Source organism: Myotis myotis, unplaced genomic scaffold (genome assembly GCF_014108235.1).
Source record: "Myotis myotis isolate mMyoMyo1 unplaced genomic scaffold, mMyoMyo1.p scaffold_m19_p_3, whole genome shotgun sequence".
Classification (NCBI taxonomy): Eukaryota; Metazoa; Chordata; class Mammalia; order Chiroptera; family Vespertilionidae; genus Myotis; species Myotis myotis.
This window is the reverse complement of record NW_023416335.1, coordinates 21,226,835-21,286,443: the sequence shown is the minus strand read 5'-3', so window position 1 is coordinate 21,286,443 and position 59,609 is coordinate 21,226,835. Positions and strand designations below refer to the sequence as shown.

General features: G+C 42.2%; 2 protein-coding genes and 1 long non-coding RNA gene across 5 annotated transcripts; 1 reads left to right on the top strand and 2 right to left on the bottom strand.

The window, feature by feature from the left end:
- Nucleotides 1-2,653: 2,653 nt before the first annotated feature.
- BAG4 (BAG cochaperone 4) lies at nucleotides 2,654-40,534 on the bottom strand. Of its 2 annotated transcripts, XM_036297442.1 has the most exons (5): nucleotides 40,118-40,534; nucleotides 27,474-27,581; nucleotides 6,695-6,949; nucleotides 4,798-5,052; nucleotides 2,654-4,124 (listed from the first exon to the last, which is right to left on the bottom strand). In XM_036297442.1, the coding sequence occupies exons 1-5, from the start codon at nucleotides 40,385-40,387 to the stop codon at nucleotides 3,639-3,641; spliced, it is 1,374 nt and encodes a 457-aa protein (XP_036153335.1). In that variant the 5' UTR covers nucleotides 40,388-40,534; the 3' UTR covers nucleotides 2,654-3,638. The 2 variants fall into 2 exon arrangements, with proteins under 2 accessions (XP_036153335.1, XP_036153336.1); XM_036297443.1 differs by lacking the exon at nucleotides 27,474-27,581.
- LOC118649917 lies at nucleotides 14,249-18,330 on the bottom strand. Its single transcript, XR_004965799.1, has 3 exons — nucleotides 18,214-18,330; nucleotides 17,880-17,916; nucleotides 14,249-14,512 (listed from the first exon to the last, which is right to left on the bottom strand). It is a non-coding gene; the product is annotated as an uncharacterized LOC118649917 (long non-coding RNA).
- A 205-nt stretch (nucleotides 40,535-40,739) lies between the features above and the next one.
- On the top strand, nucleotides 40,740-58,868 carry LSM1 (LSM1 homolog, mRNA degradation associated). 2 transcript variants are annotated; one of them, XM_036297445.1, is made up of 4 exons: nucleotides 40,767-40,977; nucleotides 47,053-47,121; nucleotides 48,640-48,755; nucleotides 53,032-53,480. In XM_036297445.1, the coding sequence occupies exons 1-4, from the start codon at nucleotides 40,932-40,934 to the stop codon at nucleotides 53,200-53,202; spliced, it is 402 nt and encodes a 133-aa protein (XP_036153338.1). In that variant the 5' UTR covers nucleotides 40,767-40,931; the 3' UTR covers nucleotides 53,203-53,480. The 2 variants fall into 2 exon arrangements, with proteins under 2 accessions (XP_036153337.1, XP_036153338.1); XM_036297444.1 differs by lacking the exons at nucleotides 48,640-48,755; nucleotides 53,032-53,480 and adding an exon at nucleotides 58,257-58,868 and having other exon boundaries at nucleotides 40,740-40,977.
- The last annotated feature ends 741 nt before the right edge of the window (nucleotides 58,869-59,609 follow it).

Genomic DNA, 59,609 nt, shown 5'->3' with positions numbered 1-59,609 from the left:
AAAAAATGCACAGTCCTGGCAAGTGTGGCTCAGTTAGTTGAGCACTGTCCAGAACACCAGAAGATGGTGAGTTTGCTTTCCAGTCACAGCAAATACCCAGGTTTCGGGTTCAGTCCCCGGGTAGGGGTAGGGACATTGCAAGAGGCAACCAATCAATATTTCTCCCCCCCTCTCTCCCTCCCTCCCTTTTCAAAAGTAAATAATTTAAAAATCCAATAATTTTTAAAAATTATTTTTTAAAAATCTGCATATCTTTAATAGTATTACATCAACCAACTAAAGAAGTACTTTTAAAACCCTATTTTAAAAAGCATTTCAAAGAATTTACACCAAAAATGTACAGACAAGCATAACACATCCCCCAGATATTTCATTAGGGCTCATTTGTCTAATACTCATATTGATGTTTGTATTTAGAACAATAGTGGCTTATTATAAAAAAGACATAGTTGTGTTTAACATGCCAAGGCTAGATAACTTTATTCAAGATTTTGACAAAAATTATCCTCAAAGTAATATAAATTTAGACACTTTATAAAAGTCCAGATGTGAAATTTCAAAAAAATTTTGAATTCAGTCTAGAGTCAATACTAAGTCAAAAATTGAACCAAATCCACAAATCATAAATACTACTTTCCTTCAAAAGTTCATTATATTTTCTGAAACAGGTTACCAATTTAGTTTTCCTTTCTGTGATATTGGTATTAGGAATCAATTTAATAAGGTTTACATCTTTAAGTTCTAAGTTTGTACTTATCCTGAATATTTTGCTATAATTAAAAATACAAATCCAGAAGTGCTATCCCTTCCTTACAGAAGAATTCCAATCAATAAATGTAGAATGAGAGAAATAGAAAATCACCATTAGACCACCACAGTAGTAATTGACAACACAAGCAAGATTCACAATGGATACCAAAATGAGTGGGCAAAGGTTTAAGCAGAAACAGGACATTTGCATAGTCTCAAAGTATCTTCAGCAAATATTTAGTCACTACAAAATAAAGTAATTTTCAGTAGAGAATCCTAACAGACACCACCTTGGGTAGTGATTAAGGTTAACAACACCAGAAATACATTACAACACCAAGTGCCATAATTTACTGTCACAGATTAGAGGACCCTACAGACACATGACAACTAAATGCAAGGTGGGATCCTAGATTGGATACTGGGACAATTAAGTAAAAAGTACATTAGTGAAAACTCTAAGAAAATCTCTACTTTTTAAACTCTCTACTTTAGTTAATAGTATTGTGTCAAGGCGAATTTCTTACTTTGGCAAATGGTCTATGGTTATGTAAGATGTTAACAGAAGGGGACTGATATCACCCCAATGAATTTAAGATTTTAAAAAAGATATCAGAGAGCAAGTTGAGTGAATGAGTGAAGAGTATACAGAAAATACTATTTTTACAACTCTTCAGGTCTAAAATTATCTGAAAATTAAAAAAATAACTTAAAAAACATACACACATATGTATATATGTGCATAATATATATGTATATATGCATAAATAAGGACAATGCAAATTGCTATCTTGGGCACTCAGTTAAATAGTAGTGTTCTCTCCTGAATTGGTCATTGTCTCACTGGTTTATGTTAACTTAGCTTTAAGGGTCTCCCCCTTCTAAATTTTGTTTCAAGTACAGTTTTCTAATTTTCATTAAAAAGACTTTTTAAAAATTCCTATATTAGACCGAAAATAAAAATCCTAGAATAATATTATCACATTACCTCATAAAATCACTCATCCCAACCATAAGACCCAGTCATTATTTTTACTCCATTTCTTCTTATAATCAATTATGTTTCTACTAGAGGTCCGGTGCATGAAATTCGTGCACTGGGGGGGGGGGGCGCGCGCTCTCAGCCTGGCCAGAGCCCTTGCGGGATGTCCGACTGCCAGCTTAGCTAAGGACTGACATCCTTAGCGCTGCTGCGGAGGCGGGAAAGGCTCCTGCCACCGCCGCTGCACTCACCAGCTATGAACCCAGCTTCTGGCTGAGCAGCATTCCCCCTGTGGGAGCGCAATGACCACCAGGGAGCAGCTCCTGCACTGAGCATCTGCCCCCTGGTGGTCAGTGTGTGTCATAGCGACCGGTCGTTCCTCCGTTTGGTCAATTTGCATATTAGCCTTTTATTATATAGGAGGATTGGCTTTGTATTTTTTTTAATAAGAAGAGGAGATGGCTAACAGATTTATTGTCATTAATAGGCCTGGCAGTCTAGGAAAAAAACATTATCACTTGGATATCTTAAGAAACAGCTGTTTTTCCAATAACAGATACTGTTTACTAGAAGTCACTTCAGGTGTGAAAAGTAAATTATTTACCTAAGTCTTCTATACAATAGCATAGAACTACCCAAGCAAGCACAGCTAAGATCCTTTCAATATTCCTTCCTTAAATTTGGCTATATAATGATTGTTCTTAATGGTAATAAGCATCATTTTATAAAACAGGCAATACTTTCTATGCAATTTATTCTAGAGAAATAAACATCAAATATACTTTTAAAAAAAATAATATTTCCCACTCTCACTATGGCTGATTCATTCCCTGAGCATGAATGAATTCTCTTTTACCCTCATTGTTTTTTAATATAAACTGAACTGAAATCTGCTTGTAGGGATCTTGATGGTGAAACTAATTTTTTAGATGGAGAACAGCATTTCCAAATAGTTTATTACTTTTACAGTTATTTCTACCCACTGTGGCATTTAATTTTTCATGTACCTATCACAATGCTGTATATGGAAGCAGCACTAGTAAAAAGATAATTAAGGGGAGGAAATGGACATTTTAAAGTGTATCTTTATCCAAATACAATGAAAGAGCAAAAAAGAAAAATTGGCCACAAACATTTTCATTTCTATGCCCGTGCCATTTCCAAATCGCCTTCTGCTATTAACATGAAAAGTAGAAGTGGTAAAACTCTAACCTAATGATCTATACAAAAAAGGAGACAATTTACCTCAGAAACTCACTACACATTGCAATATATTCAAATGGTGAAAAGATATAAATTCATTCAGAAATACCATACTATCTGGCTGTCAATATAGTCTCTTGAATAATTATATTAAACATATTACTACAAAATGTACCAAGAAGTAGAGAAGAATACTATATTTGTGAACTGCAATAACAAAACAAAACAGAGGTCCCACAAGGCTAAAGTCCAAGCTGTAATTACACGTGACGTATATGCTGAAAGCAGTCATAATGTACAAAAATGTGACAAGTAATCCAGATGTTTTAAAAAACCTGTTTGTCTCAGATTATATCCAGTCTCATCTGGTAGGTTTCTGATAAGCCTGTTACATAAAGTGTATTTCCCTCCTGCTGATAAGAAACAGCTTGCAGATATCCATAAATCTCTTAAGAAGTGAGCCTACTTTGCAATATTGGTAACTCTATAGTTCCCTATTACATTCATTGGTCTGAAAACTGAAAACGAGTCATAACGAAAATGTTTTTCCAAGTCCTTTACCAGTTCTTCAAGTTTTAAATCAAAAGAAAGTTGGAATGTATTGCTTCTTGTCATCAACAGGCATTTCAAAAAGAGGGTAAATAACCAAAATCAGGAGTATTGGTCAAGTTAGTAACAGGCTTCCCTTTTCTTCTAAATCTTTTCATAATCCTTTTTTTTCCAATTTTTCCAGTATCGCCTGGATTTTACAAACAGCCTCTTTCCTGGCCTGTCGGACAGAGTCCTGGCCCCCAGTTTCAACTGAATCCAGTTCCAAAAGTTCCTTGGTTAGCATCTCTTCCAGAAGCCAGTATGCTTTGTCTGTCTTTTTTCCTATGAACTCTTCTACTTCTTGCTCAAGATATTGGACTTTCTCCATCACTTGTATGATTTTTTTAATACTTGGGGGAGTACCTTCATCTGAAGGCAAACACTCTTCAGGAACATTATTACTTTGCTCTTGATTGCTGGGCTGTTCATTGGTGGTGTTGCCATACAGCTGAGGCTCCGCACTATACTGGACTTGGGTATCCAAATGATCTGAATTATCACTGTTCACTGTTCCCGAGGACTCATACTGATGGACATTGCAAGGAAAGTTGTGCCGGTTCATGCCTTGATCTGATTGGCTATAGGGGTATGAGGAATCCTTGAGGTGGGAGGGCAAAGAGGGGGGAAAAAGCTGTTTTAATGGGAATCCATCAACACCATATTTGTTAGCCCAGATCTTTCACCTGATCAGGAAGGTACATGAAAAGATTCCCCACCAATTAAACTGGACCTCCCTCCTTAATGATTTGAGAAAAACACAGCCCTAAAAAGATAAAAGGGAGTGCTCTGTCAAGAAAAAGGCAGAGAATTCCTGAGTATAATGGCAGGAATCTACTGGGTAGTTCATCATGAACAACTCATAATCTACCCTTACTACCTCACAATCCACTGAGTGACATAATAAATAGAAATTAGTTTTGCCCATAAAGAATTAAAACCTTAATGCACATCTTGAAAAACCTATCATATTGGTTTTGTCTTCTGTCTATAGATTGAGGTAATAAAATACAAATCTTTGATTTAATGTTCAGATAATATTACAACAAACAGTAAATGAACTGTCTTTTAGAAAGATGATGTGAACCTAAATCTGCTCTAAAAAAGTCTTTTTTTTTTTTTTTTTTAAGGAAACGGGGCTAGATAAAGCTATAGATAGTAGTCACCAATGTTTAGGAGTTAGTCCCCACTTAACATAGACCAATGTAGAAGAGTTTCATGTTGTGCTTTCTTAACTACCCAAACATCAAAAGAAGAACCTTTCGGTCTCCTACCTTGGGCTGCTGGGGTGGTGGTGATGGAGGTGGCTGAGGAGAGCCACCGCCAGGCCATGGTGAAGTACTTTCACTCATGTAAAGATTCCCAGGTGGTGCTGAGGGCGCAGCTGCAGGCCAGGGGTAACGGGTTCCCATTCCATAAGCATCAGGAGAAGCCCATGAGTCCTCTTGTGGTCGTACAGATGGTCCTGGCTGTGGAACACTACGATTATCATCCCCATAAGGATAATGGGGCAGGGTCATTCCAGGGTTCTAGATTGAAAAGAATGAAATATGCTGGTCATTGCTAAAAAAAATTTTTAAAGTAATGAAAATATTCTCGTATTAACAGATTCTGAGATACTTCCTCTTTCCTTAACAGTATATTTTAGCTACTACTGAGCTAAACTGTAGCATCTCTGTTCAGTTATAGCATATTTTTCCAAGTCTAAAAAGCTTGATTCCAAAGATACTAGGGGCAGATTTGCTGGATGATCAAACTCAGAAGGAATAGGGTCTAAAATTCAATGTCTGAAGCACAACATAAGTCTGCCCCTACATACTGTAAGTAAGTAGACCCATATACTATAAGGAAGCAGAAACAAAGACATATTGAGGATGAAAAAGGCGTCACATACTAAACCTGACAAGCTCAGGGGAGGCCTGCATGGTGGGCCTTACAAACTCAGAGACCGAAAGTAACCACTTGTAATGGTCTGACATGAAAACTTCCTAACTAAGTGAGTCTTGGTGGGTAGTCATGTCCTAAGCCAGTATCTTCCATGACAAGGATCAATCTTTACCTTAACTGAGCCTGTCTATTATCTTTTTGCATTTATGACAACATATCTTTAGAATGTCAGAGTAATCCCCTTTTTCCAGACCCCTCAGGGCACAATCTCGCACCAGAAAACTAGAGCCCAGAACCTCTCATTGTTATCTTGTTCTCTCACCTACTGTCTCTAAGTTCTGAAAGAGCCTACTGTCTCTATGTTCCGGAAAAGTTAACTGTTTACTATCCTGTACTCACCAATGTGAAAAAGTATACGTCTATTCATTTTACTCTTTATCCAACCCCAGAGATTTCCTTTGCTTTCTTCTGCCTCCCTAATTTTCCACCAGTGGATTTCATGTAATGCCAGGAGCCGGTCCATCCTTGCTGTTTCAAGGGACCTGGCATATATGGCATACTGTTCTTAATATGTTTGCTCACCTTCTTGGCACTATGTGTTTTAACCAAGGTCTCCTCTCTGAGAAAGGTTTTTTCCCCAGGTAGGGATTTTCCCCTGAAGTTAGGGAGGGAATAAAACCCCTCAACTAAGTGCCAGGTGGGTAATTAATCACTTTAACTACGAACAATCATGCTTAAACTACATTATCTTTACTCCCTGGAATGGAGATAAGAAATGCCCTAACCTTTGTAATAGAGATTGACAGGATTAAAATCAACTGGTATAAATACGGATGTAACAAGACAATAAACAGCAGAACCTCTCTGGAGATCCAGACCAGAACTTGGCTGGAGATCCTGGCTGGAGATCCTGGCTAGGCTGCTGATCAACTGAACACTGTCTCCATGTCCTTCCTTCTTCGCCGACTCCGTCTACGCCTTTGGGGACCCCTGGACCTGCTGGGGTTGGACCCCGGCATAGTAACCCTCCCTGGGTCTCCTCCTCTGATTCTAATGTATAAAATAAGGTGCAAAACTGCCATTCTCTGAAGCATTTTCTCAATCCACTAAGATTTTGTTTCCTGGCAATTGCTGTCAGTTTGGCTCAAACTCATAAAAATTCTCTACAGGTTTGGACATTTCTTATATTAGCATGTTATAAATTCCTTTTAAAGTGAACAGAGAATAAACATGACATTACTCATGGAATATTAAAAAATACAAACCCAACAGAAAAATGCTCACCTGTGGTGCAGGATATCCTGGAACCTGCGCCCTAAGAGGAGGTGCTTCAGCTTGGCAGTCCTGCTGGGGATACATCCAACGAGAGACTGGGGTTGGGCTGTTGCCAGGTGAACGGTAAGTGCTTGGAACCTCTGTGGAGTAATTGGTCTGAGAATATCCAGGTGTGTAATAAGTCCCAGAGTATGAGGCAGTATTTGCCCCAGGGCCAGTGGGGTATTGTGGGCCATATGCTCCATTTGTATAAGAATTCAAACTCTGTAAATAAAGCAAAGTTTTGAGAAAAAAAGATGAGTCAGAGTTGAAATGCACTGAATTATTGCTCAACTTTGAAAACTTTGGGAAGAGATCAGCAACTAATGAAAATATCAACTACTAAGCAATCTTCAAAGCATTCTTTCATATATTATAACCACATATCATATATTAAACTCAGACTATCATTGTAGAGTCTGTGTCATAATAATGGGAGTATATTGAGATGATATGCCTTAGAGCAGTGCTTCCATTCTGAACATTTCCATAGGTATACCTAACAATTAGATCCTATGGCAGAGAACTTGTACTCACAAACTGGGGAGGGGATTCTGGGAAATGTGGGAGAGTGGCTAGAGAAAAAAATAAAATAATCATGATACAATAGAAAGAAAAAAAAACTACAGAGATAGACCTAGTTCTGCCAGAGGCTCTGTGTATATATAAGATCATAAACTTATCTTGCAAGATTATAGTGAAAATTAAATGAGATGACATATATGAAATGCTTAATATAGTCCTGGCCAGTTTGCTCAGTGGTTAGAGTGTTGGCCCACAGGCTGAAGGGTATCAGGTTCAATTCCCACTCAAGGGCACATACCTCAGTTGCAGACTCAATCTCTGACCCCAGTCAGGGTGCGAATGGGAGGCAACCAATCGTTTTGTCTCTCTCACATCAATGTTTCTCTCTCTCTCTCTCTCTCTCTCTCTCTCTCTCTCTCTCTCTCTCTCTCTCTCCTTTTCCCCTTCTTCCCCCCTCCTCTCTCTCCTTCACTCTCTAAAAAAAATCAATGAAAAACATATCCTCAGGTGAGGATTTTTTTTTTAAATATATTTTATTGATTTTTTACAGAGAGGATGGGAGAGGGATAGAGAGTTAGAAACACCGATGAGAGAGAAACATCGGTCAGCTGCCTCCTGCACACACTCCCTACTGAGTATGTGCCCGCAACCAAGGCATATGCCCTTGACCAGAATTGAACCTGGGACCCTTGAGTCCGCAGGCCGATGCTCTATCCACTGAGCCAAACCCATCAGGGCAAGGTGAGGATTTTTTTTTTTTTTTTAATGCTTAATACAGTATCTGGCATGTAGTATGGTCAATAAATGGTAATTATTTATAATATCACTAGAGGCCCGATTCATGAAATTCGTGCAAAAGTAGCCTTCACAGCTGCAGTGACTACCTGGATCCCTCACTCGCAGCCACAACAGCTGCCTCCATCCAGGGGCTGCAGCCTAGCTTCGTCTGGAAAGACGTCCGGTCTAATTAGCATATTACTCTTTTATTATTATAGACTGTTGTTGGTATCATTTTGGCAAGGTCAGGAAATGAACCGTGATCATGTTCTTTGTACTAACATAAAAATCAAGTTTTCCAATATTCATCTTTCTTGCTAAAACTACATAATCTTTCCCACTTTAGATCAAAGAATACGAATCCTGTGCTGTTATCTATCTAGACTTATTGTGTTGATCATTTCCCAATGTATACAAATATCAAACCATTATTATGTTGTACACCTCAAACTAATACAATATTTCAGTTATACCTCAAAAAAAGAATCCGCCCAGTTGGCGTGGTTCAGTGGTTGAGTATCAACCTATGAACCAGGAGATCATGGTTCGATTCCCCATCAAGGCACATGCCTGGGTTGCAGGCTCAATCCCCAGTGTGAGGCACACAGGATGCAGCTGATCAATGATTTTCTCTCATCACTGATGTTTCTAGTTCTCTCTCCCTCTCCCTTCCTCTCTGAAATCAATAAATATATATATATGTATTTTAAAAGAATCCTGCACTAAGTTTGGCTCAGTGGATTGAGCGTCAGCCTGCGGATAGAAGGGTCCCAGGTTCAATTCCATTCAAGGGCTCATGTCCGGGTTGTGGGCTCAATCCCCAATGGGGGGCGTGCAGGAGGCAGCCAATCGATGATTCTCTCTCATCATTGATGTTTGTTTCTCTCTCCCTTTCCCTTCCTCTCTGAAATCAATATATATATATATATATATATATATATATAGAGAGAGAGAGAGAGAGAGAGAGAGAGAGAGAGAGAGAGAGAGAGAGATTTTTTTTTTTAGAGGCCCGGTGCACAAAAATTTGTGCACTCGGGGGGGGGGGCCTCTCCCTCAGCCCAGCCTGTGCCCTCTTGCAGTCTGGGACCCCTTGGGGGATGACCACCTGCTGGCTTAGGCCTGCTCCTTGGGGGATTGGTCCTAAGCTGGAAATCAGACATCCCTCTGGCAGCCCGGCAGCCCTTGGGGGATGTCCACTTGCCAGCGGGCAGCAGACCTAAGCTGCAGTCGGACATCCTTAGCACTGCTGAGGAGACAGGAGAGGCTCCCACCACCACAGCTGTACTGGCAGCCATCAGCCTGGCTTGTGGCTGAGCAGAGCTCCTCCCATGTGAGAGCCCCCTGACCACCAGAAGGCAGCTCCTGCATTGAGCATCTGCCCCCTGGTGGTCAGTGTGTGTCATAGTGACCAGTCATTCCCAGTTTTTCTGCTGTTAGGGTCAGTTTGCATACTACCCTTGTACTATATAGGATAGAGGCCTGGTGCACGGGTGGGCGCCGGCTGGTTTGCCCTGAAGGGTGTCCCGGATCAGGGTGGGGGTCCAGCTTGGGTGCCTGGCCAGCCTGGATGAGGGGATGATGGCTATTTGCAGCTGATCACACCCCCTTCAGGGTGGAGGTCCCCACTGGGGTGCCTGGCCAGTCTGGGTGAGGGGCTGAGGGCCGTTTTCATGCTGGCGAGCCACTGAAGCTCCCAACCTCTCCTTTTTTTCTTTTTTTTTATTCTGGGATTTATTTACCTTCTATGGCTGTCACTGGAGCTGAGAGCTGACTTTAGCTCTGAGGCCAGCTCCAGCTTGAGGCCTTGGCTGCTGAAAGCAGGTATCTGGGGTTTGTTTAGCTTCTATAATTGCAACGTTATTTCTTAGAGTGCAGCTCAGAGCCTGGCAGCGGCAGGCAGGAACCTTGGCTTCCTCCATCACTGGAGCAAGCAAACCTCCTGTTCGATTCAGCTGCCTGGCTGCCGGCCACCATCTTGGTTGGCAGTTAATTTGCATATTGCCCTGATTAGCCAATGGGAAGCATGTCAGAGGTATGGTTAATTACCCTATTTGTCTTTTATTAGATTAGATGAATCCTGATCTTATATAGCTGTTAATGATGGAAGAAAATGAAATTCAAATTTGATTCCTAATCTAACACATAAAAATTGGGATAAATCAATGTGATCTATGTGAAAAATAACTTAAATTCCTAGTCATACTTTTATAGCAAGAAGATAAAAGACAGGCTATTATCACCACATGCCTGGGAGTGGGTCAATGGAAGATTCCAGCAAGGCATTCCCTGAGTAGAAGGACAATGAACCATCCTTTGTTAAAGCCATTAGGAGGCTGTTAAGGTCTTCTGCCCATGGGTTAATGTGCCTAAACAAAGAATCCCTTAATACAACATACACAGTGGGTGACTTAGCATCTATCAACTGCCTACAGCAAGCCCCCTATGAGGGATGGAGCCAGCAACTAGAACATGTGTCCTGACCAGAAATGGAACTGGCAACCTTTCGGTGCAGAGGACAATGCCCAACCAACTGAGCCATCCCAGCCAGGGCTCTGTACTGATATTTAACTTCTAGAAATCCTTCCTAAGAAAATGATTCAACTAGAGAAAAAGTTATAGGCATAAATTTGTTCATCACAGCATTATTTATAATCACACAAAATTGTAAACAACCTAAATGCTCTATAATAATGGAATCATTAAGTAGATGATGGGCCATTCATTGAGGGAATTTTATTCTGCCTTTAAAAGTTATTATTAGCCCTGACCGGTTTGGCTCAGTGGATAGAGCATCGGCCTGCGGACTGAAGGGTCTCAGGTTCCATTCCAGTCAAGGGCATGTACCTTGGTTGTGGGCACATCCCCAGTAGGTGTGCAGGAGGCAGCTGATCGATGTTTCTCTCCCATCGATGTTTCTAGCTCTCTATCCCTCTCCCTTCCTCTCTGTAAAAAATCAAAAATATATATTTAAAAAATAAAAAAATAAAAATAAAAAGCGATATTAAAAAAAAAAAAAGTCACTATTAGCCTAGCTGGAGTGGCTGAGCTGGTGGAGCATAATCCGGTGCATGAAAAGTTGCCAGTTCAATCCATGTCTGGGCATATGCCCAGATTGCAGGCTCAATCCCCAGGTAGGTGGTGTGTAGGAAGCAGCCAATTGATGTTTCGCTCTCCCTCTCCATTCCTCCCTTTCTAAAATTCAATTTTAAAAAATGACCAATTTTATTACATACTAGAGACCCAATGTACGAAATTCATGCACTGGGGGGGGGGGAGGGTGTCCCCACAGCCCAGCCTGTGCCCTCTCACAGTCCGGGAGCCCTGCGATTGGTCACCCCAAAAAGGTAGGCCCCGCCCACCTGGCCAGGGCTCTTCAATGGATCACCCCCACAGAGGGGGGACCCACCCACCTGCTACAGCCCGCCAGTCGGTGGCCTGAGCCTTCCTCTGCAGGGCAATGGCCAGGCCCCCAACCAATCACATTGCACCCACCTTGGCTGGCCTGGCGCCAGTGGGTGTCATAGCATGGTTGTCCACAAGGTCGTTCGGCTGTCCGGTCTAATTAGCATATTATGCTTTTATTATTATAGATGTACATTTAGGGGTTCCATAAGAATATGAAATCCAGCCCTAGCCGGTTTGGCTCAGTGGATAGAGCTTCGGCCTGCGGACTAAAGGGTCCCAGGTTCGATTCCGGCCAAGGGTACATGCCCAGGTTGAGGGCTCGATCCCCAGTTGGGGGCATGCAGGAAGCAGTCAATCAATGATTCTCTCTCATCATTGATGTTTCTATCTCTCTCTCCCTCTTCCTTCCTCTCTGAAATTAATAAAGAAATATATATATAAAAAAAAAGAATATGAAATCCAAAGTCACATTGGGCAGTTGAGGCTAATATGCCATTCTAAACTAAGGAGAGGGAGGAAGGACTCTAGTATTTCAATAAGAACATATGCAATTTACAGGTAGATGAGAAAGAGCAAACATGTGGTAAACAAATTCTTGCTGGGTCACCCAGAAACAATAGGATACAGAGGAGAACCTAACATACAAGAGTTACTTGGATCCTCCCTGTCTGTCTGCCACACTTAATTCATATATGCTAAGGAAAACAACTAGCGAGAATAGCTCCCATCCATTAAGCAGGTCTTTTGATCTGAATGCCTTTAAACCAGTGGTTCTCAACCTTGGCTGCACATTAGAATCACCTGGGAATCTTTTCAAAATCCTGATTTCTGGGCCTCATCCTCCAGAAATTCTGTTTCTTTGTTATGGGGTGGGGTCACAACATTAGTAACAAAGATTCCCAGGTGATTCTAATGTGCAGCCAAGGTTGAGAACCACTGCTTTAGACAGATAAGTGGGAGGGTCAAAGGTTTGTGGGTTTTTTTTGTTTTTTTTTTAATTAAATCTTTATTGTTCAGATTATTACATTTGTTCCTCTTTTTTCCCCCCATAACTCCCCTCTTCCCAGTTCCCACCCCACCCTCCGCCCTCATTCCCCACCCACTGTCCTCATCCATAGGTGCACGATTTTTGTCCAGCCTCTCCCCGCATCTCCCTCACCCCTTTTCCCCCCAAGAATAGTCAGTCCATTCCCTTTCTATGTCCCTGATTCTATTATAATCACCAGTTCATTCTGTTCATCAGATTATTTATTCACTTGATTCTTAGATTCACTTGTTGATAGATGCATATTTGTTGTTCATAATTTGTATCTTTACCTTTTTCTTCTTCTTCCTCCTCTTAAAGGATACCTTTCAGCATTTCATATAATACTGGTTTGGTGGTGATGAACTCATTTAGCTTTTCCTTATCTGTGAAGTTCTTTATCTGACCTTCAATTCTGAATGATAGCTTTGCTGGATAAAGTAATCTTGGTTGTAGGTGCTTGGTATTCATCACTTTGAATATTTCTTGCCACTCCTTTCTGGCCTGCAAAGTTTCTGTTGAGAAATCAGCTGACAGTCATATGGGTATTCCCTTGTAGGTAACTAACTGACTTACTTTCTCTTGCTGCTTTTAAGATTCTCTCTTTGTCTTTTGCTCTTGGCATTTTAATTATGATGTGTCTTGGTGTGGTCCTGTTTGGATTCCTTTTGTTTGGGGTTCTCTGCGCTTCCTGGACTTGGAAGTCTATTTCTTTCACCAGGTAGGGGAAGTTTTCTGTCATTATTTCTTCAAATAGGTTTTCAATATCTTGCTCTCTCTCTTCTTCTGGCACCCCTATAATTCGGATGTTGGTATGCTTGAAGCTGTCCCAGAGGCTCCTTACACTATCTTCGTATTTTTGGATTCTTTTTTCATTTTGCTTTTCCGGTTGGGTGTTTTTTGCTTCTTCGCATTTCAAATCTTTGACTTGATTCTTGCGCTCCTCTGGTCTGCTGTTGGGAGTCTGTATAATATTCTTTATTTCAGTCAGTGTATGCTTAATTTCTAGTTGGTCCTTTATCACAACATCAAGGGTCTCATTAGATTTCTTGTACATCTCATTAAGTTTATCGGCAGTCTCTAGAAGACTCTTGAAAGACCTCAAAAGTGTGGTTTTGAATTCTATATCCAGCAGCCTGCTTTCCTCCAGTTCTGTCATTTGTGTTCTGTTTCTTTGTCTCGGCATTTTTTATGCTTCGCTGTGTCAATAGAGTGGCTTTCTGTGCTAAATGTCCCAATTACCTGAGTTAGACACTCTTGGTGCACCCCCCGTGGTCTTTGTGCTCAGTCTTGTTGTAGCTAAGCCTTGATTGTTGTAGGTAACACTGGGAGGGATTTGACCTCCAGGCCAACTGGCTGTGAGAATCAGCTGTGTCTGTAGTGGGAGAACTTCTGTCCTCTAGGGAGGTGCTAATCTAGCCTTTGCCTGAGGCTATCGCGCAAATGCCTCTGTGCAGGGCTTGGGCGGGGCAGAGCAGGTCCCAGGGGATCAACAGGGCGGGCGGAGCGAGCAGTTATGGCTGCTCTCAGTCCCGTCCCCAGAGGCTCTGCCTCTCAGTGTCCCAGCAACCACTGCAAACCTCGGAGAGAAAGCTGCCCTCAAGTTCCGACCGATGCCAGACAGTCCCACTTCTCCCGTTTGAGTCTGGGTCCCTAGAGACTCGCCCAGAACTGGAGCTCAGAGCCTGAGACTCCCTCCCGATTGAAACAGACAACCGCGCCCTCAGCCGCCAGCCTGCTCCGAGCACACCTCCGCACCTTAGTATTTCACTTCCACATTGCGCCTCCTCTGAGTCTCGGTATGCTTTTCTCTTTCCTTCTAGTTGTGGAATTACCACTCAGCCAGCCTTCCTGTGGTTCTGGGTGATGTCCATTCCGTCTTTTAGTTGTATTTTTGAAGTGGTTGTACGAGGCAGCACTCTCCGGTGCTTACCCATGCCACCATCTTGGTTTCTCCTGAGACTGTCAATCTTGATGGAAGTATATTTCTACTAATGCTTCTTGGGCCATTCGGTACCCGTGGCTGGAGTGTGGGAGAAGGTGCAGAATTGTGGAATCTGGGGAGAGAGGGGGATCCAGGAGAAGTGGCAGCGAGTTTAGTGCTGAGTCATGGGCAGCCATTTTGTCCTGACAAAGGTTTTTTTATGAATCTTTTGTTTCTTAAAAATAACCAGCTTAAAGTAATCGATATCCCAAAAGGACTATTTTGGGGTGGCAAACTCTGCTTTCCCTCATTAGGATAATATAATTAAGAGTATTTTTGCTTCCCTTTCTTTATTTTCCAAATTATTAATAATAAAGTTGCACTCTTTATAGTAAAAAAATTTTTATGTAATTAAAAATGTCATTAAATCCCAAGTGTGTCTAGAATCTAGAGCAGGGGTGGGCAAACTTTTTGACTCAAGGGCCACAATGGGTTCTTAAACTGGACCGGAGGGCCAGAACAAAAGCATGGATGGAGTGTTTCTGTGAACTAATATAAATTCAAAGTAAACATCATTACATAAAAGGGTATGGTCTTTTTTTTTTTTTAGTTTTATTCATTTCAAACGGGCCAGATCCGGCCCGCAGGCCGTAGTTTGCCCACGGCTGATCTAGAGGGTTGCTAGAACCACAGCTTCTTCATTGGTTTCTGAGTAGAGTATTGGGTTTTTTTTGGTAATCCTTACCCAACGATATTTTTCCATTGATTTTTAGAGAGTGGGAGGGAGGGGGAGAAACATCAATCTGAGAGAGACACACGGATTGGTTGTCTCCACCCTGGGATCATGCCTGCAACCAAGGTAACTGCCCTTGACCAGACTCAAACCCAGGACCCTTCAGTCCACAGGTGACCCTCTTCCAAGTACAGACAGTCCTCGGGTTACGTCGGACATCGTTTCGTGGTTACGTCACCATCTCCCATTTATTTATTAAAAATAAAAAGTTCCGTCATTTCGACGTATGTACATATGTGCTTTATGTTTGTTATTATTTATTTACCACAAGTAAAGGTCAGGAATTGTTATCTTTCTTTTAAATTTTTTTTACTGTTTGACTTCATTACTGCTGTGTATGTGTTCCATGTGAGTGACGTAGGTGCTTATGTAGGTGGGTTCCGACTTACAGCAAAAATCGCGTTACGTCACGCCATAGGAACGGATCTCCGATGTAACCCGAGGACCTACTGTACACTATTTTAATGAAGAGGAAACTTGTATCTGGTGACAGCAAGCTGTGATGTGAAACATGTCAGCTGATATGTAAAGAGATGAAATCTGAAACTGATGAAGAATTAAAATCTTTGACAGTCACTAAATTTCTGTAAAACTAGAGGCCCAGTGCACAGATTCATGAACATTGAAAGGAAATTAATTAGAAGGTGGCTGGCAGGCGGGACTGGGAGACAGGCCAGACACGCCCTGGAGCCTACCTCCCATGGTCCCTCCCTGGCCGGCCGCACCTGGGGCGGCGCTGGGACTCAAAGGGTGTCTGCAGAGTAAGTGGGAACCCTCTGGCAGGTGGGGTCGCTCAGCCTGGCCTGCGGGAATCAGGCAACTGGAAAGGAGCCCAGGCTGGCACCAATCCCACTCATCCTGGCCCCGCTCCGGCTCATCCCGGCCCTGCTGCACCTGCCGCCGCCACCGCTCAGTAGTGCACTGTCGTGGAGGTGGGAGAGATTCACTCTGCCACAGTTGCTTTTGCCAGCATCTGGTGCCCCTCAGTCAGCTGAGCGGCACTCCCACTGTGAGAATGCACTGACCACCAGGGGGCAGCTCCTGTGTTGAGCATCTGCTCCTTGGTGGTCAGTGCATGTCATAGAGACCGGCCAAATGGTCGTTCGGCCATTCAGTCACTTAGGCTTTTATATAGATAGATACTCAATCTGGATTCCGGAGGAAGTCAAGAGACTGGAACTTTTTAAACTCAGAGAAATTCCCACTGCTACTCTAGTTCTAGATCAGCCGTGGGCAAACTACGGCCCGGGGGCCGGATCCAGCCCGTTTGAAATGAATAAAACTAAAAAAAAAAAAGACCGTACCCTTTTATGTAATGATGTTTACTTTGAATTTATATTAGTTCACACAAACACTCCATCCATGCTTTTGTTCCGGCCCTCCGGTCCAGTTTAAGAACCCATTGTGGCCCTCGAGTCAAAAAGTTTGCCCACCCCTGTTCTAGATGAACATATAGCTAGACATGACTTAGCATTCAAAAGTGAAAATATGGCATTACATTGCAAGTTAAAGATTATCTAGTATGATATATTTCTACCAAAAGGTGATTTCACAGTTAATGAATTTTTGTATGGATGTAGAATCTAAAGAAGAGAAAAGTGGTCAGGTCTCTCACCCAAAAAACGATACTGTTCAATGAATTCCCTTTCCATCTGATAAATGAATATCAAACAGCAAACATAAGTAATAATAAAACATTCCTCTAGCAGCACCACAACTCCTCCTGTTTTGTTTATATTGAAAAACACGGAAGGCTTCACCACAAAATATTCCAAGATTTCACAGTTATCAACAGTCAACATCAACTTGAATTTCTACTAATACTCATTTTTGGAATTGTCAAATCAATTATCACCTCCCAGTTGCTTCCTCATGCACCACCTCTACAATTTTTGTCTCACAGGAGTGCCTCACCACAGTACTTAATAACATAGTATTTTACAACCTAACTCCCCTTTAAATTAAATGAAAAAGTGATACAATGCCTTTTTGTATCATGATTTCTCAATTCAGAATGTTATAAAAGGACCTCAGTTCTTTGTTAGATCATTTCTATCCCCAGGCACTCTGTGTTCTATGGTGTAATCTCTCAGAAGCCAAGAGAATATCTCCTTTATCAGAAAATCAATGTGAAAACACCCAACGTCTTTCATCCTCTCCTGCAGGGCCCTGAGAAATCATTTGGTCTGGCCCTGCCAAGGCATTAGGGGTGAGTTAATTAAATGTTTGACCACATATAGCAGGCTAATTTTTAAGTTGATAATTTTGTATGGCCTGCGAATGATGTTCTAAATATCCAAATGGCCCTTTGGCAGGAAAAAAGGTTTCCCACCTCTGCTTTAGAAGGTACAAGGAAAAGAAGCTTTAGAAAATCAGGCTGAATTAATAATCAATGAGAGGATTTTACTTCTTTTAAAAAAAACTGATTTTTAGACAGAGGAAAGGGGAGAAGAGGGAGAGAGAGAGAGACATCTATTGTTGCCTCCCACACCCATACTGACTGTGATGGAACCGCAACCTGGGTTTGTGCCCTGATCAGAACCAAACCCTCCACCTTTTGGTGCACAGGACAATGCTCTAACCAACTGAGCCACACTGGTCAGGGCTCAATAAGAGGATTTTTAAACAATCCACATCATCACTAGAAAACTGCATGTTTGTCATACAAATTACTTCCTGTTTTTTAGATGTCTTCATGAGTTCATACCTTTTCCCAAGTATCCCCTTGTTGGTAGATCACTGACCTACAATGTGCATGTGTACAAAAAAAACATGGAGTCAGTTGCTAAAGATGTTGGTTAAAGATGAGGTGATCATATTTCAGAAATGTTTCAAAGTTTTTAAGTCTTCTGAAAAGTAGTCTGGCAGCACAGCAAAGAAAATAAAGAAGTTCCTGGCCCAGTTTCAGAGCTCTGAAACAGAAGCCAAAGAGGAAGAAAATCAAGGCAAGGCTTCTTTCACTTCCAGAAGTCCTTGATGGAAATGAAGGAGTTATTAGAGAAAATAAGAAGTAATCTTAGTTTAAAGAACTCAGAGAATACCTCACGAACTTCATCAACAGTCTGGTGACACAATATCTTCTGCCTCTGTATGAGTTGGTGTACTTCAGTGCTGCTCACACCCTGCTCCATGAATCGCCCTACATGCTCCTCTTACCAATCCTTACTATTAGCTGAAGAACGAAGCTCTGAAAAATGAGGAAAGCTATATATCAAAGATTGCCCCAATAGCTGCACAGTACATAAACTGCACCTGCAAGTGAAGCAGGCTAATCAACGGGTGCATTGAGAAGAAGCCTTAGCAACATTAATAGCTTTTAAAGAAATGGATATAAATTCCACATTCTCAGAAAACAAATACATGTAATTATGCATTCTTAGTTTATTAAAACTATTTCTGAATTAGAATTTTTAAGATATATAAAACCTACCAAATAGAAGAACGATCATGTGGCAAGACTAACATGAAGTGGCAGCGAGAAGGCAAATGAGTGACACCATTTAATTTTTTTAAAAAAGAAACTAGTCATATCTACATACCACTACAGGAGTCTGTTTTGGTCAGAAGATAAACTGTAATTCCCCCATGATGTTTCATCAGAAAAATACATGTGATACCCCATTCGGGTAGATGTCTAGATACCTTTGGGTCACTACTGTTGCTTTCAAAAAATCATTACAAATAATAAGTGACTCTTTCTTAAACATATGTAATATACACATGTAATAAATTCCTTCCCTTAAGAGGGGAAAATGCCATGTTCTAAGAACAATCTTTACCAATAAGATCAATTGATGAAATCATAAAAATTAACATTGCTAAGAAAAATTGTAACTCATACTTAAAAGAGTGATGTCTTTCTCTCACATTAACTGTAAAAGTAATGCATGCCACTCCTCAATTTGATCTATATGCAATCCCAACGAAAATCCTAGGTACCTTTTGTGCTGAAATTGAAAGGTGATCCTAAAATTCATATGGAATTGCAAGGGACCCAGAACAGCCAAGACAATCTTGAAAAAGAAAGTTGGAGGACTCATACTTACTGATTTCAAATTTTACTACAGAACTATAGTATTCAAAACAATCTGGTATTGCCATAAAATCATATATATGGTCAGTTGATTTTCAACAAAGGTACCAAGATATTTCAATGAGGAAAAACTAGTCTTTTCAACAGATGGTACTAAAATATTTGGATAGGCATGTGGAAAGGAATGAAGTTGGACCCTACTTCACACCATATACAGAAATTAACTAAAAATGGATCACAGCCCCCTAAATATAAAAGCTAAAACTATTTTTTTTTAAAGCTCTTTAAAGAAAACATAGGAGCAAATCTGTGACCTTGGCTTCAGTGATGGTTTCTTAGATAGAGCACCAAAAGCAAAAGCAACAAAGGAAAGAAAAGATAAATTAGACTTCAAAATAAAAAACATCAAAATTAAAAACATTTGTGCTTCAAAGGACACTATCAAGAGACTGAAAAGCCCTGGCCCAGTTGGTTGAGCGTCATCCCATGCACCAAGAGATCACTGGTTCAATTCCGGGACAGGGCACATGCCTGTGTTGCAATCCCCAGTAGGGGGTGTGCAAGAGGAAGCCCATCCATGTTTCCCTCATTGATCGTTCTCTCTCTCTCTCTCTCTCCTCTCTCTCTATATATATCTCTCTCCCTCTCTCCCTCCTTCCCTCCCTCCCCCCTTCCCCTCCTCTTTCACTGAAATCAATAAAAAATACATTTTTTAAAAAAAGAGTGAATGACATCCACAGAATGGGAGAAAATATTTGTAAGTCATATATTTCGTAAGAGACTTTTATCTAGAATACATAAAGAACTCTTACAAGTCAACAATTTTCAAAAATCCATTATAAAAATGGACAAAGGATCTGAATAGTTCTCCAAATAAGATACATGAATGGCTAATAATAAGCACATGAAAATACCTTCAACATCATTAGTCATCAGGAATCTGCAAATTAAAACCACAATGAGATACCACTTCATGCCCACTAGATATATTAGTTTAAAAAAAAAAAAAGGAAAATAGCAAGTGTTGGCAAGAATATGGAAAAACTGAAACCCTCATTCATTGCTGCTGGGGATGTGAGTTGATGCTGTTGCTTTGGAAAACAGTTTGTCAGTTCCTCAAACTGTTATACAGAGTTAACATATTACCCACCATTTCCACTCCTAGGTACCTACCCAAGCAAGAGAATGGAAAACATATGTCCATATAAAAACTGGTACCCAAATGTTTATAGCAGCATGACTCAAAACAGACAAAAAGTAGAAAAACTCAAATTTCTATTAACCAATAAATAGGTAAAATAAATATGGTATAACCACAGAATGGATATTACTATTTAGCCATAGAAAAGAAATGACATAACACAACATGAAAGAACATTATACTAAGTGAAAGAAGCCAGTCACAAGATACCAGTCACATGATTCTGTTTACATGAAATGTTCAGAATAGACAAACTCAGGGAGATTAAAAAGTAGATTCGAGGTTGCCAGGAGCTAGGAGGTGGGAGAAATGGGGTGACAGGTATATAGTTTCTATTTGGGGTGATGAAAATGTTCTGGAATTTGACAGTGATTATAGTTGCACAACCTGTGAATGTACTAAGAACAACTGAACTGTTCACCTGAAAGGGTAGGTGGCCAAACCACAAGCATGTAGCACTAAGCAATAACAATGCCTGCTTCTCAATTTCAGTCACAGGAATGATGACACATTAGAAAAATGGAAGTTTGTGATAGATAAGTAGTAACATCATTGTTATCTTTATTTTGCATTCCACTATCTCGGATCAACCTTATCTTAAAGTTCACATATACTTGATTATTATTTTTAAAAAGATTGCTTTTATATTTCCCCTAAATAAATATGCAAACCTTGCTCTAACTTTAATTATTCTGGCTCAAAATCAATCTTAAAGAATTGATTACATCAACAAATTAATGAGGGGAAAAAAGGAACATAATGTGGTTTTTCAGGTGAATTATTCAGCCCCATAAAAAAACTTGCTGCTATTATTTCAGCCTACATATCACTAATAAATTAGAACAGAATTGAATATAGTATCCAACTATTTGAAACCCATCAGAATTATATTAGTACTAGAGGCCCGGTGCACAAAAATTTGTGCACTCGGGGGTCCCTCAGCCCAGTCTATGCCCTCTTGCAATGTGGGACCCCTCAGAGGATGTCCACCCGAGTGGGGACCCTCAACCCATAGAGGTTTGGCCAGCCTGGGTGAGGGGCTAATGGCTGTTTTCAGGCTGGCCACACCCCTTTTAGGGTGGGGGGGTCCCCACTGGGGTGCCTGGCCAGTCTGGGTGAGGGGCTGAGGGCTGTTTTCAGGCTGGCCAAGCACCCTAGCTACATAAGCTCCCAGCCTCTCCTTTTTTTTTTTTTTATTCTGGGATTTATTTACCTTCCATAATTGAAACTTTAAACTTTGCCTTTAGTGGAGGCCTGAGGAAAGCTTGGCTTCCTCCATCGCCAGGGGCAACCCACTCCTGCTCACTCCAGCTCCGTGGCCACCGCTGGCTGAAAGCAGATATCTGGGGTTTGTTTACCTTCTATAATTGAAACTTTGTTGCTTTCAGTGGAGCTCAGAGCCAGGCCGCGGCAGGCGGGAAACCTTGGCTTCCTTCATCACAGGAGCAAGCAAGGCTCCTGCTCGCTCCAGCTCCATGGCTGCCAGCCGCCATCTTGGTTGGGTTAATTTGCATATAGTTGCTCTGATTGGCTGGTGGGCGTGGCTTAAGGTGTAGCAAAAATATGGTCAATTTGCATGTTTGTCTTTTATTAGTATACGATAGTTTACAGTGATCAAAATTTTAATTCTGCAGAGAACATTATTTTACATGAATTCTTACCTGGATCTAAAATTCAAATTCTTTGAAAGCTACTTAAGTGCAGCCACTGTAAAATTGAATATACAATGGGGCCTTGACTTACGAGTGTCCCGACTAACGAGTTTTTTCGAGATATGAGCTGTCTCTCGGCTGATTTTTTGCTTTGAGTTGCAAGCTAAAATTCGGGTTACATATGAGCCAGCTTCAGATACCCCACCGCTAGTTGGCGCAGCGAACGTCACAGTGATTTGACATACGAGTAATCTGAGTTACGAGCTCTGTCACGGAACGAATTAAACTCCTAAGTCAAGGCCACACTGTACTACAATCATATTTTTAAAATATTATTTGCATGTAAAATATGGTATCTAGATAGAAAAAAACAGAAGGAAATACAGAGATGTGACAATTATTGCTTTATTAGAGTGGCCAGATTATGGGTGACTAACTTTTTAAACATTTCCTCATTGGTAGAATCATCTCTGAAAAAAGTAATTTGGCTATCCTATATAATAAAAGGCTAATATGCAAATCGCTGAACAGTGGAATGACTGGTCGCTATGACGTGCACTGACCAGCAGGGGGCAGAAGATGCTCAACGCAGGAGTTGCCCCCTGGTGGTCAGTGCACTCCCACAAGAGGAGCGCTGCTCAGCCAGAAGCCAGGCTCACGGCTAGCAAGTGCAGCAGCAGTGGTGGGAGCCTCTCCCACCTCTGCAGCAGGCAGACATCCCTGGAGGGGTCCTGGACTGTGAGAGGGTGCAGGAACAACCCCCCTCCCCACCCAGTGCACGAATGTTGTGCACCAGGCCTCTAGTATTTAATAACAATGTATTTGCATCAAAATGACTGCATGTAAACAGCTTTCAAATAATTTGAATTTTAGATCCAGATCAGAGTTCATGTAAATTAAGGTTCTCCGCAGAATTAAATTTTCAGATTACCCCAGAGAAATCCTTATCTCATACAGAAAAGTAAAAAACCATGTTGAGTAAAAAGAGGAAGGAGAGAATGCTAGGGTAAAACCACTCAGATCAAGTTTTAAGACATTAAATAATACTATATAAATACATATACAAACAGTAAAAGCATAAACACATGTATAATATAATAAATATAACTTCAAAAATAGAAAGAAATGTTATATGGGGCTCCATTGTATTTGTTTTACTTTTTTTTTTAAATATATTTTATTGATTTTTTACAGAGAGGAAGGAAGAAGGATAGAGAGTTAGAAACATCGATGAGAGAGAAACATCGATCAGCTGCCTCCCACACACCTCCTACCGGGGATGTGCCCACAACCAAGGTACATGCCCTTAACCAGAATCGAACCTGGGAGCTTTCCGTCTGCAGGCCAACGCTCTATCCATTGAGCCAAACCAGTCAGGGCTGTTTTATTTTTTTAAAAAAATCTGAAACAAATGTGGCAAACTTAAAAACTGACAAAGGAGCTGGATTTAAAAATGTACATTTTTTTTCTGTTTGCTTTCAATATGCTTGAAATATTTAAAATAAAAGAAGTCAAATTTTCTTCTTCTTAAATATTTTTTTATTGATTTCAGAGAGGAAGGGAGAGGGAGAGGGAGAGAGAGATAGAAACATCAATGATGAGAGAGAATCATTGATTGGCTGCCTCCTGCATGATTGAGCCTGCAACCCAGGCATGTGCCCTGACTGGGAATCAAACCATGACCTCCTGGTGCATAGGTCAATGCTCAACCACTAAGCTATGTCTGGGCAGAAGTCAAATGTTCTTACTCCAAAGGCAAAGCAACAGAAGCAAACATAAATAAGTGGGACAAATATCAAACTAAAAAGCTTCTGCACAGCAAAGAAAAAACCATGACAAAATGAAAGCACATTTCTCCTACTGAATGGGAGAAAATGTTTGCAAATTCTATTTCTGATAAGGAATTAATATACAAAATATATAAAGACCTCATACAAGTCAATAGCAAAAATAATCAGCTTAAGATGGCAGAAGATCTGAACAGACATTTTTTTTAAGGAAGACGTATAGATGGCCAGCAGGTACATGAAAGAGTCTTAATATCACTAATCATCGGGGAAATGTAAATCAAAACCACAATGAGCACACCACACCTATTAGAATGCCTAATATCAAAAGAGGCAAGAAACAAGTGTTAGTATGGATGTAGAGAAAAGGGAACCTTTTTGCACTGCTGGTGGGATTATAAATTGGTGCAGCCACTATGGAAACCAGTATAAAGTTCCTCAAAAAGTTAAAAATAGAACTACCACGTGACCCAACAATGCCATATCTAGAAATATATCCAAAGAATACAAAACATTAATTCAAAAAGGTATCTGTACCCCCATGTTCAGTAAAGTATCATATCTAATAAAAGAGAAACATGGTAATTAGCTGTAACTTCACTACCCTTCCCATTGGCTAATCAGGGAAATATGCAAATTAACTGCCAAACAAGATGGCAGCCGACAGCCAGGCAACTGACACGAACAGGAGGATTGCTTGCTCCAGTGACGGAGGAAGCCAACATTCCCCACCTGCCGTTGCTGGGCTCTGAGCTGCTCTCTAAGAAACATTGTTACAAATATAGAAGCTAAACAAAACCCCAGAAACCTGCTTTCAGTCAGCGGGGATCTCAGAGTTGGAGTCGCAACAAAGTTTCAAATACAGAAGGTAAACAAAGTTCAGAAACCTGCTTTCAGCAGCCAAGGTCTGAGCTAAATCTGGCTCTCAGCTCCAGTGACAGTCATAGAAGGTAAATAAATCCCAGAATTAAAAAAAAAAGGAAAAAAGGAGAAGCTGGGAGCTTCAGTCACCCGCCAGCCTGAAAACGGCCCTCAGCCCCTCACCCAGACTGGCCAGGCACCCCAGTGGGGAACCCCACCCTGAAGGGGGTGCCACCAGCTGCAAACAGCCATCATCCCCTCATCCAGGCTGCCAGGCACCCAAGCGGGACCCCAACCCTGATCCAGGACACCCTTTAGGGCAAACCAGCTGGCCCCCACCCGTGCACCAGGCCTCTATCCTGTATAGTAAAAGGGTAATATGCCTCCCAGCACCGGGATCAGCGGAGCTGCGAGGCCTCCTAAACCCGAGATCAGCGAAGCCAAGAGGCCTCCCAGCACCGGGATCAGCAGAGCAGCGAGGCCTCCCAGCACCGGGATCAGCGGAGTGGCAAGGCCTCCCAGCACCGGGATCAGCGGAGCAGCGAGGACTCCCGGCACTGGGATCAGCAGAGCCACGAGGCCTCCTGGCCCCTGGAGCAGCGTGACAGGGGGCAGCGCCCAAACCCCCTGATTGCCCTGTGGCTCTGTGTGTGAAAGGGCACGGGGCCACAACATCCCTATCCGCTCTGCTCTGTTCGTGAAAGGGGAAGGCGCCCCAATCCCCTGATCAGCCCTGCTCTGTGCCTGATAGGGGGGAGCTCCCCAACCCCCTGATCGGCCCTGCTCTGTGTGTGACAGGGTGCGGCACCCCAACCCCCCCATGGGCCCTACTCTGTGTGTGATGGGGTGGAGCCGCAACCTCCCCAATGGCCCTGCCCTAAGTGTGACAGGGGGCGGCACCCCAACCCCCCAATCGGTCCTACCCTGAGCGTCACTGAGGGTGGCATCCCAACATCCCAATCCACCCTGCTCTGTGCATGACAGGGGGCGGCGCCCCAACTCCCCAATCGGCCCTGCTCTGAGCCCGACCAGGAGCTGCAGGGCAGGCACCTAGGGATTGGGCCTGCCCTCTGCCACCCGGGAGTGGGCCTAAGCCAGCAGGTTGTTATCTCCCAAGGGGTCCCAGACTGTGAGAGGGCACAAGTGGGGCTGAGGGACACCCCCCACCCCGCCAGTGCACAAATTTTTGTGCACTGGACCTCTAGTTCTATATAATAAAAGCCAAGTGACCGAACCGTGAACAACTGCTCGACCAGTTGCTATGACAGCCCCTGACCAGCAGGGGGCAGATGCTCAATGCAGGAGCTGCCCCTTGGTGGTCAATGAGCTCCCACAGTGGGAGTGCCACTCCGCTGACCAGGATGAGCGGCTGCTCCCACAGCAGGTGGATCCCCACAGGCCACACACCCCCACCAGTGCACAAATCCCGTGCACCAGGCCTCTAGTTATTAATAGCCAAGACGTGGAAACAACCAAAATGTTCATAAATGAATCAACAGATAAAGAAAATGTGGTATATGTATATAATGGAATATTATTCATCCATAAAAATAGAAGAAAATCTTGACAATTGGAACTACATGGATGGACCTTGAGGGCATTATGCTAAGTGAAATAAGCCAGACAGACAAAGACAAATATCATATTATCTCACTTATATGTGGAATCTAAACTAAACACAAACAGCCCAACTCAAAGATACAGAGAACAGACTGGTGGTTTCGAGGATGAGAGAAAGGGGCAGCAGGAATAAATGAAGGCAGTCAAAAGGTACGAACTTCCAGGTATAAAAAAAATAAATTGCCGCCAAAACCGGTTTGGCTCAGTGGATAGAGCGTTGGCCTGCGGACTGAAGGGTCCCAGGTTCGATTCCGGTCAAGGGCATGTACCTTGGTTGCGGGCACATCCCCAGTGGAAAATGTGCAGGAGGCAGCTGATCGATGTTTCTCTCTCATCGATGTTTCTAACTCTCTATCTCTCTCCTTTCCTCACTGTAAAAACTCAATAAAATATATTTTAAAAAAAAAATAAATAAATAAATAAAAAAATATAAATAAATAAATTGCCGAGGCCGGTTTGGCTCAGTGGATAGAGCGTCGGCCTGCGGACTGAAGGGTCCCGGGTTCGGTTCCGGTCGAGGGCATGTGCCTGGGTTGCGGGCACATCCCCAGTGGGAGATGTGCAGGAGGCAGCTGATCGATGTTTCTCTCTCATCGATGTTTCTAACTTTCTATCTCTCTCCCTTCCTCTCTGTGAAAAATCAATAAAATATATTTAAAAAAAAAATTATGAAGATGTACTGTACAGCATGGTGACCATAGTTAATACTGTACCATATATTTCAAAGTTGCTAAAAGAATAAGCCTTAAAATGTTTCATCACAAAAAAGTAAAATTTGTAATTATATATGGTAATGAATGTTAACTAGACCTATCATTTTGCAATATATACAAATATTTAATCATTGTTATATACCTCAAACTAATATAATGTTATATATGCCAATTATATTTCTAAAAAAGGTTAAATTTAAAAAAATAAGTACATTTTGTTTCCAGATCCTGAGAAATAAACTATTATGCCTTAAGCTATCTTTGTTATAGGTAATATTTGTCTAGATATTTATCTTTAAGCTAAAAATACTAAGATGATTAGATATATTAAATAACAAACCCCACACATCATTACTATGAAATCTCCATAGTTCCTGAAAATAAATCAGTTCATTAAGAAAATATTCAGAAACTCTGTCAATTTTAGACCATACCTGGCCTTGCATTTCTGGTCTTACAGGATATGTACTTGTTGGGTAAGGAGCCCTAGGTCTGGCAGAGTTCCAGTAGTTGGAATTGTAGCTAGGATATGGTGGCTGCTCCTAAAACAAAAAACAAAAGAAAGTGGAAAATAAATGCACTTTTACTAACATTCTTACATTATTCTGAGAAGTTGAGAGAGACAGATATAAGTTTCAAAAAAGAAGGAAAAGCACTAGAACCCTTCTATAAAATCAATTATTATTAAATTGATGCAGATATATATGATAAATCACATACCCTAGGACAGGGGTGGGAAATCTTTTTTCTGCCAAGAGCCATTCGGATATTTATAACATCATTCATGGGCTGTACAAAATTATCAACTTAAAAATTAGCCTGCTACATTTGGTCAAACATTTAATTAACTCAACCCTAATGCCTTGGCAGGGCCAGACCAAACAATATGGCCCATGGGCTGGATGTTTCGCACCCATGCCCTAGAACAAAACAATATTGACTGTCTAGTAAAAGCCTGTTCTTATGCATTATGCCAATACTACCAGACCAAATGATATATAAAGGAATTTTACTATGTCAAGATGATTAGCAAAACCAGAAAAATTAGATTCCTTTATCCCTCGCCAATCACTAACTCCATCAATACTAAAATTTAATTAATGCAGCAAATTATAGTTCTTTGCCATTGTTGAGTAGTATTTACTTATTTCAATAACTTTGGAACTTGAAAGTATTACTACTAAACTTTACCTCAAATTTACTTTATTAAACTTTTAGTACTTCAAATACATAAAACTTTAATACTCAATTTCTTTGCCTGGCTACTCTAGTTTTTTCACATTCTTCTACACCAGTGATGGCGAACCTTTTGAGCTCAGCGTGTCAGCATTTTGAAAAACCCTAACTTAACTCTGGTGCCGTGTCACATATAGAAATTTTTTGATATTTGCAACCACAGTAAAACAAAGATTTATATTTTTTATATTTATTTTATATATTTAAATGCCATTTAACAAAGAAAAATCAACCAAAAAAATGAGTTCTCATGTCACCTCTGACACGCGTGTCATAGGCTCACCATCACTGCTCTACACTCTGCTATGGCCCAGCTTTGTGCTGGTAACCTGTAACTAACTTCATATCAGGAATTAATATAGAACAATTTGGTAATTTTCTCCTAGGAGAAAATCTAGCTATGACATTAAACTCTACAGCTTTTAAGTCCAACTCAAAAAGTTAATGTAATTATTTGCAATAAGCCAATAACTCTGATGAGACAAGATCAACTCAAAACTTTTCAAAGTCTGGTTTAATATATACATTTCTTACCCTATAAGCTGTTATTGTGCTTTGAACTTTGTAGTTTAAGTATAGTTTTAAGCTTAAACAGAATCTTTGAATTTTCCCAAAAAACTGTGAATATGGTTTCACAAAGAAGTGAACTGGCAGTGTGATCACTGAGAGTTTAATTTTCACCATCTGAGCTTAATTACAATACTTATCTACACTAATAAAAGAGAAACATGGTAATTGGCGTACGACCGCTACCCTTTTCATTGGCTAATCAGCAAGATATGCAAATTAACTGTCAGCCAAGATGGCGGCCGGCAGCCAGGCAGCTTGAAACTAACATGAGGCTTGCTTGCCTCAGTGACGGAGGATCGTTGGAGGAAACCAACGTTCCCCGCCTGAGGCTGCAGGCCTCTGAGCGGGCAGTTTAAGAAACATTGTAACAAATACCGCCGGACTTCAGCCAGCAGATTCGCAACATTGTAAGCAAAGGCCAGAAACCTACTTTCAGCCGCGGAGGCCTAAGAGCTGGAGCCAAGCCTCAAGGTAAAGCTGGCCCAGAATAAAAAAAAAAAAAAGAAAGAAAGAAAGGAGCAGTTGGGAACTTCAGTCACTCCCAGACTGAAAACAGCCCTCAGCCTCTCAGCCAGACTGGCCAGGCACCCCAGTGGGGACCCCCACCCTGATCCAGGACACCTTTCAGGGCAAACCAGCCGGCCCCACCCATGCACCAGGCCTCTACCCTATATAGTAAAAGGGTAATATGCCTCCCGGCACTGGGATCAGCGCCCAAACCCCCTGATCACCCTGCGGCTCTGTGTGTGACAGGGGGTGGGGCCCCAACCCCCTGAGCAGCCCTGCTCTGTGCCTGATAGGGGAGAGCTCCCCAACGCCCCCCCACGGGCCCTGCTCTGTGTGTGATGGGGTAGAGCCATAACCTCCCCATCGGCCCTGCCCTGAGTGTGAGAGTGGCAGCGCCCCAACCCCGATTGGCCCTGCTCTGTGCGTGACAGGGGGTGGCGCCGCAACCTCCCCATTGACCCTGCCTTGAGTGTGACAGGGGACGGTGCCCCAACCCCCCAATCGGCCCTACCCTGAGCGTGACTGAGGGTGGCATCACAACCTCCCAATCTGCCCTGCTCTGAGCCCGACCAGGGACTGCACCTAGGGATTGGGCCTGCCCTCTGCCAACCGGGAGCAGGCCTAAGCCAGCAGGTCGTTATCTCCCGAGGGGTCCCAGACTGCGAGAGGGCACAGGCTGGGCTGAGGGACCCCCCCCAAGTGCACAAATTTTTGTGCACCGGGCCTCTAGTTGGTTTCATAAAACTGTTCCTAAAGTTTGTAATTATTCTATATGACAGTATACCAGGTGTACCGGTTAATAATGACAGATTTTGTAATCAAAGAAAACACGATAATTTCAAGAGAAACATCAAAAGTGCTTTATTCAAAGTAATGTCCATTGCTAGCTACACATGTCCCCCATCTTTCAGGCAATTTGTGGATACCGTCCCAATAGAACTTTTCTTGTTTTGAGGCAAACCATTCAGAGACCCAATTTTCATCTTCTTCATACGTTTTGAAGTGCTGCTCAGAAAGTGCATGTGCCATCGATTGGAACAAGTGGTAATCTGAAGGAGCAAGGTCTGGTGAATACAGCAGGTAGGTTAATACTTCCCAGGCAAGACCTTTTAAAGTGTCTTTAACTGGTTTTGAAGTGTGTGATGGTGCATTATCATGAAGCAAAATCACTTTGCTGTGTCTTCTGGCCCATTCTGATTGTTTCACGATCAGAGCGTGGTTCAAATTGATTATTTGTTGCCAGTAGCGATCAGAATTAATGGTTTCACCTGGTTTTCGAAGCCCATAATACACCACACCCTCTCCTGATCCCACCAAAGCATTGTCTTCTTTCCGAAGTGATTTGGCCTTGCAGTCGATGTTGATGGTTGACCTGGATCAACCCATGATTTTGTGCGTTTGGGATTCTCAAAATAAATCCACTTTTCATCGCCAGTCACAATTCGATGCAAAAAAGACTTTCTTTCATGCCATTGAAGCAACATTTTACTGATGACTTTTCGGTTTTCCATTTGTCTTTCGTTCAGTTGATGTGGCACCCATTTTCCTTCCTTTAAAATCTTTCCCATTGCTTGTAAAAGATCAGAAATTGTTTACTGAGCAACGTTTAATCTTTCTGCAAGTTGTTTTTGAGTTTGACACACATCTTCATCCAATAATGCTTGTAATTGTTGGTCTTCAAACATTTTAAATTGACCTGAACTTTCTTTGTCTTTCACATCGAAATCATCACCTTTAAAAAGCGTTTAACCCAGCGTTCCCAAGTATCTTGAGATGGAGCATGTTCATCATAAGCTTCCCGAAGTGTACGGTAACTTTCAGCAGCACTTTTCTTCAAAATAAAGTAATGAATTAAAAGTTCCCACAAATGCTCTTCTTTTTGGCACGAAATTCAACATTTTTAAGCGTAAAAATATCTATGATGTTAACACCTTCAGCAAATTTGACATATGAAGTTTTAAAGCTTGCTGTCAATACAACAAAATAGCATACATATCAAATCGCATATACATCAACATATGTGTAACTCCATCTATTGAAAAAAATCCATATTATTAACTAGTACACCTAGTACAAACTGGGCAAGTAACATCTCGTTTTACATAATATAGAAAAACAGCAAGATTTAAAAAAATGTTTAAAAGCATGAATGAAGTGTCCTTGGCCCTACTAAAGGCCAATTCTTCCACACTGTTCTGGACCACATAACTTCTTCCTAATACTTACTCCTGCAATTATCCTATTCTTTCACAAATCATCTATTTCTCCTTGTAGAGCAGATTACTTCCAATAGAATACAAACCTGTCCTCAGGACTACCCTAAACAAATATTGTAATATTTTTAAACTACCATAACTAACAATGGTAAGAGATTTATTTATATCCTATCTAATAATAGACAAACATGGTAATTAACCATAACTTCGCTACCCTTCCCATTGGCTAATCAGGGTGATATGCAAATTAACTGCCAACCAAGACAGCGGCCGGCAGCCAGGCAGCTGAGGCGAACAGGAGGCTTGTTTGCTCCAGTGATGGAGGAAGCCAAGGTTCCCCGCCTGCCACTGCTGGGCTCTGAGCTGCAGTCTAAGAAACACTGTTGCAATTAAAGGAACTAAACAAGCTCCAGAATCCTGCTTTCAGCCAGCTTTGGCCTCAGAGCTTAGAGCGGCAGTGATGGCAACAATGTTTCAATTATAGAATCCAAATAAACCAAGATACCTGCTTTCAGCAGCCAAGGTCTCGGAGCTGGAGCTGAGCCTCAGAGCTAAAGCCGGCTCTCAGTTCCAGTGACGACCATAGAAGGTAAATAAATCCCAGAATAAAAAAAAAATAAAAGAAAAAGAAAAAAAGGAGAGGCTGGGAGCTTCAGTTGCCTGCCAGCCTGAAAACGGCCCTCAGCCCCTCACCCAGACTGGCCAGGCACCCCAGTGGGGAACCCCACCCCAAAGGGGGTGTGACCAGCTGCAAACAGCCATCATCCCCTCACCCAGGCTGGCCAGGCACCCAGCGGGACCCCCACCCTGATCCGGGACACCCTTCAGGGCAAACCAGCCGGCCCCCACCCATGCACCAGGCCTCTATCCTATATAGTAAAAGGGTAATATGCCTCCCAGCACCGGGATCAGCGGAGCCACAAGGCCTCCCAAACCCGGGATCAGCGGAGCCACGAGGCCTCCCGGCACCGGGATCAGCAGAGCAGCGAGGACTCCCGGCACTGGGATCAGTGGAGCCATGAGGCCTCCTGGCCCCTGGAGCAGCGTGACAGGGGGCAGCGCCCAAACCCCCTGATCGCCCTGCAGCTCTGTGTGTGACAGGGAGTGGGGCCACAACCTCCCTATCCACCCTGCTCTGTTCGTGACAGGGGAAGGTGCCCCAACCCCCTGATCGGCCCTGCTCTGTGCCTGATAAAGGGGAGCTCCCCAACCCCCTGATCGGCCCTGCTCTGTGTGTGACAGGGTGCGGCGCCCTAACCCCCCCATGGGCCCTGCTCTGTGTGTGACAGGGTGGAGCCGCAACCTCCCCATTGGCCCTGCCCTGAGTGTGACAGGGGGGAGTGCCCCAACCCCCTGATCCGCCCTGCTCTGTGTGTGACAGGGAGCGGTGCCCCAACTCCCCTATCGGCCCTACTCTGTGCGTGACGGGGGGGAGCTTCCCAACCCCCTGATTGACCCTGCTCTGTGCGTGACAGGGGGCAGCGCCCCAACCCCCTGATCGGCCCTGCTCTGTGCGTGACAGGGGGGAGCTCCCCAACCCCCTGGTCGGCCCTGCTCTGTGTGTGACAGGGTACAAAGCCCCAACCCCCCTGATGGGCCCTGCTCTGTGTGTGACAGGGGGCAGCGCCGCAACCCCCTGATCGGCCGGCTCTGTATGTGACAGGGGTGGCGCCATAACCCCGATCTGCCCTGCTCTATGCGTGACAGGGGGTGGCGCCACAACCTCCCCATTGGCCCTGCCTTGAGTGTGACGGGGGTGGCGCCCCAACCCCCCAATCGGCCCTACCCTGAGCATGACTGGGGGTGGCATTGCAACCTCCCGATCCGCCCTGCTCTGTGCATGACAGGGGGAGGTGCCCCAACTCCCCAATCGGTCCTGCTCTGAGCCCGACCAGGGGCTCCGGGGCAGGCACCTAGGGATTGGGCCTGCCCTCTGCCACCCGGAAGCGGGCCTAAGCCAGCAGGTCGTTATCTCCCAAGGGGTCCCAGACTGTGAGAGGGCACAAGTGGGGCTGAGGGACACCCCCCACGCCGCCAGTGCACAAATTTTTGTGCACCAGGCCTCTAGTTTATTTATAAATAAACAAGATTAACATAACTGATAATTACTGAAGATGAGTGATGGATATCTGGGATTTTTATTATAGTCTCTTTCTTTTATATTTGTTTGAAAGTTTCTATAATAAAAAGTTAAAAAACAAAACTGTGGGTCAGGGATTGAAAGTAGACTTTCCTTAAATATACAGTTTTCAACATTTAACTTTATATCAACTGTAAATATTTTACATAACTATAAAAAAATAATGAAATGTTTTTAAATCCCTAAAAGAAAGCAAAAACTACTCAGTATTGAATTGAAAGAACCACCTCACAAAGAGAAACTATTTCAAGTGGACATAAAGCATAGTAATTTGACCAACATCCCTATTGGGATATGCAAACTTTATAGAGTACCAAAAACAAAACAAAAAACTTGAAGTTTCTTCAGTCATCATCTGAATAATTAACAACATTGTTAGTATTTTTGATACTGTTGTGTGGGTACTATAATTGCAAATGAATGACTATGCTGTGTGGTTGAAAATCAGTATTTTTACAATAGGAGATAAGAGATATAAGAATAATAAAATTTTACATTTTTAATAGTTAATTTGAGTTGGAAATATCAGTAAGAATTCAAAAACTATATATTTTAAAAAGACTTACAAAATACTTAATCCAAGTAACTCAAACAGTTTCCTTAATGGATATCCTTAGCGGTATATTGACTTCAGAGAGGGAGGGAGGGAGGGAGGGAGGGAGAGAGAGAGAGAGAGAGAGAGAGAGAGAGAGGGAGAGAAACATCTATCTATCTATCTTTCTATCTATCTATATAAAAGGCTAACATGCTAAGTGTCTCTCCCTCCATCTTCACTAAGAAAGGATGCCAAGGGCTGTAAATCCCTCAATGTCCCTCTCTCCAACTCCAAACTTACTCTATCATCTCCTCTGGCTCACGAAGAAGTTTCTCAACTTTTCCTCACCCCCAACCATATTCCATCCTTTTGGTTGCATCTTCTCACCCAATCTACTAGGTTACTCTCCTCTGCTTCCAAACACACTTGAGCCACCTAATCCTAAAAATTCTTCCCTCTATCCTGCTTCCCAGTCAAGTGACCACTTTCTTTCTCACTTAATAACAAACTCTGGAAGTATACTAGTCTACACTATCTCCTTATCCAAACCTCCCATTGATTACTTTAATACTATATTAAACTCCCACCATGAAAATCAACATCTTTTTACTGCCAAATCCACCAGTTTCTTTTCAATTCTCACATCACTTGTCTGCAAAATAATTGTGTCCTTGCTTAGTTTGCATTGTATGACTTTCCTGATTTTCCTACTACCTTTTGGAGGGTTCTCTCTCACTGTATTCTTTTGGATCCTCTTTTGCTGTCACCTATTCTAGATTCTCAAAGATCTCCCCTGGCAACACTATTCAGTTTGGTAATTCAGTTATGCTTATATTTGATGACTCTCTCAAATCACTATCTCCAGCCCCCATTCTCCCTCCTAAGCTCCACATCTATTGTTTTGTTACCACATACAACAAATACTGGATGCCACAAAAACTCTAAAATTCGACATAAAAAAAATAAGAACAGAAAATCACAAACTTCTCTTTAATCAACTGCATACATTGCATCCAGAGCTTGGTTCATGACTAACTACTGTGACTAATTGGTTTCCAGCAGAAATGAAAGAAAGGCAGTACATAAACCCTTACCAAGTCTTTACATTTCATATTTTTTAAGCTCCTCTATGAACCAATCACTAGTTCTTTTGGTACAAAACTAAGCCATATCTTTCCATAAAAACCTTTTCCTCTTCGTTTTTATTCCTATGAAACCTTTATTCCTATGAAATACTAAAACCTCAGAATCACCTTCTCTTTCTCCTGCATCTCTCACTACCAGTTGATACATACCTTGGAAAATGTCTTTCAAATCCATGCAACTTGTTTTGAAATGAATCCAAAAAATAAGATAGATGCCCTGACCGGTTTGGCTCAGTGGATAGAGCGTCGGTCTGCTGACTCAAGGGTCCCAGGTTCGATTCCGGTCAAGGGCATGTACCTTGGTTGCAGGCACATACCCAGTGGGGAGTGTGCAGGAGGCAGCTGATCGATGTTTCTCTCTCATCGATGTTTCTCTCTATCCCTCTCCCTTCCTCTCTGTAAAAAATCAATAAAATATATTTTAAAAAAATAAAATAGATGTGATAAAGCAAATATAATAAATGCTATTTATAGAATCTAGGTGTTAGATATATAGGTATTCCCTGTATAATTCTTTCAACTTTTCTGTGTGTTTGAAAATTTTTACAATACAATGTTGGAAAAAAACAAAACCTGACCACATTCAGACATTGTTTCAAATTCATTTAAGTTCCTCTCTCCTGGTCTACTTTGGGAGCCTAACTGAGCTCTCTGTCTCTCCATTCCTTGCCATTATAATCCTCCTCCAAAGCAGCTCCCCCATGATCCCTGCCTCCTGGTATTCATACCCTTGTGAACTTGCTTCCCACATTGTGCCAGGGTTGATCTCTATGACCAATATGATGGTATATCACTTCTGAGATTAGGTTGTAATCTCATCTGTGCCTTCCAGCTTTCACAAACTCTCTCTGGATGACTTGTTCTGGGAGAATATGTAAATCATCTAGGGATCTTGGTAAAATGCACATTCTGATTCAGTGCATCTGGGGCAGGGCCTGAGATACAGCATTTCCAACAAGCTCCTAGGTAATGCAGATGCTACTAGCTCAGGGAGCAAACCACAGAGCTCTAAGTATAGCTATATTTAAATATGTAAAGGTAGAGTCAGGTCTTTGTAGTAGTTTAGTGCAACATCATCTCACTACTATATTCAATTCCACGGAGTAATGCTTCTCAAACATGAGTGTGCATACAAATCACCTGCGTATCTTACTAAACTGCAGCAGTAAATCTAGAGCAGGAGATTCTGCATTTCCAGCAACCTCCAAGCAATACTGAAGCCTCTGGTCCAAGGACCACGTTTTTTTAATTTTTTTAGTAATAAGGTTTTTTTGTGGGTTTTTAATATTTTTATTTCAGAGACGAAGGGAGAGGAGAGAAAGATAGAAACATCAATGATGAGAAAGAATCATTGATCAGCTGCTTCCTGAACGCCCGCCCCAACTAGGGATGGAGCCCACAATCTGGGCATGTGCCCTGACCAGGAGTCGAACTGTGGTCAACGCTCAACCACCATCGAGCCACACTGGCCAGGCGAGTAATAAGGTTTTAAAGGGCCCCTAATACCTTTTGTTTGTTTGTTTAACATATTTGATTATAGGTAAATGTAAAACTTATATGTCCAAACCAAAATAAAGTTAAAAGACAAATAAGGAATTTGGAAAGAATCATTTGCAACATCCATGACAGCATGCATATCTTTTGCATTAATTTTCTATTGCTGCATAAATTACAATCCTATACTTTTCAAGTTTCATGAACATCAACCAGAAAGATAAGCTCTTGAAATGGTTTACAAATGACCATTACACATTCCAGCTTTACATTCAAGTACTCCAGCACCTTCACCCACCCTGTGTGCACGCCTATGCTCCAACCATGGCTTACAACTGCCTCTGCAGTATTAAAAATCTTAACTTCTGTAACCTTACTCTGAAAACACACTTTCTAAAAATTTTTTTCAATTAACAAGTACTTATTGAGCATCTAACACACTTTTGTTTTGGTAATACAACAAGCCCACATAGAAGTCTTCAGTTTAAGACTTCTCTCACCCAGCTGGCGTGGCTCAGTGGCTGACCTATGAACCAGGAGGTCACGGTTCGACTCCTAGGCAGGGCACATGCCCGGGTTGTGGGCTCAATCCCCAGTGTGGGGCGTGCAGGAGGCAGCCAATCAATGATTCTCTCTCATCATTGATTTTTCTTTCTATCACTCTCTCCCTTCTTCTCTGAAATCAATAAAAATATATTAAAGAGAAAAAAAGACTTCTCCTCTCCTCTTTCCCTTCAATTGATCTTCCATCTAGTTTGCCTATTTATAGGCTGAGCGTTTCATCACTCTACCATGGGATTAAAGTCTCACAGGCTACTTATTCCAGATTTAGACAGAGCAAATACAGACCCTTCTTCACAATTAACCTTTCACTACTACATGTTTTTTTCTCACACAATTTTTAAGATATAACATACTATAAAACCCACCCTTCTTTTTTTTAATTTAATAAATGTTTATTTTTCAAAATGTACAGCTGGTCAGATCTGTTGTTCATGCATCTTCTCCAGCAGCTGGGGTGTTTCTGTTAAATCACTTGAGCTCTGTGTTTGAGACTAGTTTAATAAGTCCTTTACTAAGGAGCTCCTGAAGGGCTGCCCTGGCCAAGGAGCCGCGAATCTTCAGCCTCTCAGAGACCACAGCTGGGGTTATAAGCTCGTAGTTAAGAACTTCCTTACAGAGCTTGTCATATGTGACTTTGTCAAGCAAGACCAGGTAAAACCCACCCGTTAAAACACAATCCAATGGTGTTTTATTTTATTTACTTATTTATTTTGGTTAATATTCACCCAAGGATTTTTTTCCATTGATTTTTAAAGAATAAAAGGGAGGGAGGAGGAGAGAGGGAGAGACAGAGAGGGAGAGAAAACATAGATGTGGCCAAAACCGGTTTGGCTCAGTGGATAGAGCGTCGGCTTGCGGACTGAAAGGTCCCAGGTTCGATTCCGGTCAAGGGCATGTACCTGGGTTGCGGGCACATCCCCAGTAGGAGATGTGCAGGAGGCAGCTGATCGATGTTTCTCTCTCATAGATGTTTCTAACTCTCTATCTCTCTCCCTTCCTCTCTGTAAAAAATCAATAAAATATATTAAAAATAAAAAACAAACAAAATAACTCAAAACAAACGCAACCTGCTTGCTTGAAAGTATAGCAAGCAGGTTTAAAAAAAAAAAAAAAAAGAAAACATAGATGTGAGAGAGATACATTGACTGGTAGTCTCCCGTATGCACATGCACCTGCACCAGGCCGAGGACTGAACCTGCAACGCAGGTATGTGTTCTTGAGGGAGAATCGAACCCTCTAACCTTTGGGAGCGGGCCAGCGCTGTAACCGCTGCGAGCAACACCGGCCTGGCCTCAATGGTTTTTAGTATAGTCAAAGTTGTGCAATCATCATCACAATCTAATTCCAGAATATTTTCATCATCCCCCCAAAAGAAACCATACCCTTTATCTACCACCCCCAATGTCCCCAGTCCCCCAGACTCTGGCAACCACTAAGCTTCCTATCTTTATAGATTTGCCTATCTGGACATTTCACATAAATGCAACATAAAATATGTGATCTTTCCAACTGGCTTCGTTCATGTAGCAGGAGGTTTTCCAGGTTCATCCATGTTGCAGGATGTTATGTATCAGTACTTCTTTCCTTTCTATGGCTAAATAATTCCATTGTATGAATATTCCATATTTTATCTATTCATCAGTTGATAGGCATTTGAATTATTTCCACTTTTTGGCTACTTGGAATTTGAATATACGTGTACAAGTTTTTATGTGGACATATGTTTTCAGTTCTCTTGGATATGTCTCTAAGAGCAGACTTGCTGAGTAATATGCTAGCTCTACGCTTAACATTTGGAGCAACTGCCAGACCATTTTCCAAAGCACTGAACCATTTTACATCCCCATCAGCAATGTATGGGAATTTCACTGTCACATCTTCCAACAATGAGGATGTTATAATTCCTAAACGAAAGGAGAGATGTGTCCCACACCATATGATGAGAATTCGAGTCTAGGACGAATACTGCATTAACATAGCATAAGTACTGTAGCTTTCTGGCAGAAACACAAGAAATAAAATGGCATAGGTCCGATTATACTGAGCAAACGAGTTGACTTCTGAGAGCCAACCGTTCTTTAATCGTAAAATAGGGATGCTGTGTGCAATAACATTTATGTTGCAGCTGCCGTGAAGATTAAATAACATACCCCCCCCCCCCCACACACACACACACACACGCACACGCAAGTGTTTTCCAACACCGATTATTCGTGATTCAATCCTGGGCAGAGCATTCCGGGCAAAGGCTAAATGCCCAGATCCCTCCCCGCGCGGGAGGGGCCGCTGGCAGGCGGCGGGGGCTGCAGCCACCTCCCTGCGCGGGAGCCGGCCTGACAGCCACGCAGGATAAATTGCGAGCTCGACCAGCAGAGCTGGGTCACTTCAGCCCCGCATCGCTCCCAGGCGAGACATCCCGCATCCTCTATTTAGCTTAGCAAGTCAGCGCAGGATCTTTTTCCCCTTTTTAATGGTAATACACATTTATTATGATCGAAGTGGAAAAGGAGGGGCAAAGAAAACACGAGCATATCCCAGTCTCTTATCGCTACATACTTCCCCAAAAGGTAAACAAATATGAAACCCGATCCATGACGAACTCTGGAGGTATATCTATCTCCACGGCCCTCACCCCCAAAGGAACCCCTAGGACAAATGGCACAAAGCTTACCTGGTGGCTTCCCCCAGCTCGACCCGGCTCCGTCCAGGTGCCTCCAGAGGGATAGTAGCCATCGCCTCCTCCACCTTCTCCCGGCCAGGTGGTCTCCGCCGGGCCGCCCCCGCGCACCCGCCAGGAAATGGGAGGCTGGGGAGGTTCAGGACGAGGAGGATATAAGGGTGGAGGTGGGTGCACCGGCACATCTCCACCCCCAGGCCCGTAGTAGCGGCCATAAGACGAACCATCACTGGGGCCATAGCCCGAGCGCCTTAGGGCCGACATGGGCTCTACTGCCCCTAGGAGCTTCCCGCCCCCCACAGCCGGCCCACTGCGCAGGCGCCAGCCAGCGAGCGTGAATGGACAGCAGTGAAGGGGGTCGGACAACAATAGCCAATCCCAGGCCAAGTCCCGCCCCTTCGGCTCCCGAGTCCGGAGGGTTGAGGGATGGATCTCTGTGACTCTGGGAATCGAGGGATCAGGAAGACGAGGAGCAGCACCGTGTTCCTTAGAAAGGAGAATTCATTTTCCCTCCGCCTGTGCCATCTAGATTCCTTTTCCCCTCTCTTCAAGGGTGGGGAAAGGGTGTCCCAGGACCGCACGATGGCCCCGCCTCTTCCTGAAGACAGCACGTGGTACCGGAAGTGGGTAGGGATAATATGGAGGAGCTTCCGGCGTGCCCCGGCGGCTGAAAGCCGGGGCAGAAGTGCGGGTCCCCGTCTGGGTCCCCGTCCCCGTCCCGCCGAGGCGGCGACCACGGTAGGAGGAAGGAGGTGTTGGACGCGCGGGCCCTTCGCCGCTTTACGTTGCAGCCTTATCTCAGCTCAACATGAACTATATGCCCGGCACCGCCAGCCTCATCGAGGACATCGACAGTGAGTTGCTCATCTCCTTCGGGTGAAGTCTGGGTGAGCCCCCTCCTCCCCGACGAGGAAGCTCGTAGCCTGAGTGTAGGGCGGAGGGCAGTGTGTGCTTAGCCGTTCCGGTGTTTGGCGGTGACGTCCTCCTCGGGGACGCTCCGTTTGCCCACCTCCTAGCCCCCCGGTTAGGTCTGTGCTGCTCCTCGCAGCCCAGTTCCCCGGCTGCTCAGCCCCACGCTGGACAGTTCCGTCCTCCTCCCGCGGGACGCGCTGCCGGGGACCAAACGGGAAATCTGCCCCCGCCCAGTCAGCTGTCTTCCTCTGCGATATTTCGAAGTTCCAGGTTGTTACTGGTGCAAATACTTAGAGAAAGGATTCAAGAAATGAAACTATTAAGAAACAGCATCTGGATTTAATTGGCAGTAAACGTAGGCTTTCTGTATAAACTCTGTGGCCATTAGCAGTATTTTACCGCGAGGATCTTCAGCACTTGCAGGTTGTGATAGAAGAGACCATTGCCGGACAAGGTATTGACTGACTTTTGTGGAAAGGCTGAGTCACTTGAAACTTCTTCCCATCCCCACCCCGTTAGACCGTTTTCTTTTGCTTTTTTTAAAAAATATATTTTATTGATTTTTTACAGAGAGGAAGAGAGAGGGATAGAGAGTTAGAAACATCGATCAGCTGCCTCCTGAACACCCCCTACTGAGGATGTGCCCGCAACCAAGGTACGTGCCCTTGACCGGAATCGAACCTGGGACCCTTCAGTCCGCAGGCCGACACTCCATCTACTGAGCCAAACCGGTCAGGGCCGTTTTCTTTTTGCTTTTACTAAGAAGGCCTCCCTATTCCTCGTCATTGTCCCGAAGAGGAGCCCAGTCCTGTACAAAAGAGGAGCCAGTTACAGTTGTCCCGTCTTTCCTTCTGCTAAACTCTCATCTGTGAATTATTCCTCAAGTAACACTTTTCTAATCGTTTAAATCCTGTGATTTGTCTCATTAACTTGCAATTGCTGCAAAATGGTTACACATAGTTCCAAACAAGTTACAAGTCTCTGCAGTTACTATGTGTGCAAATTAAAGAATGAATGTATAACTAAACTTTTTTATTGTCTGAAATTATTTTTTAAATCTAAATTAGTGATTTTGCTATTGAAGGGAAATGCAGGATAAATTGGACCAAATTCATATAAATAACCACTGTACAAATCTATCTGTAATATAATGAAAACTTAAGTTTTAGCTGTCTGTGGATGCCCTTTTGCCCTCACCTCTCTTGTGTATATCTGAATTATTTCAGGCCCTAACACACTCTGTATTTTTACTAAAAATAATTTGTGGCTCTTTGCTGGTGTGGGTTCAGTTGGTTGGGCTACATCCTGTGCACTGGAAGGTTGCTAGTTCGATTCCTGGTCACAGCACATGCCCATGTTTCGGGCTGGATCCCCAGTAGGGAGCGTGCAGGAGGCAGCCAATGGATGCTTCACTCTCACATGGATGTTTCTCTCTCTCTCTCTCTCCCCCTTCCCCTCCCCCTCTTTCTCTAAAAATCAATTAAAAAAAAAAAAAATGCCCTAGCCGGTTTGGCTCAGTGGATAGAGCGTCGGCCTGCGGACTCAAGGGTCACAGGTTCGATTCCGGTCAAGGGCATGTACCTTGGTTGCAGGCACATCCCCAGTGGGGAATGTGCAAGAGGCAGCTGATCGATGTTTCTAACTCTCTATCCCTCTCTCTTCCTCTCTGTAAAAAATCAATAAAAAAATATATTTAAAAATCAATTTTAAAAATCTTTAAAATAATATTTTTTTTAAATATATTTTATTGATTTTTTACAGAGAGGAAGGGAGAGAGACAGAGAGTCAGAAACATCGATGAGAGAGAAACATCAATCAGCCGCCTCCTGCACATCTCCTACTGGGAATGTGCCCGCAACCCAGGTACATGCCCTTGACCGGAATCGAACCTGGGACCCTTCAGTCCATAGGCCGACGCTCTATCCACTGAGCCAAACCGGTTTTGGCAAAATAATAATTTTTGTTCTCAAGCCTTCTAACCTCTTTTTTGTAGATTCCAAGCTTCCTCTACTGAAAAATTAAAAACCATTTCATATGTGCCTTTCACGCCCCCCCCCCCCTTTCCTCCTCTCACCTTAGTCTCTCTAGCATTTTCACCAGTCCTTTCATTTGAGTGGGAAGTATTCCTCCCTCTCAATTTATGTCTTTTCTCCCACTACTTCTGGAACCTTCTATCATTAATATCCTTTTTCTCCCTGGATTTTTCCCTTCATTTATGTTCTATTCTGTCCTTATCGTGTGTTTTTTTTTTCCAGTTGTGTCTCTCCATTAAACTTCCATCCCATTTTTTCTATCCTTACCCCCAAACCACTTGAGCCGTCTCCATTTTGACTCTTTCAGGCCATCTGCAATAGACCACCTGTTACCCCATAATTGATTTTTGTTGTCATCACACTCCTGCAGCTCCAATCTTTAAAGGCATCGGTCTAATGCACTCCTGAGTTTCCCCTTCCCCTCTGCAGCATTGTGGTACTATACATTGTGATACTAGACTCTTAATCTGTGTTCTTCATTTCTCTGACACTGGCACTTGATTTTCTTATTTCAACTCTTATGTTCCTTAAAATAGATTGTCTCTTGGGTTCCCTCTTTGGCCTGCTTCTTTCTTTAAGTCTCTAGGAAATCTCGGGGACTTTAATATTATATCACCTCTCTGTTTGGCTTGCTTCTTTTTTTAAGTCTGTAGGAGATCTCCTGGACTTTAATAATTATATCACCTATCTGTGGCCTTATCCAAAATCTCTCTCCCTCTATTTCTGACCTCTTTGCCATTCCAGTCTTACATTTCCAACTGTCTTGACACTTCTATATAAGTGTCCTGATAGCACTTCAGAATTACAAACTTTTGGTAACTGGTCCTCCCTGCCATGACAACTCAAAATGCCTACGTGTTCTTTATCTCTTCAGCACCACACTTTCTCACACGTACCCACATATACACTCTCAGTTAGCTCTGTTACTTATACCTGCACAGTCTTAGTTCTCTCGTCTCTCCCTTCTCCTCTCTACCTTGGTTCAGGTCTCTTCTTTATGCCTCAGACTCCGGGAATAGCCTCAGTCACTCTCCCTTTTTTGCCAGTTCAGTCTTCAGTGTTTTTTTATTCCCAAAATCGACCTGTTCCCAGTTCTTTTTGACATTGTTTACTGTTATTTCCCTTCACACCCTCAACTTTTTTTTTTTTTAATATATTTTATTGATTTTTTACAGAGAGGAAGGGAGAGAGATAGAGAGTTAGAAACATCAATGAGAGAGAAACATCGATCAGCTGCCTCCTGCACACTCCCTACTGGGGATGTGCCTGCAACCAAGGTACATGCCCTCGACCGGAATCGAACCTGGGACCTTTCAGTCCGCAGGCCGACGCTCTATCCACTGAGCCAAACCGGTTTCGGCCACACCCTCAACTTTTCACCACACATATGGTTACATTGCCCTTTTCTCCTGCCTAATTACAGATTTCCCTCCCCTTTCCTGTCACTATTCCCAAGGCCAAAAATTACCTACTTTTCAAGGACCAATCCAGATACCATACTCCAGCTACATACTGAGTTTCTCTCAGTCTCATATAATTAAGATGTATTGTCTTGTGGAACTCAGTTGTAAATTATTTCAGGGAAGAATTTCTGCCTTTTCCTCTGTCCTACACCTAGACGGTACTTTATGTGTGGTATTAAAACAGCAAATGAATGAACTTTGCTAGCTATTCTAGTGGCTGGTTTATCATCATTCTTCAGAGTCAGCTCTAAGTCACCTCTTCAGAGAGATTTTCCCTGGCCATCCTCTAGCCACTCTCTTCCGTAGCTACATTCCCTCCCTTCATCATATACCTTTCTATCTTACATATTATACCTTTGTACTAATCATAATAGGTTATTTTGTTTGCCTTCCTCCACCAGGAATATAAGTTCATAAGGTTGGTTACTTCTTGAGTCTTATTCTCTAATGTATATCTAGGCCCCAGAACAGTACATAGCACTCAGTAAATATTATTGTATTTTTGCTCTAGCTTATTATCAGCATCCTCCTTTTACATGTCTGGGACATTGTTTTTATTTAAAACCTCCCCTGATTCATAATTCCAAAATGTGAAATAGAAACTTTTCTAAGTTCATGGGGGGAAACAATCCTAGAATTAAGATCACAAAGATCATGCAGACTAAACTCAATTTGCAGATATAGAAACTGACATAACACTAGGTAGACATGGAGGAGTAACTCAAACATGCGTATCTAGACCAGTCAGGCTTTCTGGCTACTCATCCAGTCCCTTTTCCACTCTGCCACACTACTCTGATTCTCTTAATTCAGTGATTTTCAACCTTTTTCATTTCATGGCACACATAAACTAATTACTAAAAGCCTGTGGCACACCAAAAAATATGTTTTTGCCCATCTGACCAAAAAAAGGCACGATTTTGATTCATTCACAGCAGACAGCTATTGTGTTGGCTATTGTCCCTTTTTTATTTGACAGTCTAAGGCAGTGGTTCTCAACCTTCCTAATGCTGTCACCCTTTAATACAGTTCTCCTCATGTTGTGGTGACCCCCAACCATAAAATTATTTTCGTTGCTACTTCATAACTGTAATTTTGCTACTGTTATGAAGTAATGTCAATATCTGATATGCAGGATATATTTTCATTGTTACAAATTAAACATAATTAAAGCATAGTGATTAATCACAAAAACAATATGTAATTATATATGTGTTTTCCGATGGTCTTAGGCGACCCCTGTGAAAGGGTCGTTCGACCCCCAAAGGGGTCACGACCCACAGGTTGAGAACCGCTGGTCTAAATAGTCAGGTATTGCACTAAGAGATAACTGGTTCACTAGTTCGATTCCGTTCAGGGCACATGCTCAGGTTGCGGGCTCGATTCCTGGTAGGGGGTATGTAGGAGGCAGCCAATCCGTGTTTCGCTCTCACATTGATATTTTTTTTTTTTAATAATTTTTATTGCTTGAAGTATTACAGAGTATTACATATGTCTCCTCCCCCCCCCCCCCCCCCTTGACATTCCCCCGTTCCCTACCCCCTAGTGCAGCCGTGGGCAAACTACGGCCCGTGGGCTAGATCCGGCCTGTTTGAAATGAATAAAACTAAAAAAAAAAAAAAATGACTCTACCCTTTTATGTAATGATGTTTACTTTGAATTTATATTAGTTCACACAAACACTCCATCCATGCTTTTGTTCCGGCCCTCCGGTCCAGTTTAAGAACCCATTGTGGCACTCGAGTCAAAAAGTTTGCCCACCCCTGCCCTAGTGTCTTGTGTCCATTGGCTATTCTTATTTGCATGCATATAAGTCCTTTGGTTGATCTCTTAACCCCCCACCCCCACCCCAAACCCTCCCCAGGCTTCCCACTGTAGTTTGACAGTCTGTTCAGTGCTGCTCTGCCTCTGTATCTACCCCTGTTCATCTGTCTATACTGGTCCCCATTATCTGTCCCAACCTCACCAGGGCCGTTTCGTCCTCACCAGGGCCGTCTTGACCTCACATTGATATTTCTATCTCTTTCTCTCTCTCCTTTTTTTTTCTGTCTTAAAAAAAAAAAAAAAAAAAAAAAAATCTGCCGAAACCGGTTTGGCTCAGTGGATAGAGCGTCGGCCTGCGGACTGAAAGGTCCCAGGTTCGATTCCGGTCAAGGGCATGTACCTGGGTTGCGGGCACATCCCCAGTAGGAGATGTGCAGGAGGCGGCTGATCGATGTTTCTCTCCCATTGATGTTTCTAACTCTCTATCTCTCTTCCTTCCTCTCTGTATAAAATCAATAAAATATATTTAAAAAAAAAAAAATCAATAGAATTCCTGGGGCACACTGGTTGAAAATTGCTGTTTTAATCTAAACCCCAGGCTAACTTGGTCCTCCAATTTCTTAATGAACTCCAACTTAAATACATTGGAAGAGGAAGTGGTAGAACTTAAACTAACAACTTTATATTTATTGTTACCCTGTAAGCTCACTGAAGCTAACAGGTTTCATTTTTTAAAGATCTTTTTTCCTGTTCCCAGAAAAGCACTTGGTCCTGCTGCGAGATGGAAGGACACTTATAGGCTTTTTGAGGAGCATTGACCAATTTGGTATGTATCAGCTATAGACTTCTCTTATACTCTGGATAATAAGAGCTGCCGATCGTATTTTTGTTATTTCATATTGTAAGGCATTTATCTGCAACTTTTTCATGTGTCTGGCATAATGGAATACTGTCCTGAGTCATTACATCATTGTTTCCTAAATTATGACAAGATAATTCAAAAGCTTGTATTTTCAAGCTTATATTTCTAAAACTGGTTTTCACTAGAACATAAGATTATAATGTCTTGGACTATTGTTTTTATTTTCCCCATTAGAGGGAGCCAAAAGATAGAAATAAACTCAGTCCGCTGAAAAAGCTGCTCAGTTGTACATTGGCTTGGGTGCGACTGCTCTTCAAAGCAGTTCCTGCACTGAAGGCAATCCCCCCATCCAATGAAAATTGGATAGAAGGCACTTTCTGAAGCTTGTTAGGGACCCCAACATTAAGCTCAAGATTTTTCACTTAAGGATACAACCGACTCAAGAATCTCAGTCTTTGTTTTGCATCTTGCATTTTTCAAAAGAGATCTATGTTTGCTTTTGTTTCAAGAAACTTCTTAGTTCATATAAACATTTGTTGGACATCTTCTAGGTCAGTGGATTTGGGCATGAGGAAAATAACAATGTAATTGAAACACTTATAAGAGTTATAGAAGTTAAAGAATATAGATACCTGCTTTCTTCAAATAAGGCAAAGAAAAAAATAATTCTTAACATATTGGGAGTTCTAAATCTTTTTTTAAAATACATTTTTATTGATTTTAGAGGAGAGGGATAAAAACATCAATGAGAGAGACATCGATCGGCTGCCTCCTGCACACTCCCTAATGGGGATTAAGCCCACAACCCAGGCATGTGCCTTGATTGGGAATTGAACCAGATCATGGGTCGTCACTCAACCACTGAACCACACCAACTGGGCCGGGTTCTAAATCTTAAGTCAAATTCATCAGACTACTTTGAGCGAAAAGTAATAAATACTGACTACTCTCAGATTACCAGGTATGGGTTATCTGACAACATGAAAAAATGAGTTTTTGCTGTATCATAATTCATGGATGCTTGTATTGGGTTAAGTAAATCCTAAGTACTGAAACAAAGTTAAATTTTGGTAACTCATCACATGCACACACCCCACAACATAGAAAAAACGAGAGTTTTAATCTTTGCAGTTGTTTAGAGTCTTCCAAGTGCCCTACTCATTTATATTTTCTTACAGCCATGTTCATTTTAACAGTTAACTGATAAATGAATTTAATTTTTTTAAACTTTTCCCCACCATCACTCATGTATTAGTGCAACATAATCCTAGATACTCTCTCAGTTTGTAATTGGTTAAACATCTCTTAAGTGGTGTGTTGTAAAGAAATAGGAGATTGTGTTTGAAATTTTAGTTTTTCCTAAAGTCAGAAAGTTTTGCAATCATGTTTAATTAAATCTTTTTTACTCAAAATAACTGAGTTATAGACCTTTACCCAGTAATTTAAACTGAATATCTTTGTTTTTTCCCTATACACTTATAGCTAATTTAGTGCTACATCAGACTGTGGAGCGTATTCATGTGGGCAAAAAATACGGTGATATTCCTCGAGGGATTTTTGTGGTCAGAGGAGAAAATGTGGTCCTACTAGGAGAAATAGTAAGTGAAAACTGTTAAGCTGCTATAGCATGGGTCTTGATAATTATGATAGTTAGTTTTTTTGGTTTGTTGTTCGTTTGGGGGTTTTTTTTTTTGGTCTTTTCAAGAAGAAAAATACATTTTCCACATTTCACCCAGCTTCTCACAGGAAACCACTAAATTAGCTTAGGAAAGCCACAATTATAAAAGCAAAGTTATAGATAATTAACTTTGTTTCAGTGCCTGTTGGCATTTTTAAAGATTTGATCCCATTAGCAGCAAAATATCATTAATTTTACCTAATATCTTCAAAAACTGCCATCCTGCAAATGTGTTCATTAACAAATTATTTCTGCTATTTCTAATAGCAGAAAATTGAAAAACTTGAAAAGAATGATTTGATAAAGATTTATATACATTTATATTTTGTACTTATTTAAGCAGTTGGTCATAAGTAGTTTTTCATAACAAAGTTAGCTGTGTTGGGGAGGAAAGTCACAATGCATATTCAGTGTGATACCCATATTCTTAAAGGGGAGAGGGGAAGGAATGCATGTAGGAGAAGGCTTTTTGTAAACTATCCTGGTAATGGAGTTCAGTCAGCATCACCTGAATCCTTAGCTCAAAACCAATGAGGAAAAAGAAAACGACTAGCTGACAGGTGTGAAGTTAAATCTTCTAGCGTGTGTGTGTGTGTGTGTATGTACACGTATATACACACATGTATGCATATATATACAAAACTATTAGAAAACTTATATACAGGGTGGGACAAAAGTAGGTTTATACTTCTTCATATCAAAAAGAATACAGTAATTAATTAGTAATACAAGAATAAACTGTTTCGTGTACTCACAACTATAAACCTACTTTTGCCCAACTCTCTATATAAAACTAAGAAGCACTCAATATTTTAAAAAGATAGACCTGATTTCATGTTTTACATGAAACATAACTTAAAAGTACCTTATTTAATACCTTTGACTTGATCCTGCTACTTCTGATTATTGGGTCCAATAATCAGAAAAACTTGTGATGTTTGCTTGATTTTATCTTTTCCTATTTTGTTTTTATTTTTTTATTTTATTTTTTTTTAAATATATTTTATTGATTTTTTTACAGAGAGGAAGGGAGAGAGATAGAGAGTTAGAAACATCGATGAGAGAGAAACATCGATCAGCTGCCTCCTGCACATCTCCCACTGGGGGCGTGCCCGCAACCCAGGTACATGCCCTTGACCAGAATCGAACCTGGGACCTTTCAGTCCGCAAGCCGACGCTCTATCCACTGAGCCAAACCAGTTTCGGCCTATTTTGTTTTTAAAGTTTTTAAAGTTTTCAGTAAATTTCGCAATTCCTAGCCACATCTTAAATCAGGTTTTGAGAGTATTGATTCATTTTAACAAAAAGCCAGGGTCCAGTTGGTTCAGAGACCTTGTATGAAATAGTTAGCTGGAAATGACTACTCAATACTACCCAAGTGTGGCTATGAAATGCCTTTTTCTAATTTTTAAAATATTTTTGTAGTTGATGCTTTTGGTTCAGTGTATCATTTCTTCCATGTTTATGCAGCAGAAATTGTCATCTCCATGTATTATGTAAAGGTTAAAATAAAGCACTATACTACCTGGAGATGTGACTGTGAAGTAGTCTGCCAGTATATTAAGAGGGGCTAACCCCTCTCTGGTCAGTAGGATTGTGGTTGATTATTTTTTTTCTTTTTTTATACTTCTCTGAATTTAATTTTTGAAGAGGAGATCTATTACTTCTATTAGGGATAAAGAGCTAAGTTAAAATATTTACACATACTCTGCTTCAGATTTATAGTAGTGAACATCACAGAAATGCTTTCTATGCCAGTTACATTGGCACAAATTGACCCTATGTAGATATATGTATATGTGAAGAGAAATGAATGAACTTGTGTTTGTTCTTAAAGATTCATAATATCCTGGTAGCCCTTTTGTGGAGAAAAGTACTCTTTTTATATATTATGGTTTGGATGCTGTAGAATTTTTGCAGTGGTAACACTAAAGAAAAACAGGAATGCTTACATAGTTACATGAATCAATAGTCAGTTTGAAGAAATTAAGTACCAATTTTAGGGAAGCCATCTAGATTCTGCAAACATTTCATTGCTTAAGAAGTCCCTGGATTCTGCCTCAAGGATGATGGTACAAAGTCTAAAGTAACAAGACAGATTCTTGGGAACAGCATCATCATAACCACATAAATAGCTCAAGTGAGTAAACTAAGCTAAGAACATGATCTTCCCTTCAGCTGCTACCCAGGGGTTATGAGGGCAGGTTACACTTGATAACATATTTTTCTGGGTGCAGTTAACATTTGACCCAGGGCAGATTTTGCTTATGTCATTTGTGTGGCTTTCATCTAACCTCTCTGGAGAGAGTCCTTCATCTGATGTGTCACAGCCTGTGGGTTCTGAGGCCTTGGCGGCATCTGAAGATTAGCATCCAGTGGAACATCTGGAGAGTTTGTATATGTGTAATGCCTTCACAGAATTTTATCAGTGAAAGAGAAGAGGATAAGAACTAAGAATATCCTGTTTGTATAGGCTTTTCAGTTACAAAAACAGAGTAATACCTGTAAGCTCATTTTAAAGAGAATGAACTGAATCTATGGATAATAGTGAGATGCTTTTATAGCAAGATTCTGCATTACAAGATTAGTTATCAAATGTTTATAAGTTATTTAAAAATAAAACAAACATTTTATGCCATATTAAGAACAAAATGACAGTCAATATTTGCATTGTGGGTCTTTCAAGAAGTCAATATATACATGGAAAAATTGGAAAGTTATTCACCAACTTGTTATTCCTCCATACTGGAATTAAGGATTTTTTTCTGCTTGTCTATTTTTTTCATCTTTTTTTTTTTTTTTAGTCCTCACCCGAGGATATTTTTGCATTGATTTTTAGAGAGAGTGGAAGGGAGAAGGAGAGACAGAGAGAGAGAAACATCAATGTGAGAGAGACACATCGATTGGTTGCCTCCCACATGCACCCCGACCAGGGCCAGGAATCTGCAACCAAGATACACGCCCTTGACCGGAATGGAACCTGGGACCCATCAGTCTGCAGGTCAATGATCTATCCACTGAGCCTAACTGGCTAGGGCTGCTTGGCTGGTTTTTAAATATCATACAATGAGCATCGATTTTTTTTTAAAGAATGGCAAAAATATTTTAGTAAGTAAAATGATTTTTTTGTAAAATCCTCACCAAGTGATACGTTTTTCATTGAATGAGAGAGAGAGAAATAGTTGCTTAGAGAAAGAGAGAGAGAGAAAAACATTGGTCAGTTGCTTCCCGTAAAGCCTAACTAGGAGTCAAACTTCACCACCTTTTGGTGTATGGGATGACACTCTTCAACTGAGCAGTAATCAGGGCATTAAGCAAAACAAATTTTAATTCAAGTAGAGAACTATATTGGGGCCAAACTGGTGTGGTAATCTAACTGCTCTGCTGAGGTTTTCTCTAGACTTGTTGTCGTAGAGGGGAAGGAGTCTTGTGTTTTCATTTAAAGACTCCTAGTTAATGCCATAGAAGACAGTTTATTGCAGCGGTTCTCAACCTGTGGGTCGCAACCCCTTTGGGGTCGAACGACCCTTTTACAGGGGTCGCCTAAATACATCCTGCATATCAGATACTTACATTACAATTCATAACAGTAGCAAAATTACAGTTATGAAGTAGCAACGAAAATAATTTTATGGTTGGGGGTCACCACAACATGAGGAACTGTATTAAAGGGTCGCGGCATTAGGAAGGTTGAGAACCACTGGTTTATTGCCTTTGGTGGGAGGGGGTGCTTCTTTGACTCAGTGTTCTCTACCTTATTGAACAACAACCACCAGAATTTAAGCTGACTTTGATAATGCAAATATACAAAACATATCTAAAGCCATCTTGGCCTCGGTAACTTCTCTCTTGGATTCTCTTGGGTTGGAGAGCGAGCCTTATTTTATTTGTATATTTAGTTAGTTGTTTTTTAAGAAAAGTAGTTATTGACTAGTGTAGGACTTCGGACAACCTAAAGCTTTGTTATACACAATAAACACTGTAACTGATCCCTATTACCACATTCATGTAAGTACTCTATAGTAGTGTGGCCAGCCATTTCTTTGTAAAACTTATCTATTCCTAGGAGAAGGCTATTTCAGCCATGTCACAATTATGAAAAAATACCCAAGCCTGACATAGGAATCCATTTGCCTTGAGATCTGCAGTGTCTACTATTCTTGGTCAGCTGAAGTTTCTTAAACCTTGTTTTGTAGGACTTGGAAAAGGAGAGTGACACACCCTTGCAGCAAGTGTCTATTGAAGAAATTCTAGAAGAACAAAGGGTAGAACAGCAGACCAAGCTGGAAAACGAGAAGCTGAAGGTTCAGGCTCTTAAAGATCGAGGTCTCTCCGTTCCTCGAGCAGACACCCTTGATGAGTATTAACTCTGCTCCGAGGCTATTGCTCTTGGGGAGCAGGGGCTCTCACTGAATGAAAATGACGTTTTTCTTTTGGATTCTTTCACATGTGCAACATGAAGAAATCATGTGGCTTTTCCCCCTTTTTATTAACAAAATCATTGTTTAAAGAAATAGCTGGATGGACTCCTTTCACACATCACTATGGAGCCAGCAACTACTTTTCTATGTTGCTCTTCTCATCCCAAATTAGAGTTTACAGGGAATAGTCTTCATTTGCTTGTAAATAAAATACGAATCTCAAAGTTGTCATGTTATTTCCCAAGTTTGAGTTGCCTCCAAAGAATAAGCAAAATTAAGTTTCTGGTCTCAAAGGTATAGCCAGTCCACACACTGGGATTTCCCCTCTGTCACACTTGCAAGTTGCTAGTTACTTATGAAGGAATATTTCCATACTAGGTTTCTTGTGGTCATCCCCTCTCCCCACTGATGAGAAAAACACATTTTCGGCCTTCAGAAAGGGGCTTTCCGTGAAGTTTCACAGTTACTGGTTATAACAAAAACCTCAGGTGTGAGAAACAACATCACTACTAAAGTTGCTGTTCCGGCTTAACCAACAGCTATTCAAAGCAAGGTTCCCCTGAGATCCAGCATTTAACTAAGGTGACTTTTTCTCTGTTAATTTAGTTCAGTTTTCTAGCCCTTCGGATTGAATCTTGAGCCTCTTGTGCTATTCTCATCAAAGAGAAGCACAAACAAAATGGTGTTTCAGTGGCTGATACATCTACGTTATTCCTGCTGACCACCCACAGTGATGCCACTTTTTTAGTATGATGTTTACTGCGTGGTAAGTGTAACAGGCTGCTTGCAGAGGGGACGGTGTAGTTCAGTGGACAATGTACTGAGCTGGGAGTTTAGGAGTTTATGTTAAAATTTTCACTTTGTGCCAAAGCCGGTTTGGCTCAGTGGACAGAGCGTCGGCCTGCGGACTGAAGGGTCGCAGGTTCGATTCCGGTCAAGGGCATGTACGTGGGTTGTGGGCACATCCCCAGTGGGGGATGTGCAGGAGGCAGCTGATCGATGTTTCTAACTATCTCTCTCCCTTCCTCTCTGTAGAAAATCAATAAAATATATTTTAAAAAATTTTTTCACTTTGTTCTACCCCTAGCATCTTAGGCTTGAGCAAGTCTCTCTTCTGAATTCTCAGGGTGTTTTTAATTGTGGAATTATTACAGGCATTTCATTTTCATAATCTGTTGAGCAAAGATGTCCTTTTCATAAGATTTATATGCATTCCCCCTGAATTATTTTATAGCATTACGTAGACTTAACTTTTTATGAGCTCAGGTGTTTTTAAAACTGCCCCAGATGCCTATAAACCATTTGATTGCTGAGCTCTTCATCACTGAGTTGATTTTAACATAATTTGTGAAGAAACAGCTGTACTTAATGATTTATCAAGTGTATTGTGCCTCAAACCATTTAATAACCAGAATTTTTTAACTACTCATACAAAGGGAGAAAAACACCATCACCACCTTTTGAAAAACATGTCTAACTAGATAATATTTGTTGGGAGTCAGCAGGATTACAGCATTTGCTTTTTTAAGCACCACTGTTTCAGAACTTTTGATCCTTCAAGAAATTTGAACTGTAGTTACCTAGTTTTTTCAACCTTCTTCAACTTCAAACACAATAACAGGAGTTATAATTTATTATGTTAAAGGAGGAAAAGAGACTGAATTCTAACAATTTCCCAATCATAGCAAAGTTTGGTTCATTGTTTTTAGACCTTTGTCATGCAAGCAGCATCGAAGAATTAGACCTCGCAAGTGAAACTAGACTACCAGCTTCCTTCCTTTTCGTCACCAGGATGTTCAATGAAGTGGCTTGCCCTCAGCTCTGCACAGCCCAGGATTTTTGCAGATACTGAAATCATGCTTTTTTTCCTATTTATACCTTTGTTTTATCTTTTTTATTTTTTAATTGATTTTAGTGAGAAGAAGGGGGAGGCACACCCCCTGACCAGGTATGGAACCTGCAACCTGGGTATGTGCCCTGATGGGGAATTGAACCTGCAACTCTTTGGTGTATGGGACAATGCTCCGACCAACTGAACCACACCAGCCAGGGCCTGTTTTATCTTTTAATAGTTTCTTCCAATAGGGATTCCCATGAGACTGCTTTCAAGGAAGACAAATGAGGAAGATCTACCGAAACCCCTTTCCTGGCCATCTGTATTCTGATATACTTGAGTATAGCAGCGTATCTCTTACACCTCCAGCTGGTCTCTCCCTTTCCTTGGCCTTTGATCTTACATTGCAAGCTCTTAGCTAAGTTTAAACCACACTGTCTGCTTCCCTCCCCAAGTCTGATAAACTCCCAAAAGGCCTAACAATAGCCAGATACCCTTATACTGTCTATTATGGAAGGTTCCTCAGGGAAGCCGTGTCAACGTGAACCCCACAGGTATTGCACAGAGGTGAAGACAGGAAAATGGTCTACAAGTGTTGGCTGGCAGTCCCAGGCAGAGGGCAGTGCAGACAGCAGAGGGCGTAGGCCAGCAGGCAGAGTGGATACACCTACTGTGAGCAGTTTCCAACCTCTTGTCTCAGATTCACACATGACATTCATGGTGGCACTGCACAGCTCAAGAAATGGATCCCAGGAATTGTACCTGGCAAGAAAATAGGAGAGGCAATTAATGAGCAGTCCCCCACCCCTTGACTCCCCCCCGAAAAAAGAAATTATACATCCATACGTGTGTGTGTCTGTGTGTCTGTGGGGCATTTTCTCACCTAAGCCATACTAAAAAAGATAAACATCCAATTTCCTTTCTCATCAGGAGCCAGCGTTCCCCATGAGGTACAAATAAGGCATTTTGGTTGTAGATGTTGCAGGCTGATGCACTAATGCTGAACCAACCTTCCAGCTTGAAGCTAACCAACCCTGCTCATAATCAAGGAAAGAGCGACAGGAAAGAGTCTAACTCCTACATAACCTAGGAGTTAATGTGAGCTGAGCAGGAATGTCATTGGTGATACAATGCACGTGTGTTGTACCAATGCAAGAACTAACAGTGACACAATCTGTTAGGACTAGGTTAAACCTGGGAGAGGTCAAGTTTTTGCCAATGAGACTGAACATGATCATCTTAATTTAAACCTAGGTTGTAACCTACTAGGTCTTGATATGAATTTAGTGAGTTATAACCAGCATTTAAAATTGGAATAGCCCCTGGCCAGGTGGCTCTGCTGATTGGAGTATTGTCCCATACATCAAAAGATTGCAGGTCAGGGCACATATTTAGGTTATAGGTTTAATCCCTGGTTGGGGCACATATGGGAGGCAACTGATGGATGCTTCTCCTCTCTCCTCTCTTCTCTCTCTCTCATCAAGAAAAACATAGTCTTGACCAGCATAGCTTGATGGTTAGAGTGTTGGCTTGTGCACCAGAGGGTAGCGGGTTTGATTCTGGTCAAGGGCACATACGTGGGTTGCAAGTTCCATCTCCAGCCTTAGTTGGGGCAGGTGCAGGAGGCAACCAATTGATGTGTCTTTCTTACATCAATGTTTCTCTCTCCCTCCTCCCTTCCACTCTCTCTAAAAATCAATGGAAAAAATATTCTCGGGTGAGGATTAAAATACATAATTAAAAATTGGTATAGAATATAGAGTACATTATATAAAATGTATACATGTATGTATAAAATATATTTATCGGTAGCTGTTCAGAAACATTCAAAAAACTGCCTTTGTAGTAAATTGTTATATGCTATTACAAATAATAAAGAAAAGTATATGTCCATTCCCCATCTTTTACCTCACCCCCTGAAAAATCACCTGTGCCCTGGATGGGGTTAGAATTTGTGGTTCTCTGTGCTTGGAACATGCTTGCCCCAGGTAGCTGCAGGGTCCTGCCCTCACAATCCTCAGATCTCTGCTCAACTTTCACCTTCCCTGACTACCTCTTTCAAATAGCACTTCCTGCCCTGGCCAGTGTGGCTCAGTTGGTTGGGTGTCATCCCATGCACCAAAGCGTTGCCAGTTCGATTCACAATCAGGGCATATGCTTGGGTTGCTGGATTGATCCCTGGTATGGTGCATGCAGGAGGCAGCCAATGGTGTTTCCCTCTCTGCTGTTTCTCTCTCTCTCCCCCTTACCATACCCTCAGTGAACTTGTACTTACAGTCACCCTTGTACAAATAAGAGTAATATCTGTGAAATGATGGTGACCAACTCAGATTAAGGAATTGTGTGCTGGATTACATAAATGTATTATAAGGGAAGATAATCAATAATTACCTCCAGCCTGGCTGGCGTGGATCAGTGGTTGAGCGTCAACCTATGAACCAGGAGGTCACGGTTTGATAACCAGTCAGGGCACATGCCTGGGTTGCAGGCTCGATCTCTCTCTCCCTCTGCCTTCTTCTCTGAAATCAATAAAAAATATATTTAAAAAAATAATAATTATTTCCAATCCAAGTAGTCAAACTTGCCTTAACTTTCTGCTATCTTCTCACAATGGAGGAAAACACTCTATTCTCTCAATATTAAATAAGTAAATAGCCCTAGCTGGTTTGGCTCAGTGAATAGACCATCTGCCTGTGGACTGAAAAGTCTTGGGTTTGATTCCAGTCAAGGGTGCATGCCTGAGTTGCAGGCTCGATCCCCAGAAGGGGGTATGCAGGAGGCAGCCAATCAATGATTCTCATCATTGATGTTTCTATCTCTCTTGTCCCCTATCCCATCCTCTCTGAGATCAATAAAAATATATTCTAGAAAAAAGAAGTTGGGTGATGTGGGGCCCAAAGGGAAGCCCTTGAGGACAGGTAACACTGTGAGCTGCCTTGAATGAGGAGAAGGCATGCATGGGGCAGACCGCAGGCAGTCACCTCAGCACCATGCTAAGAGTGGCTGGAAAGGAAAGCCAGGGTGAGAATTCAGAGGCCTAGGGACTGGGCTGAGAAGTCCAGATTTCATCTTATGGGCTCTTGATGTATTATTACCTCATTTAAGCCATATAACTCCTCCCCAAAGGATTACAAAAAGGAAAACAAAACATCTCTCTATTCTACAGATAAGAAAGTTGAGATTGAAGATGTGAACAACTCCAACCATAAAGTAAGTGGTGGAACCAGGACTGAAGGTCTCCAAATACAAAACCTGTGCTTTCTCCGCTCCAGTTCACAGCATCCTCACTACCATCGCAACCAACCCAAAGGCAGGTGCTGTTGCCCAGTGCTCACCTGCTCTGAGCCAGGGCCCAGACAAGTTCAAGGTCCCTCTCCTCAACTCTCAGGAACCTGCAGAGGAATTAATCTTCCACCACAACCTACAATTTCATGGCTGAACCACCAAAGTTCCCCACCCAGGACAGCCAGCTCTCAACCCTCAGATCCCTTCTCCATATTGTTGGCCATTTGTTCTTCCTGGGACACCCACACTCCATCCTCTATCTCAAACCTGGCTAACTCCTTCTTGCACTTCCTACACACAGCTCTCATGTCACTTCCTCCCAGAAGCCATCCATAACACTCCTTCCTCTCCCTGTGTAATTAGGTGTTCCATCCCTTGTACTTCCAAACCCCTCATGTGCTCTACAACTTTCCATATTGGATCGTATGGTTCATTTTCCTCATAGCTGTAGAGCCACAGTGGATACTCAATAAAGGATTGTTGAATGAATGAATGAATGAAGTCTTCTTTTCTGCTCACCCTGTCTCCCTCCCCTGGCCCCGGGCCTTCCTCTCCAACACTCTGCACAGCCTCAGCCAGATCTCTGGTATCTTCCTTCTGACCAGCTCTGTCCATCTGATCTCCCTGTGGGGCTCTGCCCTTAAGAAGCAAAGCCAGATACAGATGACGTCCGGAACCAGAGGAAATTCCCAGGCCTCTCTCCCCGCCGTAGTCAGAGAGACAGTGAGAGTTAACAGTCATGCGGCCTGAGGAAGAGAAGAAAGCCTTGGCCTGGGGGAGGTCACCAGCACCCTCCTCTTTTGAGTCAATGGCTGCCTCTGACATCAGCAACAGCACTATGCCTCGGTCCTCCAGTGTCCCCACACCACCCCCTCCCCTCTCACCAGGGCCATAATTCTCCTCAGGATGGCAACAGCAGGGCCTTGAACCTTGAACATTATCTGCAGGGCCTGTCCCATAATTACTCCCTCCCACCGCCTCCACTGGGGGACACATGTGCACCAGGGCTCACGTGTACCAAGAAGGGAGGAGCAGCTGTCTCAGCAACCACCTGCACCTTCTCCTTCCAAGTCTACGAAAGGCAGAGCCCCCATCACCCCCCCCCCCCCACACACACACACAATGAACAACAGAGGCCAAGGCCTCTTCCTTCGGTCCTGTCTTCCCTTTGGGGCTCTTTGAGGGCTCAGAGCAAAGCCCATAGGCAGGTTTCCTAATTCAGAAGACATACTTA

Excerpts from the sequence above, each read along its gene's own strand:
- BAG4 (XM_036297442.1), bottom strand. The coding sequence starts at position 40,387 with ATGTCGGCCCTAAGGCGCTCGGGCTATGGCCCCAGTGATGGTTCGTCT. Across the intron at positions 6,950-27,473 it reads GACCAGAAATGCAAGGCCAG|AGTTTGAATTCTTATACAAA; the intron begins GTATGGTCTAAA and ends CTTTATTTACAG. Across the intron at positions 5,053-6,694 it reads CAGGATATCCTGCACCACAG|AACCCTGGAATGACCCTGCC; the intron begins GTGAGCATTTTT and ends TTTTCAATCTAG.
- LSM1 (XM_036297444.1), top strand. The coding sequence starts at position 40,932 with ATGAACTATATGCCCGGCACCGCCAGCCTCATCGAGGACATCGACA. Across the intron at positions 40,978-47,052 it reads CCTCATCGAGGACATCGACA|AAAAGCACTTGGTCCTGCTG; the intron begins GTGAGTTGCTCA and ends TCCTGTTCCCAG. Across the intron at positions 47,122-58,256 it reads GAGGAGCATTGACCAATTTG|ATAAGAAAGTTGAGATTGAA; the intron begins GTATGTATCAGC and ends TCTATTCTACAG.